We start from the raw sequence: 52500 nt of genomic DNA on the forward strand, positions 1-52500 counted from the left end.
TCACAGCAGGCGGTGTTTCTTGTGAGTGTTTTCCCCGGGAAACAAACACAATACACACAAACACAAAAATACCCAAACACACACACACGTACACACCAAGCGGCAAACTCTGGGGCAGAGCCGGGAGGCCAATAAGGAAGTGCCACAAATTGCATTTCATCTATTGGCCGATAGGCGATGACTGCAGAAAGGATCAATTTCCATAGACCCCCATGTTAAAATGCCCAACTTTACAGCAGAAATAAACATGTTTCTACCCCTGGATGCAATACAAATTATTCGGGATATAGTTAGATTCCATCTTAATGATTATTAATTGTTGAGTGAATTGTTTTATAATGCGACCCTTTTATTTATATTAGGTCTTAAAGTTTTTGCATAAATTAGGGCGTGGTCACTTTGATGGACAGGTACGTGCCTCACTGTCAGCTAACAGCAACTTGTCCACTCTGCTAGGCTACAACATTAGCTAGTTGTAGTTACTGTACTTGACCCTGTAGCCGTGTTCGTGGTGATTGTGCCTTTTAGGGAATATTGTTACAAATACCAGACAATTAAAATGTCGTGCTGTGCGGTTGAATGTACTAACAGACCTTCCAAGAAGTCTAAAATGATAATATTATACATGTTAACCCCATTGTGTGCTTGTTAGCTTAGCTTGTTATATAGCTTATTAGCCAGCTAAGGACGTAAGTTATATAAACATATACAGTTTAGTTTATGATTCAGCCTTGGGTAAGACTTTTATAGTCTATGGCTATGACGCCCATAATGCTAAACGGGAGCAAATGTTACTGATTTCGATGGAGCAAGTCACATATATGCCTAAAAATAGTATAATAAGAGACCTTTAAAGCTGGAGGAACCCGGAGCGCCCGGAGATAACATGACAAAACCAAGATTAGATAACAAATCGAGAAATACATTTTTGTTTTTCTAAACCAATTTAAGAAAGGTTATTAAAACTGGAAGAACCCGGAGTACCCGGCGATAACCATACATAACAAATTAATTACGTTTTTTCATCCCACAAAGAAAGGGTATTTGCGCCCATTTCAAGTGGAAGGCCTGAATCCATGAAGAACATCCGGGCTGTTCCTCAATGTTCTCCGGCTGATCGTTTGACACATGATGCGCCGGGACAATTGGGAACCGGTCTTTCCTCTCAAAGAACCCCTTGACATTTTTCCAGAATTTAGGCTTCTTCTGTGTGCCGGAAGCCTCAGTGGGAATGTCGTTAGCATGCACGGGACGTTCGTTAGCGTTGATTCTAAATGTCTCATTGAGTGCATTGTTCTGCGTCTCGACTGTTTGTACTCTAACCTGGAGTCCGTTGTTCTTCTCCTGAAGTGTTTCAACGTTCACTTGGACTGTTTGAGCGTTCTCTTCGAGTCTATCGTTCTGTACGTGGACTGTTTTAATGTTCTCCTCGTACCTATTGCTCTGCTCCCGAAGAGTGACTTTATTCTCCTTGAGTCCATCGTTCTCTGTCTGGAGAACCCCTTCAACTTTCTTAGAGATTTGAACGTTCTCCTTGAGTTCATAGTTCTCTGCCCGAAGCCTTAAAATGCTCTCTTGTAGACCATCGTTCTGCCCCTGGAATGTTCTAACGATCTCTTGGAGTCCATTGTTCTGAACCCGAAGGGTTTCATTGTCCTCTTGGAGACCACTGTTCTGCACCCGGAAGGTTCCAACGTTCTCATCGAGTCCATTGATCTGCTCCCAGACTGTTTTAATGTCCTCTTGCAGTCCATTCTTCTGCGTCTGGAGAACTTTTATGTTTTCTTGTTGTCCAGTGATTTCTGCCCGGTATTTTGTAATGTTCTCCTGCAGTACAACGTTATTTGCCAGATGCATCTCTCGTTGGTTCTTATGGATTTTAATGTTCTCCCTGATCATGTCGTCATACTTCTGATGCATGTTATTGTAACCCTGGAGAACATCATGTGGTGTGTTGCTAAAGGGGGTTCTGACGTTCTCCTGAGGTCCATCATTCTGGGTCTGGAGTCCATGGCTATTATTTGGTAATAATGTCCTGTTCTCCAGGAGAAAAGTGTTCTGAGCCTGGAGGGTTTTAACGTTATCCAACAATTGATCGTTCTGCAGAGAAAACACAGAGGAATACATCTCCAGTCTTTTTACATTCTGCTTGTGCCTATCGAGGTTTACCTGCAGAACGTTTTGATTTCTCCCATAGACAACAATGTCATCTTTGTAAATGGTTTCATTTCTCAGTAAGACACCTTTTTCCTCCTCTAGTTGTGTGTTCTGCGCCAGTAGTGGGGCTTGATTCCCCATTAGGGTTCTGTTGTCTTCAATTAGCCTATTTCTCTGCACTTGGAGAACTCTGCTCACGTGCTGCACTGCGTTAAAGTTCTCCGTCAGTCCGTTGTGCTGAGTCTCCAGATTGTCTTTGTCTTCCTGAATTATGTCAAATTTACGATTCAGTAATTTGCACTTTGCCGTGAAAGTGTTGAAGTCTATCTGCAGACAATGGTTCTTCTCCTTGTGTATTTCACTGGTTTTCTGAAGGGCGTCATATTTTCTCTGCAGTTCAGTGAATCTCTCATTCTCCATCATGTCGTCATCTTGCTTGTTTTCAGCCCTATCCTCCCTTTTCTGAGCTATTTCCATCACACCGGTAATGTCTTTTTGGAGGGACTGACTGACTGTCTCGTCCTCTATGAGGATCTCATTCGATTCAGGGATATCCTCCATTTCTTTACCGAGTTTCTCGACATCAAGGGACTTTAGGTCTCCATTATATTTCACATAAAGTGTATTGGAGTATTTTATGACTTTATCACAAGTCTCTAACTCCCTGTTTAATCTCCCTATCTCACAGGCGTTCTTGCGTTGTCTAGCCGTTTCTCTACTCTCATCTCCAGCCATCACTCTTTCTCTTTCTATAGCAGCCATTTCTTTACTTTTAAAACTAATATATTTTGCACAAAGTAAGTTGTCTCTATTAAACACCGAGTGTCCAATATGATAAATAAAATGGCGCGCTGAGAGCTAAGGTCCTGCTTCCTGTCACGTAAGGATTGGGATCGGTAATGAAATGAGTCCGTCAGCCCAGCTGTTTATAGGAAATGAGATGAAAGCCAACATGTGACGGAATGCGATGATGTCATAGCCATCAAAGGCACAAATGGAATGTCCGGTCGTGTTTGTGGTTGCTAGGCAGTGTTGGGCAAGTTACTTCCAAAATGTAATACATTACATATTACTGTCTTTTTTAAGTAATAAGTTACATTACAATATGACTGTCCCTGAAATGTAATGAGTTACACTACTTTTATATTACTTTTGAGTTACTTTCACCAAAATAACCGCAAAATAATGGCTAGGTATTTTAAATGCTAAAATGTAGTTTAGTGCAGCAACTGTGTAGGCCCTTAAGGCTACTAACAACTTTTATTACAAGGCTTAGTTGAATACTTGATTCTGATTGGTCAATTCCGTTGCTAAGGAGGATCAAGAAAGAGAAAGTAAAAGAGGGTAAAAGATGGAGCACTGGACGTCAGATAAATAAACAGAAGAAGACAGACAAGAAGTAAACACTTACAGGAACGGGCTCTGCAGTGTTTATGGACGGTTAGTGCTAGATCGTATACCTCCTGGGTTTTAGGCGGAAGTGACGTAACCTGCCACCCAAGACAAGAGACGAGCATGAATACATCATCTTTCCACAAAAATATCATATTTTGATGTGCATTTGATTTCGGATTACAGTGACACACACAGTACGAGGTTTATTTAAAAAAAGGGGGGGAGATTTCTTATGAGTGTGCTCCCTCCCTCTCACTCCTATTCACTGTCCTCCGGATTCCTGCAGGACTCCAGAGTCGCGAAGAGCCCATGCAAAATTAAATTAAATGTGTCTACTTTTACCAGATGTGCTGTCAGTTGCTGCAAAAGTTGCTGACTTGTCATCCACGATTACGTCACTTCCGCCGCCTAAAACCCAGGAGGTATACGATCTAGCACTAACGCACCGCCCACACGGCGGCGTGCGTTGAAGCTTGCCGGTGGGCGTGTCTGAAACTCGACCAACAACCAATGACATGAATCTCCCGCCCCGGACACACAAGCACGCGGTTTGATGATTTGATTGGCTGACGCTTCCGTCGAAGCTTCAAAAGTTGAACATTGCTCAACTTTTGAAGCGAGCAACGCAAGCAAAGCGAAGCGACGCAACCACAATGCAGTTTGGCAAAGCGTGACGTCACCCCATTCAAAGTGAATGGGCAGAAGCGTTGAAGCTTCAACGCACGCCGCCGTGTGGACGGGCCATAACCGTTTAAGGACTTGTTAGTGGATCAGAAACTGTGAGCAGTGTCACTACCCGATCCGCATCCCTACCCGATCCGCACTGCGCATGTGCGAGATGGTCCGCCATATTGGACAACTCCATACGGCAACTCAATTAGGACATTTGACGTCTAGACGGCTGCCCGATTTGCATCGTGCATGCGCGAGTCATAAACGTCTCAAATATCTATACAAAAATCTTTTGTTATTTTATTTGATATAAAATGAAGGACATTCACAGTTAATGTAATTAGATATAAATTATTAATGCCATACATTTTTGCATACATTTCACACAGTCAATATTTCTTCAGTATGATAGCTGTCTAACAGAAGTTAAATCCATTTCTCACTTATTCTGACAATGTACTTAACCCAATAAAAGGACCCAATAAAAGGAGTTGTTTAATAATAGTGAAGTCACGTTGTAATAACAATAACTCATCTCTCTCGTTCAGATTAATATTGTCGGGTTTTTTTAGTTTTCTTTTTCTGCTTAGCCAAACGCCACTGTGTCAAGTGTCCTATTTGAGTTGCCGTATGTAGTTCTCAAATATGGCGGACCATCTCGCACATGCGCAGTACAGATCGGGCAGGGATGCGGATCGGGTAGTGACAAACAGAGTTGGACAGTGCTGCCGTAAAGTTTTTTGTTTTTTTCTTAGTGGAAGAAATACGATAATTTTAAGTCAATAAAATCATTTTAATTAATATTGGGAGTCGATTCCTTTGTTTAGTATCTGGCCGTGTAATAAGCGGGATAATGTGCAGCGACTTGGTCATTATGGGGAAAAGAACACCCTTCAGGCTCATCAAGATCAGCCTGACTGATTACGTAAACACCAGGTTTACTAATCTACCCGCACAATTTTTCTCAGGTGTCGGAATGTCTCGCGATCAGTGGCGGCGCCAGGGTATGGCTGGGGTAGGCTACAGCCATACCAAGAAATGGCTTAGCCTCACCTTAGCCCCACCATGAAAAGTGATGCAAATTCAATTAAATAATAAGCGAAATGCTAAATGTTGAGAACACGGATTGCGAAAATATACGGGTCGTGTCCACAGCACACAAACTGATCCTGCTGTAACAACAAGTGCACGTTACTGATGCAATATGGTTGAGACCATTCGGGTTTATGCTATAAGAGGGGTGCAAGGAATAGTCTAAGTAGTGGGGGAGTTTTATACACTAAAGGTGTGGAAATTCTCTGGCGTTATAATATCAGCGCGGCCGCGGTCAGATCAAAATGCCTCCAAATGCAATTTGAATAGACCTACAGCCAATCAGAGCAACGAAACGTTGGGTCTGCGTCATGCCTTATTGATTGAGATCAATCGAAACCGCCATTCAGTATCCCCATTGGATCTTCAACGTGTACTATCATACGTCACGTTCACAGTGATCCCTTTTTATTTACTACAAGACAAATGTGCCGTTTTATTTCATACAGTTCCATTTTGATTGAGACAGGGAAATAATCTAAACCTCACGCGTGGCGTTTCACTGTCAAGGGGGGCGATATAGCGTGTATGTAATTACATTGCAAATACTGACTTGAGCCCCACCACTGTATGGGTTAGCCCTACCATAGATTACCCAACAAAAATGCTCTGGCGCCGCCACTGCTCGCGATGTTAGTGAATTCTTAAAAAACAAAACACCATTTCATTTCGGGTTAAAATGAGTTGTAACGGGTAGTATATTACCCACATTTCATTAGTAATGCGTTACATTACTTCGTTACAGCAAAAAGTAATACATTACTGTAACGCCGTTACTTTTGTAACGCGTTACACCCACCACTGTTGCTAGGCAACACATAGACAACAGCTTGGACTCCGCTGTTTACTTCAGGAAAACAGTGACATCACTTTGGAAGGCTAAGGGGCGGGACATCTCTAAGCGATTGACCAATCACAACAGAGCCGGCTAGCTAGCCAATGAGATCCCTATAATATGTTTGTTTTTGCTTCTCTATGTCTCCATGAGTTTTCTATTTGTTAGCATTTTAATATAAATAATATATGTATGGAATAAAAATGACCACAGTAGCACGGTGCTAAATTCAGGCACTTAAAGGATCCTTACTTTATTTTGTGTGGTAATACAAAAGCATACAGAATTATAGAGATAGGAGAGACGATCCCTTTCATTGAGTTTCATTAAACCGTACACATAAAATGACTAATAATTACATACAAGCCTTTCGTCTGTGGCTACATCCACACGTACCCTCCACCTCCACCAACAGCATGCATCCTCTCTGCTCAAAATCAGCTGCTCACACCTACTGGTATTTTGTTGGTAGTAAAAAAACCCAAAAGTAAAACAGAAAAATAAGTATGCCATAAAACAAAAAGGGGATCATACAAAGATCGCACTCATCAGACCCGATGGAGGATTTTATATCGAAATAGATGTTTACCCACATCTACACAACAGTATGTTTTTAATCTAATAGGTTTTTTTTAGTTTTGAAGGAGTATTCAGGCGCCAAAGTTACCCTCCTTTTGTCTGCATGTATGAAACAATATAAGATCTAATTTTGACATGTAAACTGAAAGGAACAACATATTGCAAGAGGGAAACTTTGAAAGACGGGTCGGTTTACCCAAATTTACAAAATGCATCGCCTCACTTCCCCCTGTTGGTGTCCAGTGAATTCCCAGAGGGAGGTTCAACACGGACGTTATCTTTAGTGCAAAATATTTCCAGGAAAAACAGTTTACAGTAAAGATTTTGGATTAGCAGGAAACTCTTGGAAGAGACGTAGCTTCAGAGAACCCTGAGCTCATCTGGAATGACAACTCAAGGGAGAAAGTGTCGACAACTGTCCCGGAGATGATGCTTGACCACTTTAACCATCAGAAGGATAATCCTGATGTGAACTGGAAATTGCCCGAGGACTTCACAGTGGGTAATGGAGCAGGGCAGGGCGAGATAGAAGTTGGTGGAGTCTTCCTGTGCATCTTTTAAAGAAATTCCATTTACCCCCTTTGTATTCAGATGAAAGTAACTCAAATGAAAACCCTTGTTGTACAGAAGAGGATTAGAGCCACTTAGAAAAAAAGCCAGTTTTCTATCTTAAAACTGCGAAAATCGATAAAAAAAAATCAGAATTTGCAGAGAAAGAAAATCTGAATTTCAAATTTAAACTCAGAAATTGGAGAAAAACATGTCCATTTCTTTCTGAAAATCTCAAAACGTACGTGGCCTTAAACGTCTTCCGTATAACTGAGAGCATTTGTTTAAAAAAAAAATATATAGTAATTTGGGTGAGTCGACCCTTTCACACTCACTGTCAATCTTGTCAACACGTAACAATAAAAATAACAACAGAAGCTTTCTATATGTGGAATGATTTGTAAGTACTCTTTATAGCTGTAGACAAAATAAGTGAGATTTGTTTTGACCATGTTTGCTAAGGTTCATGATTATTTAAATCTCTTCTGCTCGACCCAAGAAAATCCCCTTATAAATACGATCCTACCTGCAGGGCTGCTGTGCAAAAATAGTGGATAAATGGCGGACTACTCCAAGCAACATAAATACAAATGGAAGACTGGTCTCATTCTGTAATAAACACAGGATGGACCCATTGCAACTAATAAAGACTTTTTCTTCATTTAGGTCTACGAGGATGTCCTGCGCTTCCTCCTCAAAACGCTCTGAGGAGGAACCGAGGAGAAAAAAAAGGGATTTTAATGAGAAGAACATTCTGGTTTGCTAACTCCCAACACACGTGGGAATGAAAGGATGGAGTGCAAAGAGCATGCGGAGCAGACCTCTTTGCAGTGGACCGGGATGTGGTCCGATCCTTGTAGTAATGTGGAGATGTTTCCTTAGTGTCGAACCTGGTCTTCTTTCTCACCACGACTGTTATCTAACCTTTGCTGGTGTGTGAGTCCAGTCTCGCACTGTGTGAAAGCAGTCGTTTTATCATTTAGAAATCCTCCCTTACTCGGTGAAGCCCACCACCACCGATCAGATTGGGTTTTTAATACGGACTGCCACCGAAACGCCATCCTGGGAATAAGATGTACAAACACTGGCTCCCCCCCCCCCCAAAACCCAAAACAGATTGTCTCATTAAAGTGAAGTCCGTCTCATTAAAGCCGAAGTCCTTCAGATGATTAAATAACACACACGTTTTCATTTAGTGAAGGCGGCCACCACGGCCCACATGAGTTCGTTGACGTTGGGTTTGGCGCTCTCCTTCTCGGGCTCCAGCTCCAGCAGGGTGTGGACTCTCTTCATGCCCAGGTCGTACTGCTCGTCCTGCAGGGGGGCGAAGGCGTTCTCCAGGACGTCTGAGGAGTGGGCGAGGAGGATCAGAGAGAGGACCCTCTTGTCCATACGATGGGGGTCGTTCACCCACTTCTCCAGAACCGACTCCTGGACCTTCTTGACGAGGCGCTGCGGGGGGGAAAGAACATCAACATGAGCGTCACAGTGTGCATCACATGGATCCAGGGTTCCTGCAGGTTTCACCAACTCAAACGTAAGACCTTTGTAAGACCTTTTTAAGACCACTTAACTGACCGTGAGATTGTAAAGTCTTTACCCCAAATGTTCCAACTTCAACCGTTTTTTTGCAAAAGGTGCAGCAGGCTTCAAACACGTTCCCCTCCACTGGTTTCAACCAAGCACTAAATTCGATGTTTTCCAACCAAATACGGTTGAACTTACACTTCCTCATATTTATTTGTAAGTAGATTCGAAGATACCTGAGTGTCTGACTGCCGCTAGCTGAAGCTTGGTTGCTAGGTTACTAGCTGGTTGCTAGGTTACTAGCTGGGTGTTCTCCGATAAGGGGCCAGCCCGGACATTTCCCCCAAAACACATTTAGACGCGATCGCAACACAGAAGTACCTTTCAAATCCCATCATTTTTAAGAACTTCTAAATCATATTTAAGACCTTTCTTATTTAAAAAAAAAAATCATATTTAAGACTTTTTAAGGCCTTACATTCTGATTATCAAATGTAAGACCTTTTAAGACCCCGCGAGGACCCTGGGTTCAGCTGCTGTGCGTTCAGCTGGGTGAAACAATCCAATTTTATTTATATAGCACATTTATTTTGAACAGATTTGATCAAAGTGCTGAACATCAATAAATATATAAAAAAGCAGCATAATTACATTTAGACAAAACCGATAGGACAAAAAGAAACTAATGTAAAAGCACCAGACAATGAAACCATACTTATAGCCACAGACTGAAAACCCTCAAACATGATGTAAAAACATTTTAAAACACAACCAAATAGAAATCAAGGAGAAAGCCTCAAGTGTGTTGCCTCTGAAATGCAGTGGACTAAAAGTATTCGAACATTAAATGTCAAAAGGATGTCAAAATAGAACTTAAGTATAATACTTAAAGTTAATATCCTTTTTTCATTTCCCCACTGCTATAAGTAACATGTTATATTACCCTGTTACTGCTAAAAGTTGTGTATATCTGTGTATTATGTTACCCTTACACTCTACCGACTAATATGCTAACGTTAGCGAACTCAGCAGCTTGATCAAACATGCACTTTAGTCTCAGTTAGACTTCAACAGTAGCGCTGGGACTGTACGGGTCAAACATGCAGACATTAAACACACTGCTCACTCTCATAAAGCTGACTGGTTGCACCCTCAAAGACTGCAACCACTACTATTTAGAAGTATTTATTTGGCTATGTTACTTGCATCCTTTGGTTACTAAAACCCTCTGTGAACACACAGTTAGAAATACACTACATGTATACAGTTTTGTACATTTAACGTGTTTAGACTGTAAGTGTCAATATGCACTCGTTGCACTGTCATCGCTACGACCTCTGCTTTTACCACTCTTATTCATTTATTAAAACTGCTGTGTCATAACTAGGGATGGACCGAGCCCCGGTATTAAAGGGGCCAGGGGGCGGAATTATGAAAGACCGTGGTACCGTTAAGCTCTGACGTTATCGGTCTTTTTATCGGTACTGGAGAAATACAATTAAAAAATGTTGCACGTATTATTGCTACATAAACATTATACTGCAGTTTTAGTTTTGCCAACTCCGGACACGGACACACACGGACACACACGGACACACACACACACAAAGTGTCTTGCCCAGGGACACAACGACATGCTGACTGCAGTGGGGTTTGAACCTGTTCCGAACACCAACGCTCAACCCACTGCGCCACACGCCTAGTCATAAAGTGTTTACCTCTCAGTCAAGAGTCTCTAACAACATGAACGTAGGCCGATTTAATTGCATTACATCTCAAGCTTAATGGACTTGTTTACCTGTTTGATGGTGTTGTTGGTGAGCGGGTGTGTGGTCATGTCGAACAGCAGGAAGTTCTGTTTCTCCGTGGTCAGGACGCCTTTCTCCACCAGGTTTTTGGCCAGACGTTCCCGCACGTTCCTCAGCTGGTAGTGAAGCTTCAGGGGATTCCAGGTCTCTCCTGGAGACGGCAGAACATCCAGGTCACATTACATTACATTACATTACATGACATGTCACTTGTTAGACGCTTTTATCCAAAGCGACTTACATACTCAATACTGTGGACAATCCCCACAGGAGCAATTTGGGGTGAAGTGTCTCAGGGACACAACGACATGCTGACTGCAGTGGGGTTTGAACCTGTGACCCCCTGATCCGAACACATACCCACAACCCACTGCGCCACACACCTCCACTTTTAGGACTTTAAAACACACCCAGAGTAGTTTTTAACACGCTAAATGTCACGGTGGCTAGTTTCAAACTGATAATGCTGCTGCTTCTAGTTTATTATTAAAATACTGGCAATAACAGACACCATTAGTGTTCATTTTGGCAGCTATTTTTGATTTAGTCTTAGTCTTTAGACGAAAATGGTTATTAGATTTAGTCACTTTTGAGTCCTTTTTATCCTTCATAGTTTTAGTCGATGAAAAATTACATTTGAGTCAACTTTTAGTCAAAATGTTTTCTCTCTTTAAACCAATTCAGTTGGGCAAACACAGGAATCTGAAATTGGAATCAAGGTGACAGCATCAAGTGTTGAAATTCGTAAAGCAACATTTCACTCTCTTAACACTTTACTTGTGTAATATCTAGGGATAGGTATAGTTAGGCCCCGCCCCCTGCACACAGAGAGAGAGAGTTAAGCCCCGCCCCCCGCACACAGAGAGAGAGAGAGAGAGAGAGAGAGAGAGAGAGGAGAGAGAGAGAGAGAGAGGAGAGAGAGAGAGAGAGAGAGGAGAGAGAGAGAGAGAGAGAGAGCGTTAAGCCCCGCCCCCGCACACAGACCCGACACAGGGAGATCGCTCTTCTGGAGTTAAGAGAGCGGAAATAATGATATTGCAAGTTAGAAACCTAAGATGCATTTTGACAGACAAGACGGAGACTTGGGGGAAAATACCCTGCATTTTGAAAGTCCAATAGTCCACCATTAACACCTTTGTGCCGTCAACGAAAACTAAATATACATTTCGTCATAGTTTTTATAATCAAGAATCTATTTTTAGCTCGTCATCGTCTTAAGTCTTTCGTCATAGTTTTCGTTGAGGAAATGAACACTGCACCATCAGCAGCCAACCTGCCTTTCAAACTGCACACATTCAACATAAATATCTTATTAATACTCATAAACCACTGTATATATTACAGAGGGTGGTGAAAACTGCACAGCACATCACCAGGACGGAGCTGCCATCCATGGAGGACCTTTACTCCCAGCGGCTCAGGAAGAAATCACTACGGATTATCAAAGACCCCCATCACCCCAGCCACAAACTGTTCTTTCTGTTGCCGTCTGGCAGACGTTACCGCAGCATCCTGGCAAGGACAAGAAGATTCGGAGACAGTTTCTTCCCGCGGGCAGTGAGACTGTTAAAAAATTGAACTGTTGAAACAACATCAAACATTCATCTGCTACTCAGTATTATGTATCTAATACCTAATATATATATATCATTCCAATAACTTGTATATAGACTCATACTGCACTATTCCACATCATAACTTTATTTCATTTTTATAACTATTATTATTTTTGTATTGCTCTTGCTCTTATTGTTATTATGTTATGTTATTATGTTGCATTGTTGGAGAAGCCTGTGACATAAGATTTTCAACTGCATAATTACTCTGTAGCTATGTCAGATTGACAATAAAGAACCTTGAACCTATATATATATATATATATATATTCTAATTCATGTATTCTATTTATTTCATTTTTATTGTACTTAAACTTCCTATGTTTACATAAATATTTTTATTCCATTTTATTATATATTTGAGTGCACATTTTTACTTGAACTTCTTACAACACATTTTAATTGCGTTTTTTAAAATGTTTTTTTTGCACGTTTAACTTATTTAAAAATATATATTGTTATTTTATTTTGATTATATATAAAGTACTTTGATCCTGATACATTGCATAGGATAAATGCATTTAAAGTCTATTTTATTAATCTCTGTCTCTACCAAATAAACATTAAATTAAAAAAAAAAGGTTTCTAAAATGTTACAGCTCTCAAAGTGAGAGCCCACATGTCTATCCAATGTTAATACAATAATAATAATAAATTATATTTAGAGGCGCCTTTCAAAGCACCCAAGGACACCTTACAATTCATAAATATTCTATGGAACGGTTTCAGACAGCACAAAAGGACCGTGTAGCACTACAGTGAGGAGGCTGATCTGAACAGGTGGGTTTTGAGGAGGGTCTTGAATGTTAATGTGATTATTATCTAAGGTAAAGTCGTGTTTCCCCACCGCTGAGCAGCTCTATCCAGCTCTGCACGGTCTCTGGAGGCTGCGTGTCCTTGATGTGCTTCAGAGCCTCGTCCAGCAGAACGTCTCCTGTCGGCGCGTCAGACTTACAGATGACCTTCACAAACAGAACGAGAAGTGTTTCATTCAGCATGACGGGGAACAAACGTCTCACATCCTGTGTGAAGAGGAACCACACACACTCTGATACAACGCAGAGATTAGTTTCCCCGTAAGAAGATTAATCCCTACAGAGGAAACTAATCCTGCTGCCTACAGGAGCTGAAGAGTATCAAATGTCTCATATATATATATAATGACATAACAAGAGCCAACAAGTACTGACAGGACAAGCATTAAAATCAGAAACAAGAGGGTTCAGTCTCGATATGTTCAAGAGCCTTTAACGTACCTAAGATTTGGTCAATCAAAAGCCATATTTACTTTTAGGAATGACTGCTGTTATGCTTCAGTCCACTTTTGACCCAGATAATACTGCTGTACATTTTATTATTTTAACTGCATTTTCAAATGAATACTTCTGTACTTCTGAGAGTATTTCTATCAGGGTTCCCGTTAGCCGGTAATTACCGTTTTTCTAGCTGGTAAAATGTATTAAAAAACGGTAAATTCAGAACCTGCCGGTCAAAATGTCCGGTAATAATGCTCATACAAAACGTAGATAACGTCGGCTATCCCTAGACATTTTCCTCATTGATGTCAAGCTCGCCCGACGAGATGCAGTGGCAGTGATGAACAGCGCTGCACGGCTATGGGGGTTTAACTTTTGCGACAGCTTGCAAAGTGCTCATTTATGAGTTCAGCGAGCCGTACCCTGACTGGGCTACACTGCCTGTGTTCTGCCTGTGTTCTGCGTGCCAGCAGAGAGGGGCTTCCTCCTGCAGAATCGTGTGAAGACATCACTGTGGAGTCGTCTGGAGGAGGAGAGAGTGACGCGGCCTATGGGTATTGCAAGCTGCAAAGACACCTTGGACACGTTTAATTTCAGCTCGGCAGCAGAGGACTTTGCCGCAATGAAAATAAGGAGAAAGTAAAAAGTGACCTGGAAGCCCTACAGGGTCAATTTGATGCCATGTAGCCTTTTGTTAAAACGGGCTACAGATGTTACAGGTGTTTTGTAATAGCCTACATTTTAGCGGCTGATGAGGTTTTGCTCAATCGTTTCTGTTGTTCATTAAAAAGTCAAACTGATATGAGGTCGTTGTCATTTTTTCGTCAACCTAGGTGTACATTATAGTTTGGTTTGTAACATAGACTGTTATTGAAACATGACCGGTAAGTTTCGAATTTGTCCGGTAAAATAAATTCTTTCCGGACACTTGACCGGCAAGAAAAAAATCCTAGCGGGAATCCCGGTATATACCAAGCTGTTGGTTATATATATATATAACAGCTTGGTTGTAGGCAATACAAACCTTAATTCCCAGGCTCTTATAACAAGGCAACATGCAATAAACCTAACATAAAATGAAAAATACATCAAATAGTGGAAGTAAAATGCAGGAATAAAAACTGCGTACATGTCTTCACAAAAAGATTCCCCAATTTGGGAAAACTATCCTCCTCCTCCTCTTCCTCACCTTCCTGGACAGCAGGCTCCTCCTCCTCACCCCACAGGCCTCCAGAGTGAGCCTCCCTCTGAGAGCGAGCTCCACCAGCATGCAGCCCCGCAGCCCAGAGGAGATGCAGTCGTTCCAGAAGGACGTGTAGCCCTGAGGGGGGGGGGGGGGGGGGGACATCAGAGAAGAGATGAGGATGGGTTTGAGAACAATCTGAATATTTTGACTGTATTATATGATGTTTTTTTGCACACAAAGTGTTATTAGAATTGATGTTATTATATATTTTTAGAATAGTTTTAAACATTTTATTATCTTGCGTGTCTTTTAATTTGTCTAATAGCTGAATTGAAGTGTGTGTTCATACATGTAGTATTTTACTTTTTATTTCTGGTGTTACTGGTTGACCTCACACCGTTACAATCACAAGAGACAATCACTGTGTGTGCAATATACACTTTAATATAGAATAGAATATGGAGGGATGAAACCCTCTGTAATGGTCTCACATGCAGAGCACACAGTGAAATGTGTTCTCTGCTTTTAACCCATCCTAGTACCAGGAGTCTAGTACCAGGAGTCTAGTACCAGGAGTCTAGTACCAGGAGTCTAGTACCAGGAGTCTAGTACCAGGAGTCTAGTACTAGGAGTCTAGTACCAGGAGTCTAGCACCAGGAGTCTAGCACCAGGAGTCTAGTACCAGGAGTCTAGTACCAGGAGTCTAGTACTAGGAGCAGTGGGCAGCTATTGTACAGCGCCCAGGGAGCAATGGGAGTGAGGGGGGAAGGGGGGTGTCTACTTTTACTTGAGGAACATTTTGAATGCAGGACTTTTACTGTAACAGAGTATTCCTACACTCTGGTACTTCTACTTTTACTCAAGTATAATATCTGGTACTTCTACTTTAACTCAAGTACAAGACCTGAGTACTTCTACTTTTACTAAAGTATAAGGTCTGAGTACTTCTACTTTAACTCAAGTACAAGACCCGAGTACTTCTACTTTTACTCAAGTACTGTCCTTAAGTACAATTTTGAGGTACTTGACTATTTCCATGTTATGCTACTTTGTAATTTTACTCCACTACATGTATTTAATACCTTTAGTTACTTTAAAGATCGGGATTACATTTTTATTTTCTATCTTTTCATTTTACCATCATCATCATCATCATCATCATCATCATCTCGTGCACTAAAATCTGATTTGCACAAAAGTACGTGATATTAAATGTTGCATGAGTTGCATTCGAGGCGGTGCAACTTTAATTACATAACAGAATTCCCAAAAAGAACAAGGAAGGATAACAACAGGAGACTTCTTGTCTTGTTTTGAAAGAGAATTGCAGAAATGTGATCTAACCGGAGATGATTCTGTGCAGATCCACAGAGCATCATGATCTACGTAGCAACAAAGGTTAGGAGACACGTCAGCGGAGAAAAGGCGGACGCGTTACAGCCTCCTTTCTCCTCACAAAGACTTCTAAAAGCAGCAGGACCAACCAGAACATCCAGGTTCCTCAGAAGCACATGTCCTCCAGCTGTATGACTCTTAAATATCATAATGAAAAGCAGCAGAACCAGAACATCCAGGTTCCTCAGAAACACATGTCCTCCAGCTGTATGACTCTTAAAAATCATAACGCTGCAGGACACTCAACCGGTTCAACGACAGGGAGGGGGAGGAAAAGGGAAATATGCAACAGAGCAGGTGTCTCTAATTCACTCACAGGAACCTGTTTCTAGGCAGTCGTCTGAGTTGAGCTGCCAATTGTCCTACAGGTGTTAGCGTCATTATATCTATGCTGTTATTAAGTGTGAACGTTTATCTTATTTTATGGTTTGATATGTGGTTTATACTTTGTTTAAAGTTAATGCTCTACGAGTGGGTGGTTTATTTGACTGCTTTTGTGGTTTATTTGACTGCTTTTGTCTTTGTCTGTCATAAAAACAAATGCAAATCAACCACCATGAAATTGCAATTCAAGGTTCAAGGTTCTTTATTGTCAAACTGACATAGCTACAGAGTAATTATGTTGTTGAAAATCTTATGTCACAGGCTTCTCCAACAATGCAACATAATAACAATACAGATAGCAAGAGCAATACAAAAAGAAAAATAGTTATAAAATAAAGTGAGCATGTGGAATAGTGCAGTACGAGTCTATATACAAGTTATTGGAATGATATATATTAGATATTAGATACATATTACTGAGAATTATCTTTTATTAGTAGTAGGTCGGTGTATTATAGTGATATCTAACATTGTATTTCATATTTATAATAAAATGTGCTACTGTTGACATGCTACTGCAATAATAGTACAAGAAAATCAAGTAAAGTACAACTAATGTTGCAGATAAAGCTACCTCCTTTAGTCTAAATATCCACATACATATTTATGAGTTGTTTTTCCTGCAACTGGGTTATTTATATTAAGTAAAGAGCATAACACTTAACATTTTAAATACAAAAACTACACTGTGGCTGCTTTGCATGTTAAAAAAAAAGATACGGATTCCCTAAGGTGCGGATCTACATCCGGATGCATTCAAAGCCTCGTAATTCCCAGCTCTCAGTCTGAAGGTGCAGCTTGTTAACTTAGCTGACGTGTTGGTTGCACACTTTTTTTTTTTTTTTTGCACTCAAGACTACTTCCAGGTTGGAAAGGTGTCACGTAGAGGCTTCTGGCGACATGTCAGGATTAAAAAAAGGGTAGCCCAGGTAACCTCAAAGTACACCACTACAGCTTGGAAGAAAGTTAGCGAGGGTAATGAACTTAACGGGGGATAATCGCTTTCACTGAGCCCGTGTGTTTACGAGCAACTACAAAACATTTAAAACATGCATTGTGGAAAAGATACTTAAACGAATATTAAGCAACCTTTAAATAACCCTTAAATAACGACCTTTCTGACGTCTGTGTGTAAATAAACCTAAGAGAAGTGGACACTGTTCATTCCTGTGAGAGCTGCTCAGTGGCGTTTGAAGCCCAAAATGAAGCGACTGTAGATCCAGAAAGTACCCGGATCATGCTTACTGAGCATGCGCAGTTGAGTTTTCCCTTAAGCCCCGCCTCCGATCTCCCTCTCGGCTCAGTCCAATGAATGGGGAGATAAAATAACTCTGGATTCAGTGTTTAGCAACTTTTTACAACTTTTAAAACCCTAATGATTTAAATAATATGAAATATAAATATATAATATAAAAGTGTTTGTGCTGGGTGGTTTTATTTGCTAAAAAAACATTATACGCTGATTTACAGACGTCTCTTTCCCCAATGTAAGTCAAGGGGAAAAAGGTATTTTTGGGAAGTACATTTTCTCTAGTACTTGGAGTACTATTTTGTCATACTTGCACTTTACTTGAGTATTTCCATTTAGAGGTACTTTATACTTCTTCCCCCTTACATATCGGAACATTTATTGTACTTTTTACTCCACTACATTTATTAACACTAATAGTTACCAGCTAGTGTTTACATATTAAAACACATGACATTTTATATAACAGCCATGGTGCATATTAATGGGTACTTTTACTCTTGCTACTTGAAATACATTTAGTTAAAGTATTTTCAGACCAAAGTATTTCTACTTTTACCAGTGGTGTAAAGTAACTAAGTAGATGTTCTTAAGTACTGTCCTTCAGTACTATTTTGAGAGACTTTTTGCTACTGTGTACTTCTACTCCACTACAGTTCAGAGGTACATGGTGTACTTTTCCTCCACTACATGTATTTAATACCTTTAGTTACTTCACAGATCTGGATGAATGATGTGAAATATAATCAAGTGTTAAATCAGACTTTAGTTCCACCTGGAGTAAATCCACAAGCTACCCTGCAGTATACAAAGTCATTCAAACTAGCTGCACCTTTACCAGCTTTGAGAACACTTTAATGATCAATCATTATAAAACATATCATATATATTATTCTGAAATGGACCAATCTGCACAATGACTACTTTTACTGTCGCTACTTTAACTATATTTTGATGATAATACTTTTCTACATTTACTTTAATTTTGAATGCAGGACTTTTACTGTAACAGAGTATTCCTACACTCTGGTACTTCTACTTTTACTCAAGTACAAGATCTGAGTACTTCTACTTTTACTCAAGTACAATATCTGAGTACTTCTACATTTACTCAAGTACAAGATCTGAGTACTTCTACTTTTACTGAAGTACACCATCTGAGTACTTCTTCCACCTCTGACTTTTGGAGGCTGCAGTACCACCGTTTGACCACTACGGTGATTCTCAAAAATCGTCTTCAACGGTCGGCGCTCTTCCAACGGTCGGTTTGCAACGTAAACAGTGAGTTAGCTTAGTTTAGCTTAGCCTTGTTGACGCGATTAAAACCCTCACCTCCTGATCCTTGAGGCCCAGCAGCAGCACCTCCTCCATCAGGGTCAGGCGGGTCTCCTTAGAGTCCCCCTTGTCGTCCTGCTCCTGGTCGTCCTCCTCCCCGCAGCGGCGAGCCTCGTCCTCTTCCTCGCCGGACTCCCTGTCGTTCTTCCGCTGGACGAGGCCCGAGGTCCTCTGCTTCAGAGAGGCCATGGCTGTGAAACTCGAGCAGATCCCGAAGAGAAGCGCCTACCTGAAGCGACCGGAGAGCCCCGCAGCATGTAGGGTGAGTGTTAGAGGTGAGAACCGGGGGAAACGGCCCACAGGTCGGATAAAACTCTCAGCCGTTTGACGTGAAGCTCAGCTCCGGATTCCTGCTTCGGATCTGCCCACTTCCGGAGCCAACATGGCGGCCGCCGGGTGGCAGTGGCTGGAGTGACGTCACGTTGCTGGGCTGAACCGTCTGAACCGGACAATGAACGCATCTTAACTGCTGCCTAGGTGCAGCAGTTAAGTATAATTCACAACACAAGTCCTACTTAACGTGTCGAGGTACTTTACCTGAGTATTTTTACTTTACTCCATTTCTACTCCACTACATTTTTGGAAGACATTGTTGTAGTTTTTACTCCATACGTTTACTTGACAGCTGGAGTTGATCTTTTATTGATTTCTCAGTTGTTATTCCACAAACCAAGAGACACAAAGCATGTATATGCGGTTGAAAGTCACAACGTGATGATACAGCACATGCTTAAAATCAACATTTCCATTTTGAAGTGTTTTAGGACTTTAAACATCACAAAATCGCTTTAAAAAAGTCGATAGGGTAAAAATAAAAGCAAACACGTGGTATAACAAAACAAAGTTAGTAACAATGATTACATTTTAAAAACGAAAGCTGTATAATTAATTAAAGTAATAAGACAGACAAAATTTTCTTTATTTTAATTTCCTTTTAGAAATATAGTACGATAAACTCTTGGACTAATGATCGGAAAACTACAAAATATATACGACAGGAACAGTTGATATTATTTGAAGAAACCATAATGCAGTACAGCCTGTCAGCACCAGGTGGCAGTCTGCGTGCAGGAATGACAACTTTCTCAAATAATCTGTCAGACTGTATATATTATTAATATATAAGAAGGAAACAGATGCTTCTGGATGCTAAAAACAAGAACTTGCAAAAACAACTTCCCATGTAATCCGTTTTTATTTTAGATAGGATCAGAGACTGCACATTGCAACCAATTAGAGTAAATACGATTATACATTTTGTTGAATACAGGCTTCTAATAAACTCCATAGCTCCTTAATGTTAATATATACATTGCACCAGTGTTATTTCCTAACTCTCAATGTTAGTTGAGCATCTCTCTCTCTGCAGTCTGCATGCTGTTGGCTTGAGTGTTATTATGGGAACACTTTATCATTGGCAGAGGTCCATTGTTGACGATGACGCAGAAAATATAGTCCCAAACGTCCTCCACTTAACCTCACTCTCCATCCATCCATCTCATCAGTGGTACTGAGCTATCAGGCAGGACAGGAGGTGGGAGAAGGAGAAGTCTTTTTGCTTTGCTATAGCAGGAAATTGCAGGTGTAACTTATACATATTAACGAGCTAGCGTGCACACACCTGGGCCTGACACTTGACCAGCGAAATGCATTGTAGAGCTAATTAGTGATATCAGTTACACCTGTGTGTTTTTCTGCTATCATGTCTGCAGGTAGAACAGTTGCCAGGCAGATGTTGGCAATGAAAATCTCATCATCCTCCTCCAAATATAGGTTAAAAAGTACAATAAAGTTATAAAATGCATAAAAAAGTTAACTACATACGTGCAAAATCGAACGAGATGACAGAATGTAAAATTACATACATTACAGTTGAATAAAGTACATGTTATTAAGATAATATAGACTAATATGTCTACTCTAAACAGATGCATGTGCTAAAATGATATGTGTTAAGAGTTCTTGTATTATTATAACATACACTTTTTGTACTGGTAGCTCCAGAACGTAACAGACCTTTAGTAAAACATGTGAAAAGAACCCAGTAACCTCTAGTGGCCGCGCTAACAGGCCATGCAAATCCGAATAATGTCGTTTCATGCTTGGAGTAGCAGTGAGCAGCAGTGTTGTAGTGCATGGCCTTAAATATCACAGAAGTCAAGATATTGGTGCCTCTGTCCTGCAGAAAACATACTATCCTGAGACAAAGAACATCAACAAATCATAAAACATGATCCCTAATGTCCAGAGTAACTCTAAACTGAAAATCTAATGACGTTATAGTGCAACTCATGACTGTATGGATGCACGATAATATCAGCACGGCATCTGCAGATAAAGGATTTCAAATGAAATGCCAGCTTCAGACAGAAATGATTGGTTTAAGATGTATTTCTAAAAAGCAGATTAGAGAGATCTATGTTTACCAAATTTAAGAGTAATTGACTGAAAATATAAAAAACTTCTTGATGCATAACTGCCGAATACTGGAGGAAGTATTTAGATCCTTTAGTAGCAGTAGCCGTACAAACGCTTAATTAAAAATCTTGCGTTTCTGTTCTTATATAGCGCTTTATCAGGTCTTCACCACACTTCATATAATCTAATTTGACATTGCTACGTATTTCACTTAAAGGTCCCATGTCATGCTTTTCTGGTTCTTACCCGTCCCCTTGTGTGTTATGAAGGTTTTTCTGCATGTAAACGGTCTGCAGAGTCACAAACCCTCAAAGTACACCCTGTAGCGAGTAAAACTCTAACACAGAGAAGACCTGTCTATGCTGCCCCAGAACGCCTCGTTGGACATTTCTCTTTTTCTTCCTGGGTACAGTGACGTGACCATACCCAAATGGACCCATTGGTCCAAATGGACCAATCCGTGGAGCCGTTATGTTACGTCCGCGGAGCCGTTACATTTGGACCAATCCGCGGACTTCCTCACACACACTCAATCTTTTCTCAGCTGCAGCTCCGCCGGTTTCTCCTCCCTGAGACGGCGGGACGCGGCGAGGCTGAGAGTTTGTGTGTGAGCACACACACAAACTCCCAGCCAGGCTGCGGGTGTGTGTTCGGGCTGGGTTTCGCTGTGTCTCGCTGTCTCGCAGACGGGCACTGGGCTCACAGGGAGGGGGGGGGCAGGAGCTCCAACAAGCCGTTTAGGACAGAGAGTGAATACACATACTATACAGAGATGCTGTATGAGAAACCAATGTGAGTTTGGAAAATTGCACGATATAAATCTATTCTAGTAGACCTCAACAATGGAAATATGATCAGTAGAAATGGCCATGACATGGGACCTTTAAACTGATCTTTAAACATCAAACCATGGTGACCCTGATTGAGTTTAAAACCATTTTGGAATCTATTGAGTCTAGGCTGTCTGTGTTATGATGTGTTATCTGATCATTTTAATGTCACTCATGATATTATGTTAACTAGAAGCTCTGTGTTCCTGCTACTCTTGGCCAGCTCTCCCTTGTAAAAGCAGCATTTGATCCCGATGGGACAAAGTTAAGGAGAAGTAGAAAGTAGCAGATAAACAATGAAGTAAAGCTCAAACACTGCAGAGCAAAACAAATGTATTTCTCCTCCAAGTGAATCCCTGCTTTGTTCACATTAAACTTTGCTATTAAAGTCTGCACACATCCCTACAGAGATGGCAAAAGTACACACATCCTTTACTCAAGTAGAAGTACAGATACTCATGTTTAAAAATGTAAGAAGTAGAAAGTACAGGTATTTGTGTTCAACATGTAAGAAGTAGAAAGTACAGGTATTTGGGTTCAACATGTAAGAAGTAGAAAGTACAGGTATTTGTGTTCAACATGTAAGAAGTAGAAAGTACAGGTATTTGGGTTCAACATGTAAGAAGTAGAAAGTTCAGGTATTTGGGTTCAAAATGTAAGAAGTAGAAAGTTCAGGTATTTGGGTTCAAAATGTAAGAAGTAGAAAGTACAGGTATTTGTGTTCAAAATGTAAGAAGTAGAAAGTACAGGTATTTGGGTTCAAAATGTAAGAAGTAGAAAGTACAGGTATTTGGGTTCAAAATGTAAGAAGTAGAAAGTACAGGTATTTGGGTTCAACATGTAAGAAGTAGAAAGTACAGGTATTTGTGTTCAAAATGTAAGAAGTCAAAGTAAAAAGTCGTCAGAAAAATAACTAGTGGAGTAAAGTACTGATACCAGAACGATGTACTTAAGTACAGTAACAAAGTATTTGTACTCCACTCCTTCCCACCCCTGCATCCCAAACAGGTCACAAGTTACAAACACTGTCTGCTCCTCTGACGTTAAGGAGGCCTTAAAAATTCCTCTGAGAGATAATTCTCCAGACGTTTGGAAAAATGTAAACAATCATCTGAGCAGGACCGTCGCCCTACTCTCGTGACCATCTAGGTAGAATATTTGCAGACAGTCCAAGATGAGCGAGCATTACATCAGTAGGTCTGGAATAATCTAATGATTCCTGCAGAAGTCTGTGTGCGGAGAAAAATGTTTAATAATGCAATAACAGCCTCAGAGAGCTAATCCATTACTGGCCTGTCCTTTTTTTATTAGGAAATCCTTAACTACATTCCTTTATATTCATGTGACTTTATCCATTTGGATGTTTCCGTCTCTGCTCTGTGATTTATTTGCATCACTTCCTCTTGTCCCCAATGTCCTTTGGAAACGGGAAAAAGGGATTTTATGTACCACAATTCTTTAAGATAGGTGTTGCATATTGATTAGACTTTAGAACAGCTGGTCTCTTTAGAGGACATATTCTGCGGAAACTTTGGGATTTTAGCCTTTGCAGACCATTTACATGCACAATAACACACTACAGGAAAGGGACGACCCCAAAAATCAATGTTTAAAAACATATATTAAAAGAGCTGGAGGAAGGCTATCAGAATGTATACGCTTTAATGTGTGTCTTGTGTTGGTTTACTTATGCTGTAATCTGAAATTCAATTGACTTTAAAGGTCCCCTATTATACTGTTTCTCATCAATATATCACAGGTCTCAGATATATCCAGAGCCTGTCTCTGATTGGCTGAAACACCAAACAGATTGCAGCATCCCATAATCCCCTCTGTTTCAGCCCTGTTTCCAAAGTGCTGATTCTCTGTCTGTTACTTTAGATGAAAATAAGGAGCCCCTCCCCACGCCCCTCTGAGAGAGATTTGGTTACAAAGAACTCAATGGTGCTCTAGGAGGAGATTCAGGTGATAAGGTGGGGGGGGGGGTTACCTTGGTTGCTGATTGGCTAATGGTTACACAAGACAAAACATCGTTATGACATCATAAAGTGGCCAAAATCTGATCAGCTCATTTTCAGACAGGTTTTTATATAAATGGATCAGGACAAAAAGAGAGAGAATCTTTGTTCCTGAAACTTTCAGAGTCTCTTTCCACAGAGGGGACACATGTTGATGAAGAAGAGACATGAAGAAGAGGGGACACATGTTGATGAAGAAGAGACATGAAGAAGAGGGGACACATGTTGATGAAGAAGAGACATGAAGAAGAGGGGACACATGTTGATGAAGAAGAGACATGAAGAAGAGGGGACACATGTTGATGAAGAAGAGACATGAAGAAGAGGGGACACATGTTGATGAAGAAGAGACATGAAGAAGAGGGGACACATGTTGATGTGGAAGAGACATGAAGAAGAGGGGACACATGTTGATGTAGAAGAGACATGAAGAAGAGGGGACACATGTTGATGAAGAAGAGACATGAAGAAGAGGGGACACATGTTGATGTGGAAGAGACATGAAGAAGAGGGGACACATGTTGATGTAGAAGAGACATGAAGAAGAGGGGACACATGTTGATGTAGAAGAGACATGAAGAAGAGGGGACACATGTTGATGTAGAAGAGACATGAAGAAGAGGGGACACATGTTGATGAAGAAGAGACATGAAGAAGAGGGGACACATGTTGATGTGGAAGAGACATGAAGAAGAGGGGACACATGTTGATGTAGAAGAGACATGAAGAAGAGGGGACACATGTTGATGTAGAAGAGACATGAAGAAGAGGGGACACATGTTGATGTAGAAGAGACATGAAGAAGAGGGGGACACATGTTGATGAAGAAGAGACATGAAGAAGAGGGGACACATGTTGATGTAGAAGAGACATGGAGAAGAGGGGACACATGTTGATGTAGAAGAGACATGAAGAAGAGGGGACACATGTTGATGTAAGAAGAGACATGAAGAAGAGGGGACACATGTTGATGTAGAAGAGACATGAAGAAGAGGGGACACATGTTGATGTAGAAGAGACATGAAGAAGAGGGGACACATGTTGATGTAGAGGAGACATGAAGAAGAGGGGACACATGTTGATGTAGAAGAGACATGGAGAAGAGGGGACACATGTTGATGTAGAAGAGACATGGAGAAGAGGGGACACATGTTGATGTAGAAGAGACATGAAGAAGAGGGGACACATGTTGATGTAGAAGAGACATGAAGAAGAGGGGACACATGTTGATGTAGAAGAGACATGGACAAGTGGATTTTGCATAATAGGTGACCTCTAAGTATTTATAATGTGATGCTGCCTGTCTTGTCCAGTAAATTAAAACGTTTTTTCAAATCCTAAATCCTAAAGCTTTGGAAACCATAGCGTTATAATACAGAATGACATTTGAAGTTGCTGGACATAAGACTCATTATAGCTTCCTCTAGTGTTCATTACTCGCCCCCCCCCTGAAAGTGCACAGTCTTGCCCTGATAACAAAGGGAAACCTAGTTTGTGGACCCGCCCTGTGATTTGGATCCACTTCAAATGTAATGAGTTCTCCCTCAGCTGATGCTACAACTCTCTGCCAAGTTTCTTGATAATCGGGTCAATAGTTTATCCTTTACCCTGCGGAGAGACAAACAAAAGAATGAACTGTTTGCCAGAAGTAATAACAGCAAACTTTTTATTTTATGATTTATTTTTTATTTAGTAAAGGCCGGAGACACAAACATGATACAACAACAATAGAGGGGAGATGACATTTCCATCCCACGACAAAGTTAAATAAAATAATAAAATATAATAACTAAAAACACTAAAAAGATTAAAAACAAAAGTGTTAAGGCCCAGACACACCAAACTGACACCAAACTGACACCAAACTGACACCAAACTGACACCAAACTGACCCCAAAGAACACGTCCCGACGGACCCGACTGTTGTGTCGCCTCACGTCTCCTGCGTCTTGACCAACACACCGCAAAGACTTCAGCCGACGGCCAAGTAGCACGTACGAACTGCGCATGCGTGAGTGGCAATATCTCTCCTTACCAGCAGGCGGCGGTAGTGTGTATTCGTCATTCAAAAGAGGCAACAACTGGAAGACAGACTGCGTGATACACCGAGAGAAGAAGAACAGACTGCGTGATATAAACAAACAACAAATAGCGTGTGCGTTCCATTTTCACTCTACAGCGAGAAGCTCATGGGGCTTTCCCCAACCTGTGTCGAGAGCTGGAGTTAAATGAAATCTCAAATGTTGCCTTCTTAATAGTTTGTTTGGGTCCCTCACTTCCTTTTCGCTTCTCATGCACTGATTCGCTAAGCTGAACAGCCAATCAGAGTGATTTATTTGGCCGACGGCCTTTAGCCGACAGCCTACGGCGGCGGAAGGTGTCGGCACGGCCCGAAAACACACGACGGTGCGGGACACACCAATCTGAGTAGGGCGATAGGACGCTCATCGACGGCCAGACATCTATCGACGTCGAAAATCGGCCCGGTGTGTAAGGACCTTTAGGGAATAATTTGCCCTAGTGTCCTCCTTCACCCTCTGACACAGATGCTCCAACCTTGAGCAGCCGTTATCTCCCGTAAGGAGGGGCTGCCCTAGCAAGTTGTTGTTGCCAGTTTGTGACCGGGCAGCTCTCGGTCAGAGATAGTCATTGTTGTGGGACACCTGGAACACATCCTTCTCGGGGTGTAGATGACCCCGAGCCATAACCAACAACTAAAGTTGATTCAGTTTCCTCAGTTGTTTAGTCTATCTAATGAAGAATATTGATTACCCTTAGCGAAACTAGTTCAAACATCATACGAGAGGAAGGGTTCTTCAGAATTGATTGTGGCATCTCAACCGTGTGGTCAGACCGTGGCCCGTGACATGTCTTGTGAATTCTCCGGCCGAAGCTTCAAATAAACCGTCAGTGTTTGCCATCAAAGCTCCAGCTCTCCTCGTGTCTCTCTGAGTCCTGACTTCAATTGCTTCAGAAGTTTCCCCCACAAAAAGAACAAAACTAAATTTAAGGAAAGACAAAAAAATGATTTCAGATTTAGGTTCAGATCGCTTCTTGATTGAGTTTAAAAAATACATATTCTACTCAGAAGGATAATTATATGTATTATATTTGGACTATTTTAATCCAGAAGCTCAAATAATTAAAATAATGCATTTTGGTAAAGTCCAATAAAAAAAAAAAAAATAGTTTCCAAATCTTTGAAGGCAAATATCCGACTTGATTCAAATCTCTCCTGACATAAAAGCCCATCGCTTGCCGCCCTACTGACACTATTAATAAACCTCGGCCTCCCGGTGAAGCCTTCCACACATCTTTAGTTTCCAATGGTCCCAACAAAACATCTGTATTCCTCACTTTGTACATTTTCTCAGTGATCCCGCGGTTCGAGGGGCCTGAATCACTCCCCAGAGCCCAGAGGAGGCCACACTCAGGCCCATATTGGAGCCATTTCCTGTCTCTGGAGTGGGCAAAGGGGTTGACCCCCAGTGACCCCTTTCTATATAAATGCACAGGAACACACTCACACATGTACACACTCTTTTTAACACAACACCCCCGCTGAGAGAACAAGGGGAGTCACTTACCATCGCAGCGCTGTGAGTGAATTACAGAAACATTGGACGCTTCTTATATTGCTGCATCTCACTGGAGAATAATGGCAAGGAAAATACAATTATATTTAATAGGTTGTGATATTCAGAAAACCCAGGGAATACAAGAAGGCTGAGAAAAAGCAGAATCACAATTTGGGGATCATGTGTGTGTCGAGCGCTCGATAAGGAAGATCCTATCGGTTTTCAGGCAGTAATAAGAAATAATTGGAGAATTAAAGGTCACATCTGCACATCATGTTTTAAATCTGGTGTGAAACAGAAGCTGATGATAGCTGCACGTCCAAGGACAGGCTTCCTCTTATATAGTGTCGAAGTAATACCACTAAGCACTAAAAGAAAGTGCAAGAATAATGAGGCGAAAAGGACGAAAAGCAGCAGTTTGTAGTGTGTCTACTTTAAAGAGTCCTCTCCTGCTCATGTTCAGGTGTATATCAGTTTGTAGTGTGTCTACTTTAAAGAGTCCTCTCCTGCTGATGTTCAGGTGTATATCAGTATGTAGTGTCTCTACTTTAAAGAGTCCTCTCCTGCTGATGTTCAGGTGTATATCAGTATGTAGTGTCTCTACTTTAAAGAGTCCTCTCCTGCTGATGTTCAGGTGTATATCAGTATGTAGTGTCTCTACTTTAAAGAGTCCTCTCCTGCTGATGTTCAGGTGTATATCAGTATGTAGTGTCTCTACTTTAAAAAGTCCTCTCCTGCTGATGTTCAGGTGTATATCAGTATGTAGTGTCTCTACTTTAAAGAGTCCTCTCCTGCTGATGTTCAGGTGTATATCAGTATGTAGTGTCTCTACTTTAAAAAGTCCTCTCCTGCTGATGTTCAGGTGTATATCAGTATGTTGTGTCTCTACTTTAAAGAGTCCTCTACTGCTGATGTTCAGGTGTATATCAGTATGTAGTGTCTCTACTTTAAAGAGTCCTCTACTGCTGATGTGCAGGTGTATATCAGTATGTTGTGTCTCGACTTTAAAGAGTCCTCTCCTGCTGATGTTCAGGTGTATATCAATATGTAGTGTCTCTACTTTAAAGAGTCCTCTCCTGCTGATGTTCAGGTGTATATCAATATGTAGTGTCTCGACTTTAAAGAGTCCTCTCCTGCTGATGTTCAGGTGTATATCAATATGTAGTGTCTCTACTTTAAAGAGTCCTCTCATGCTGATGTTCAGGTGTATATCAGTATGTAGTGTCTCTACTTTAAAGAGTCCTACAAGAAGGCTGAGAAAGTTAAAGAATAATGAGGCGAAAGGACGAAAAGCAGCAGAATAAGGTCTGTTTTTAACATCTGCTCCATCTCCGCACAATTACTGGAAGTGCTCTGCCTTCGCCCCATTCACAGTGACATGAATAATAAACATATACAATGAGGCAATGCATCTACAGCTTATAATGCAATTCACCAAAGAGTCATTTCACTGTAACAGCAGAGGCTTGAACACATTGAAAGCTTTTTATCTAGGAAACACATCAGTGAGGAAGTCTGTTCGGCTGAAGTCATTTCTCAGGGTCAGAAAGACACTGAAAACATGACACGAAGGAGATTAATTTGAACTTGTGTGACCTAATACCTCCACCAAAGAGGCCATGTTTACGTTTCGATTTGTCTGTCTAATCATCAGGATAATGGAAAAACTACTTGCACATTTTGCAGGAAATGTGGTGGAAGTGTGTAGCATGGTACGAATTTGGAACAGTTTCACTTTTCACTGAACACATTTCTTTCTGAGGACCTATTTTGCAACATGAAAGCTAAGTGTATAGCTACATTTAGCCGGTGGAGACCAAAACAGAGCAACAAGAGACAAGATATGGACTTAAATTCAAAGTCTCTAAAGTTATCTTGATTAACATAGTAGGTTAATAAGAGTTGTGGTGGCGTTTTAATCCTTGTCTACAATTTAATAGCCACCTCTGTCGGGGTTGTGGGTTTTGACGCGTCTCTCTCTCTGTTTCCAAACAATTCAGCGGAGATCGTAGTTGAATGAGATGAGCTTTATTCATTGATCCACACGGCATATACAGGAGGACACATTTATTCGCTTCCTAGCAACTAAAAGTTTTCATTTTCAAAAGGAACAAAAAGAACACGGTCAAAAGACTTTTCCGTTTCCCCGTCTCATCAACATCAGCTGTGTCCTATCAACCTACCATATATAGGCATATAGCCATGCACGTGATACTGACGCACATATCATAACAAATAAGTGAGCCTTAAATTAATACATTTTAAACCATAATATGACTCACACAAATACCTTTAGATGGTGAGTTTAATCTAATTTATATTATTATCAAGCCTAACTATCAGACAATAATAACTTAATGAAAAATGTCTCTAACAAGAGTCTACAGTCTGTTTAAAGCGACTACAACTGATATTTATATGTGAGAAAAGTCGCTGGTCGTGATGAACTTACAGCAAATTGTCAGCTGAATCTGCTGCTTAGGTTTAGCCCTTCGTTCAGCTGTCGAAATGTTCAGTTTCAGTGACGCCCATCGCTCTTATCGCATCATTTTCAGACTTTAAAACCCAGCTGTACACTACCTGCTGCCTGGGTAGGCTAGGTTGTGAACAAAGTGGATTATTCAGCAGCTAAATAGACAGATATTTAGACCAAAAACTGAGATAGAAGAGAGAAATGTTGGGCTTGTTTTCATCAGGTGGAAACAAACCTGACATGTAATGAATGCTAACGTGTCTCTGTAACTGCTGGATGTTTAAATAAGAAACTGTTTGCTAACAAGTTCACCATATATGTCAATGTGGTATTCACACACCCCCCCTTCCCCAAGGTCGCATTTGCCAAGATACACACTGTGACACATTTTATTGCTTATAAATCATTTGCAAGAGGAAGTTATTCCGTCTTTGACCACGTGCAGAGTCTTAAAATCAGTGTGTTAGACCCTTTATTTTGTGTTGTGTAAGCTAATAGTCGTTATTACTTTTGCAACCTAGAAATGTTAATGTTATTTTTCTCTTCAGCCTCTCAGTGTGATCCTCCCAACGCGATCCTCCCTTTCCTCCTGCTGGATTTCTGCAGGAAGTCTTTAACAATGGGACCCTCCGGAGGTCCTGAAGCCCAGCTGTAAGAAACTCTACACACACACGCACGCACGCACGCACGCACGCACGCACACACACACACACACACACACACACACACACACATGTAGACACACATCTTCAGTCTGCACGGAGAAAGTAAAGCCGTCCATTAACCAGAACATTAAGTAGGACCCTCCATTGTTAGTATGAAAAAACCAAAACAAGAGTTGACAGACGAGCGACATTATTCAGAAGAGATTAGAGAGCAGGAACAGCTGACCTCTCAGTGAACAGGAAACCCCTGCTTACTTTAAAGAGTCCTCTCCTGCTGATGTTCAGGTGTATATCAGTATGTAGTGTCTCTACTTTAAAGAGTCCTCTCCTGCTGATGTTCAGGTGTATATCAGTATGTAGTGTCTCTACTTTAAAGAGTCCTCTCCTGCTGATGTTCAGGTGTATATCAGTATGTAGTGTCTCTACTTTAAAGAGTCCTCTCCTGCTGATGTTCAGGTGTATATCAGTATGTAGTGTCTCTACTTTAAAGAGTCCTCTCCTGCTGATGTTCAGGTGTGTATCAGTATGTAGTGTCTCTACTTTAAAGAGTCCTCTCCTGCTGATGTTCAGGTGTATATCAGTATGTAGTGCCTCTACTTTAAAGAGTCCTCTCCTGCTGATGTTCAGGTGTATATCAGTATGTAGTGTCTCTACTTTAAAGAGTCCTCTCCTGCTGATGTTCAGGTGTATATCAGTATGTAGTGTCTCTACTGGGACATGTCTCCATGCTTTCATGTTCAAAAGTCTCTTTAAAAAGCACCTCTTTTCACCCTGGACACTTTTGTCTGCATACAATATGTTTACTTTGATAGTTTAAGTAAAATGTCCTCATTATAATACTTAATCAAAACCTTTCCACAGTTTTGTTGCGACTCAAATGTTGTCAAAGATCGAAATACCTGCCACGCCAAAGTGCCTGTAGTGTTGAAAACCCCCCCGTTTCGCTGCACATTTAGCCGATGAAACCATTAATCCTGACCAGATGACTTGTGGCTGCGGTCAGAGGCCACCTGATGTTTACCCCCCTGAAAAGAATTGGATTTGTGGTTGAAGAAGTCAAGTCACAGTGAACCTGATGAGGAGGCATGGAGACCTTCTGCTCTTCATCACCAGAAGGGTCAAACACACATGCATGATATTCCCTCTGCAACATATATACCTGAAAACATTCGACCCCCCAGGCCATGAGTTCATATTCACACCAGGAGACATCTTGGAGCGAGGAAAAGTAAATCTGTCAGAGTTAACCTCAGAGAAATAACACCAGAGCTCCAAGACAATCTGTTAAATTCAGAGATGGCAAAAGTACACACATCCTTTACTCAAGTAGAAGTACAGATACTCATGTTTCAAAATACTCTGGTGAAAGTAGTAGTAGAAGTACAAAATATATTATTATTTAAACTTTGCAAACTCTCATTTTTATCATCTCATGCCCTGCAGATTCGTTCAATCAGACAGTAACATAATCTCCTGTTTAGTTACTCTGGCACATGGTATATTGTTCCTGTGTGTGTGTGTGTGTGTGTGTGTGTGTGTGTGTGTGTGTGTGTGTGTGTGTGTGTGTGTGTGTGTGTGTGTGTGTGTGTGTGTGTGTGTGTGTGTGTGTGTGTGTGTGTGTGTGTGTGTGTGTGTGTGTGTGTGTGTGTGTGTGTGTGTGTGTGTGACCTAGCATTACTATCCTTGTGGGGACCTACATCTGTTTACACAGTCACGTGTGGGGACTGGCTTCCCTTATGGGGACAAAATGGAGGTCCCCATAAGGGGTCACATTGTGTGTGTGTGTGTGTGTGTGCATGTGTGTGTGCGTGTGTGTGTGTGTGTGTGTGGTGTGTGTGTGTGTGTGTGTGGTGTGTGTGTGTGTGTGTGTGTGTGTGTGTGTGTGTGTGTGTGTGTGTGTGTGTGTGTGTGTGTGTGTGTGTGTGTGTGTGTGTGTGTGTGTGTTTATATATTATGCCACTGACAGCTTTACCACCTCTGACAGCCGACTGCTAAACATTTCTCCTCCGTTACTCTGCCAAAGTAGATGTAATAAAAGTCAGGAACATGCCTCGTACAATTCAAACAGAGGCTATAATGTTACACTGAAACCATATGAGGGAACATGCCATACACTCACAGAAACAGGCACAGAAACACCTTTATTATTGTGGACAAATCTTTAAAAAACAAACATGTTTTCACACTCTAGGTCTTCTTTAGGGATTTCTTTCGCCCTGAAAAGCCTTGAGAAAGACCTATATTTCCTTCCTTACTGCTCTTATGTTTTGCATTGCATCCTGTTTATTCTGTTTCACAAGAACACACGACTTATTTTACATCCAAGGTCGAGTATACAGAGCAACCAGTCATGATTATTTCCCACCATTAACTGACAGAATGTACTGCATGTTACTAAGCCTGTTGGTATTTTCCATATGGTCTTCCATCCTGTGTATTTTGCAATCTACTAGAAGTAAATGAGTGCATATGAAGAGGTCCTTATTTTTCCACTGCTGCATTAACTTCTACTTGCTTACTCGTACACCCATCTCTTTAATCTCCATCTCCATCTCTCTCTCTCTCTCTCTTACTTACTGAACTCTTCTTAAATGTCCAGTATATCGTATTATTTTAAAGATACTTTTTGCATTTCTGCTTCTTGGTGATAAAAGGTAGGGGGGAGAAAGAGGCGATAGCATGTCCAACAGAGGTCCCACCAGCTGTGTGCGTCACTTTTCAGTGTCCCCTGGTCTCCCAGCTGTGTGCGTCACTCTTTAGTGTCCCCTGGTCTCCCAGCTGTGTGTGTCACTTTTTAGTGTCCCCTGGTCTCCCAGCTGTGTGCGTCACTTTTTAGTGTCCCCTTGTCTCCCAGCTGTGTGCGTCACTTTTCAGTCTCCCAGCTGTGTGCGTCACTTTTTAGTGTCCCCTGTTCTCCCAGCTGTGTGCGTCACTCTTTAGTGTCCCCTGGTCTCCCAGCTGTGTGCGTCACTCTTTAGTGTCCCCTGGTCTCCAGCTGTGTGCGTCACGTTTTAGTGTCCCCTGTTCTCCCAGCTGTGTGCGTCACTCTTTAGTGTCCCCTGGTCTCCCAGCTGTGTGCGTCACTCTTTAGTGTCCCCTGGTCTCCAGCTGTGTGCGTCACTCTTTAGTGTCCCCTGTTCTCCCAGCTGTGTGCGTCACTCTTTAGTGTCCCCTGGTCTCCCAGCTGTGTGCGTCACTCTTTAGTGTCCCCTGGTCTCCCAGCTGTGTGCGTCACTCTTTAGTGTCCCCTGGTCTCCAGCTGTGTGCGTCACGTTTTAGTGTCCCCTGTTCTCCCAGCTGTGTGCGTCACTCTTTAGTGTCCCCTGGTCTCCCAGCTGTGTGCGTCACTCTTTAGTGTCCCCTGGTCTCCCAGCTGTGTGCGTCACTCTTTAGTGTCCCCTGGTCTCCCAGCTGTGTGCGTCACTCTTTAGTGTCCCCTGGTCTCCCAGCTCTGTGCGTCACTCTTTAGTGTCCCCTGGTCTCCCAGCTGTGTGCGTCACTTTTCAGTGTCCCCTGTTCTCCCAGCTGTGTGCGTCACTCTTTAGTGTCCCCTGGTCTCCCAACTGTGTGCGTCACTCTTTAGTGTCCCCTGGTCTCCCAGCTGTGTGCGTCACTCTTTAGTGTCCCCTGGTCTCCCAGCTGTGTGCGTCACTCTTTAGTGTCCCCTGGTCTCCAGCTGTGTGCGTCACGTTTTAGTGTCCCCTGTTCTCCCAGCTGTGTGCGTCACTCTTTAGTGTCCCCTGGTCTCCCAGCTGTGTGCGTCACTCTTTAGTGTCCCCTGGTCTCCAGCTGTGTGCGTCACGTTTTAGTGTCCCCTGGTCTCCCAGCTGTGTGCGTCACTCTTTAGTGTCCCCTGGTCTCCGTTGTGTTTTGAGCTTCTTGCAGCGTTTTGTATTTGCAGCTTTTAGTAAACGCTGCGCATGTGTCCTCAAGTTGCTGAATGTTCTCTAAACGCTGCATGTGTTGTCAAGTTGCTGGAGATGTTTCTAAATGTGTTTTGGTACATTTGTGTTTTTATATTTGCATTGTTTCCAGCAGTGCAGCACATTTCTCCTAATGGAAATTATTTGGGATGTTGTAGCCCGTCAGCCAGCGTACAATGGGGACCCTAAAGATGAAGCAGCTTAATGCAATTTAGCCATAATTGGTTTGTTGTATTATTTAAGTCAGTGCTTCATGTGACGTGTCAAAATATCCTCTATGAAAAGGCGTATTAAGAATTTCTGCTGTGGCGTTTATGCAACTAATCGCTTGATATTTGTATTAGTATACTGACTTCTTTGTGTGATTTCTATAACATCCATCGAGCTTTGTCTTGTTTTGTAATCCGTCACAAGTTGGCATGGTGGTGGGTGGACATCAGTGACTTCAGTAGAGCCACTGTCGCTGCTTAAAAGGTCATTGAATAAATGAGGGGTTGTTCATTCAAAATGCAAAAAGCTGCACCATGCAAACATGTCTTTATGGCAACAATATGAACGTGACTTTAGGAATCAATCGTGCATGAACCCCCCCCCTAAATTAAGTCTCCTAACATGCCGTCATGTCAGATGTCACGGTGAGTAATTACTGCAATCCCAGCAGAATATGATCTCCTCCAATCACAGCGTCTGGGTGAACATGCGGAGAATGCAATGCCACATGCTGGAAACAACTGTGTGTGTGTTTGTGCGTGCGTGCGTGCGTGCGTGCGTGCGTGCGTGCATGCGTGCATCCGTGCGTGCGTGCGTGCGTCTGTGCGTGCGTCTGTCCGTCCGTGCGTGCGTACGTGCGTGCGTGCGTCTGTCCGTCCGTGCGTCTGTCCGTCCGTGCGTCCACTGGGACAAAGAGAAAAAGTCGTTATAACAGCTCATTCATCAGCTGCAGATTCTCACAGCCTCAGAGGTTACAGGCTGTAACTTTCTGAGAGGAAAATGGATGTGCAGTCTGCAGGGAGGGTCTGCAGCCCGCTCTTAATTCATTTAATTCCTCTAAACTTCCTGTGTTCTGACACTAGACTTTAACAGAAGTCACATTCCTGTCATTGTGAGCCAGTTCAACCCAAAACGACGCAAAACCCAGAGACATAATGACCTCTGAATTTTGATTTGACTGCAACAACAATGCTGCTCAGTGTTGTCAGAGGACAGGGAGGAACAGTGCTGCTGGAGGGAATATGACTATGCTTTTTTATTACATGGTAATGATTTAATACAACTACATTTGATTTATATAGACCCATTTATAGAACAAACTAGTCTAAGGGGGCTTTACTGTTTGTGCAGATCAGAATAAATACAAAAACTACCGTGAAAAAAAATAAAATGAAATGAAATATACTGTAATATAATATCCAGGATAATGTTCAGACAAGCCTGAGACAAATTGAATGACAACATGTCAATTTGAATGTTAACACAAATGAAATAAAGTACAATTAAATAGAATAAAAGTGAGGGAATATTGGACTTACATTTGTCGGGCTTAAAATGGTTTGTTTCTGCTGGGCTCGATCCAGTTCCAGCTCCAACATGCTACAGCAGATGTTCAGTGTTAAGCCTGACTCCAGTGATCAGAGGAGGATTGTGATTGGCCGGTGTTGAGGAGGGCAGAGGTGTGTCTGTGCTCTTTGACAGAGTCAGGGGTCGAGACCCTCTGCAGAGAGAAGAGGTGGAGGAGACACTGAAGACTCGTCTAATAGCTGTCCTCATGTGTCACAATGTTGTTATTCCATGTCCAGGGGGGGATAGGAAGCTAGCTTTGAAGATAGCGTGCTAATTCCTCCTCACATGCTCCCATGAAGTGTTTTTAGAAGAAGATGATTGATCTGCTTCAAGTTCCTATTTGATCCTTTTTTGACCAATGCAAGGAAAGTTAATTTAAAGAGGCCTTATTCTGTTTCCTGGAGTTTCCCCTTTCCTTTGGTTTGTTATATATGACATCACTATGTTAGCACTCACACTACATACTGGTATACACCTGAACATCAGCAGGAGAGGACTCTTTAAAGTAGAGACACTACATTCTGATATACACCTGAACATCAGCAGGAGAGGACTCTTTAAAGTAGAGACACTACATACTGATATACACCTGAGCATCAGCAGGAGAGGACTCTTTAAAGTAGAGACACTACATACTGATATACACCTGAACATCAGCAGGAGAGGACTCTTTAAAGTAGAGACACTACATACTGATATACACCTGAACATCAGCAGGAGAGGACTCTTTAAAGTAGAGACACTACATACTGATATACACCTGAACATCAGCAGGAGAGGACTCTTTAAAGTAGAGACACTACATACTGATATACACCTGAGCATCAGCAGGAGAGGACTCTTTAAAGTAGAGACACTACATTCTGATATACACCTGAACATCAGCAGGAGAGGACTCTTTAAAGTACAGACACTACATACTGATATACACCTGAACATCAGGAGGAGAGGACTCTTTAAAGTAGAGACACTACATACTGATATACACCTGAACATCAGCAGGAGAGGACTCTTTAAAGTAGAGACACTACATACTGATATACACCTGAACATCAGCAGGAGAGGACTCTTTAAAGTAGAGACACTACATACTGATATACACCTGAGCATCAGCAGGAGAGGACTCTTTAAAGTAGAGACACTACATACTGATATACACCTGAACATCAGCAGGAGAGGACTCTTTAAAGTAGAGACACTACATACTGATATACACCTGAACATCAGCAGGAGAGGACTCTTTAAAGTAGAGACACTACATACTGATATACACCTGAACATCAGCAGGAGAGGACTCTTTAAAGTAGAGACACTACATACTGATATACACCTGAACATCAGCAGGAGAGGACTCTTTAAAGTAGAGACACTACATACTGATATACACCTGAACATCAGCAGGAGAGGACTCTTTAAAGTAGAGACACTACATACTGATATACACCTGAACATCAGCAGGAGAGGACTCTTTAAAGTAGAGACACTAATACAATGCTAGAATTGTAGAGTTTCGGTACAATAATTAATCTACTATAATTAAAGTTTTTCTAACTTAAGTTATGAAATGAGACAAACTTACAGAAGAAACGTAATAAAGATAGCTGATATAAATACTTTGATGTAATTAACAACACTTTCGAATATTTTGTTTGCATCTAATACCCAGGAAATAAACCACAATCCACATTTGACGTTGACTTTATCTATTTTTTATTGGCATTTCCTGTTTGTTGGCAGCCGCTCAAACATTTGTTATATAGTCACAGCATTAGTGTGAAGAAATAAATGAAAGAAAGCATCCTTAAGAAGTACGAGTTAGATCATAGGCGGCGTTTCCATTCGCTCTGCATGTTCTGGTTAATGTTAGAGTTCAAACTAAGTCAAATGCTGTTCTCATCAAAGAGGAATCAGTGAGGATGGATCTGCTTTCTTTCACATTCAGCTGACAGGCTTTTTCTCTGTCTGATCCCCAGAGGTATTGCTAAGTCACGTTAGCAAGCAGACAGAGGGAAGTAGTGGAGTACAAATACTTCGTTACTGTACTTAAGAACATGTCTCTGGTATCAGTACTTTACTCCACTACTTATTTTTCTGACGACTTTTTACTTTGACTTCTTACATTTTGAACACAAATACCTGAACTTTCTACTTCTTACATGTTGAACACAAATACCTGTACTTTCTACTTCTTACATGTTGAACACAAATACCTGTACTTTCTACTTCTTACATGTTGAACTCAAATACCTGTACTTTCTACTTCTTACATGTTGAACTCAAATACCTGTACTTTCTACTTCTTACATTTTGAACACAAACACCTGTACTTTCTACTTCTTACATGTTGAACTCAAATACCTGTACTTTCTACTTCTTACATGTTGAACACAAATACCTGTACTTTCTACTTCTTACATTTTGAACCCAAATACCTGTACTTTCTACTTCTTACATGTTGAACTCAAATACCTGTACTTTCTACTTCTTACATGTTGAACACAAATACCTGTACTTTCTACTTCTTACATGTTGAACCCAAATACCTGTACTTTCTACTTCTTACATTTTGAACACAAATACCTGTACTTTCTACTTCTTACATGTTGAACCCAAATACCTGTACTTTCTACTTCTTACATGTTGAACCCAAATACCTGTACTTTCTACTTCTTACATGTTGAACACAAATACCTGTACTTTCTACTTCTTACATGTTGAACACAAATACCTGTACTTTCTACTTCTTACATGTTGAACACAAATACCTGTACTTTCTACTTCTTACATGTTGAACACAAATACCTGTACTTTCTACTTCTTACATGTTGAACACAAATACCTGTACTTTCTACTTCTCACATTTCCCAAACAGGCTGGTTCCTTTAGTTTGAATGTGTGTTTGGTGGCGTGATCATTATTATTTAGAGTCATTGCGTGCCTATTGATTTGAACACGATCCGTGTATCCATCATTTCCTGGTCTTCTCTAAAGAAGAGGGACCAATGAAAACGTTGTCATGTTGCCGTTGTTCAGCATGGAAACATTCATTAGCTAACAATGACATTATTGTTCTATTAATATAAAGGGAGGTCAGGTACTCTTTAAAACAGCTGCTAGTTATGGGTACTTTCTACTGAAGTACATTTCAAAGCCCTCTTTACTTTTACTTGAGTAAAGAAGTTTAGTCAGTACTTCTACTTTTACCAGAGTATTTTTAAACACGAGTATCTGTACTTCTACTTGAGGAAAGGATGTGTGAACTTTTGCCCTCTCTGCAAGTAGAGCCAACTTAGCTCCAGTGTAAAAAGAAAACACTGTTATCTTTCACATTGTGTTGCAGTATAAGTATCTTGGATTTATAATTGACAATTCTCTTTCTTTTAAACCACACATTGTGGAACTCTTGAAAGAATTAAGAATAAAATTAGGTTTTTTTCTTTAGAGACAAGTCCTGTTTTTCCTTTGAGGCCAAAACGAGACTAGTGTCTGCAACCTTTCTGTCTGTGCTGGATTATGGAGATGTGGTTTATATGAATGCATCTCTCAGTGCCTTCACTCGCTGGATACCGTCTACCACGGCGCACTGAGATTCATCACAAACCTCAAAAAACCTTGACGCACCACTGCAATCTATACACTCGTGTTGGATGGTCTTCCCTGACCATGCGTAGACTGAAACATTGGCACATCCTTATATATATAAGGCTATTCTTGGTGCTCTTCCCCCTTACCCTTATCTAAGGATGTAGGTGGGAGGTGTGTGGCGCAGTGGGTTAGTGCGTTGGTGTTCGGATCAGGGGGTCACAGGTTCAAACCCCACTGCAGTCAGCATGTCGTTGTGTCCCTGAGACACTTCACCCCAAAGTGCTCCTGTGGGGATTGTCCACAGTATTGAGTATGTAAGTCTCTTTGGATAAAAGCGTCTAACAAGTGACATGTAATGTAAAAATGTACATAAACAGAAAATTCACTGGATCTTATCGGCTTCGCTCCGAGAACTTTTTCCTTTTAACTGTACAGTACCAAAGGTCCGTACTGAAGTGGGGAAAAGGGCGCTCAGTTACGCTGCCCCTCAAGCTTGGGACCTGCTTCAAACTGAGCTGAAACTCAGAGAGCTGGTCTCATTACACACACTCAAAGCAACTTTAACTGACCTTGAAGCAGGCTGCTGTGTCTGTAAATGCTTTGGCTAAACTTGGTGTATGACTGTGTTGTGATAGTGAGGTTTTTAATTGTCTATAACTGTTAAACTGTCTGTAACTGTGCTGTTACCATTCTTGGGCCAGGACTCTCTTGAAAAAGAGATTTATTTTATTTTAATGAAGTCATAACTGTTTGTTGTAGATTAAAAAACATAAGAGTGTTCAGAGCCAACATGTCCTTATATAGCAACGAGCTACTGTACTCTTCGTCCTCACATGAAAACAGCTGTTCACTGTCAACGTCAACAGAGAGGAGACTTCTGCTTTTCTACTACCCTAACTACTCATTTTTCTATTTAGTTTAGGTTAAAATGTCCTTGTTATTTTCAGATTAAGTCAACCAACATTGTTGTTAGATGTCCTAAACTCCGGGTAATTGTGGCAAGGCAAGGTTACTAAACTTCCTAGATATAGTGCAACAGAAACCCATTATAAAATTACATTTAGGTAAATATCACAGTCATTAAAAAGCCCAAAAAATACAAAATAAAATAAGCTAAATAAAACAGGTAGAAAATACAACACTACAAGGGATAGTGAAGTGTAACAAATAAAAAGGCAGCGATGAAATGTTCTTCTCAATGTTTAGGTTTGACTTTGACTTGGACTTACATGAACATTTTATTGATTATATTATATTTTAATACTTTAGTCCGTCTAGTCGAGCTAAAATATCACCTGGTTTCAATTGTCAAATTCAAAAAAGCTTTATTTATTCTTACACTTCGTTCTCCTGACCCTTGTTGTTTTTAATTTGGATTTTGTTTCTCTAAATCTTCCTGCCATTGATATAGTCCTGATATAAAAAAGTCACAGTTTTAGTCAAACAAATGACCGCTACAGTAGATCAGTAACAGGTCACATGGTGGGCCAACAAACAGCATTAATTGAGTGTAATGAAGCTCAGCGCAAGTTCAACCAGGAAGACCGTCTTTTCTCATTCATTTACTGGGTGTTTCTCAATGTCGAGGACGCTTGCTTGGTAGCACATGTCTTCCGAGTCACTTCCTTCAGAAGCGAGGCAAGAATACTTCCTGGCATTCGGAAAACGAAGAGTGGAACAGGCGAGCAAGTGTGCAGGTGTGCGTCATATGAGAGGCCCCGCCTTACATTTCCCGCCACAGATTTGGGGAAATTGGTCCGTGCGCAAAGCATTGTGGGGATTTTAAGACCGCGGAGTCTACACATGTGCAGCCTCGAAATTTCTCGCTATGAAGTACGCCGGGCTCGGTAGAATTCCAAGTATGCTGGACATTGGAACAGTCCTTCGGCGGCACTCAATGACGTAGCATGCTTGAAATAGTGGCTCTGGAGCATCCTTCCTCGACATTGAGAAACACCCACTATGTCTATGTTACTACTCTCTCTCCTCTCAATAAGTGATCGGGGGCGTCACTCCCCAGCTTAACCAATCACTTTGCTCTATTCTCACAAGCCTATCATAGAGCTCCGCTAAACCTCTTAAATCTGCTCTTCCCCCTCTGACAGCTGTCATTTCAGGTGACTCGACGCAACCCTCCTCCACCCCTTTTCACCTCCTGTCCCTCTGAATCCAGGGTCAAGCTAAGCCCCTCCCCTTCAGACCAACCCCAACTATCCATTCACCACCACCAGGGTCAAGCTAAGCCACTCCCCTTCAGACCGACCCCAACTATCCATTCACCACCACCAGGGTCAAGCTAAGCCCCTCCCCTTCAGACCGACCCCAACTATCCATTCACCACCACCAGGGTCAAGCTAAGCCACTCCCCTTCAGACCGACCCCAACTATACATTCACCACCACCAGGGTCAAGCTAAGCCCCTCCCCTTCAGACCGACCCCAACTATACATTCACCACCACCAGGGTCAAGCTAAGCCCCTCCCCTTCAGACCAAACCCAACTATCCATTCACCACCACCAGGGTCAAGCTAAGCCCCTCCCCTTCAGACCAAACCCAACTATCCATTCACCACCACCAGGGTCAAGCTAAGCCCCTCCCCTTCAGACCGACCCCAACTATCCATTCACCACCACCAGGGTCAAGCTAAGCCCCTCCCCTTCAGACTGACCCCAACTATCCATTCACCACCACCAGGGTCAAGCTAAGCCACTCCCCTTCAGACCGAACCCAACTATCCATTCACCACCACCAGGGTCAAGCTAAGCCACTCCCCTTCAGACCGAACCCAACTATCCATTCACCACCACCAGGGTCAAGCTAAGCCACTCCCCTTCAGACCGAACCCAACTATCCATTCACCACCACCAGGGTCAAGCTAAGCCCCTCCCCTTCAGACTGACCCCAACTATCCATTCACCACCACCAGGGTCAAGCTAAGCCACTCCCCTTCAGACCGAACCCAACTATCCATTCACCACCACCAGGGTCTGGATCGGTTCTCCCCTCCCGAATGATACTCCCGCACAACGGGGCCTAATCGCCAAAACTCCACTACATTCATTTGTGTATTCCTGGCAATAAATATGTATCGTTACATCAGAACCGTCTCTCCTGATTGAAAGAAGGCTATTTAAAGGGGCACTCTGGCAATGTTCCTCACAAAACTCAGTTTACTTGTCGTGTAAAGCCTGTGAAAACGACTGTGTTTGTTCTGCGGCTCTCGAGGGGCTTTGTAAAGTCGGAGAAAACAACGCCTGAGGTTCTTATCAGGGTTATCTCAACTTCAGCTTTAGTACCAATTCATAACACAAAAACCTGTACAACACACTCAAGCTTTTATCAGACAGGAAAGGTCTTACAAAAATCATTGTTGGTGGTTTTGAAAGGAAATACAGTCAGGATTTCTCGCCTTCTGCTGCTTAGACTTTAGAGGAGTAGAGGAGTACAAATACTTCGTTACTATACTTAAGTACATGTTTCTGGTATCAGTACTTTACTCCGCTACTTATTGTTCAGACGACTTTTTACTTTGACTTCTTACATTTTGAAAACAAATACCTGTACTTTCTACTTCTTACATTTTGAACACAAATACCTGTACTTTCTACTTCTTACATGTTGAACACAAATACCTGTACTTTCTACTTCTTACATGTTGAACACAAATACCTGTACTTTCTACTTCTTACATGTTGAACACAAATACCTGTACTTTCTACTTCTTACATGTTGAACACAAATACCTGTACTTTCTACTTCTCACATGTTGAACACAAATACCTGTACTTTCTACTTCTTACATGTTGAACACAAATACCTGTACTTTCTACTTCTTACATGTTGAACACAATACCTGTACTTTCTACTTCTTACATGTTGAACACAAATACCTGTACTTTCTACTTCTTACATGTTGAACACAAATACCTGTACTTTCTACTTCTCACATGTTGAACACAAATACCTGTACTTTCTACTTCTTACATGTTGAACACAAATACCTGTACTTTCTACTTCTCACATGTTGAACACAAATACCTGTACTTTCTACTTCTTACATGTTGAACTCAAATACCTGTACTTTCTCCTTCTTACATTTTGAACACAAATACCTGTACTTTCTACTTCTTACATGTTGAACACAAATACCTGTACTTTCTACTTCTTACATTTTGAACACAAATACCTGTACTTTCTACTTCTTACATGTTGAACACAAATACCTGTACTTTCTACTTCTTACATTTTGAACCCAAATACCTGTACTTTCTACTTCTTACATGTTGAACACAAATACCTGTACTTTCTACTTCTTACATGTTGAACACAAATACCTGTACTTTCTACTTCTCACATTTCCCAAACAGGCTGGTTCCTTTAGTTTGAATGTGTGTTTGGTGGCGTGATCATTATTATTTAGAGTCATTGCGTGCCTATTGATTTGAACACGATCCGTGTATCCATCATTTCCTGGTCTTCTCTAAAGAAGAGGGACCAATGAAAACGTTGTCATGTTGCCGTTGTTCAGTATGGAAACATTCATTAGCTAACAATGACATTATTGTTCTATTAATATAAAGGGAGGTCAGGTACTCTTTAAAACAGCTGCTAGTTATGGGTACTTTTTACTGAAGTACATTTCAAAGCCCTCTTTACTTTTACTTGAGTAAAGAAGTTTAGTCAGTACTTCTACTTTTACCAGAGTATTTTTAAACACGAGTATCTGTACTTCTACTTGAGTAAAGGATGTGTGTACTTTTGCCATCTCTGTCCAGCCGACACAAAGCATCATTAGGATTCGTTTGCAGTTCATTTCTGGTCTGGGCTTCAGCTTAGCATTATTTGTAGTTGTGTTATTGATCACCTGGCAAATATATGTCCACTATTCACTCTCTTTAGGCTTTGTTTCGGTCTCCACCAGACAAATATCTGGCTCTTAAGCAGCGAAATGCTCCAACATGTTCACCATTACGGCTCTAATTACTTCTATTTATTTTGGTTGTTGCTGAAAACACTTGACTTCAGTTTCACCACTTTAATGAACCTCATGTTTAACAGTGAATGAGTGAGTTGTAGGGCCAAAACAATGTGCTCAAAGAGGCTAACATGCACCATAATGCAAGCAAACTGCATACTAAGGCTGAGTCCTTACTGCAGAGGACTGAGTTTCAGTTTAGAAATCAACAGATTTCTTTGTAAGTCCAATGTTCACTCTCTTTTAGCTCCATTTTGGTTTCCACCAGCTACTGAGACACATCTCTTTAGCTACCATTTGTTTTATTCTGGCTGAAAAATGTCCAATATTTGTCCTTTTTAAGCTTTCTTTTAGTCTCCTCCCACCCCTGAAGGAAGTATCTGTCTTGTTAGCTGCTAAATGCTCCTAAATGTTTACAAAGTAGTCGGTAACTGTTGTTTTTCGTAGTTGCCAACCATTGAGCTAAAAGAGGCTAAAATGCGACACCAATCACCGCAGCCTTTCCTGTCAAATGTGTATGTGCACTAATACACATAACATATCTTTCAAATAGAAACACAGTACTAATAAGTCCAGTTTATAGTAAGAACCCCCGACTTTATCGAAGTAAATCGCCTGGTTAAGCTTTAATTCATGCCAACGTACATTTGCTAAGCGCAGGCATTTACAAGAGAGTACCATGCAATAACAGAATACCATACATAGTAAATGTTTACTGCGAGCTGCCATCCTTTCTCATTCTCTTGTATACATCACAGATTCCTCAGTAAATAGCTTTCACTGCAGGGGGGTGGGGGGGTCGACCACTCGGCTTTACGATGACCTAATGATTGACTCTGGCTGCAAATAGACATCGTCCGTCAGACTGTATGAAGCGGGCGGATTTCCTTCACTTAGAGGGATTTACTGAGCCTGGGATGCTCCGTTTGTCTGCATTACCATCGTGCCTGAGCAGGAAAGCTGCCATGATTGAATGTGAACAGTTCAAGAAAAGTATTTGTGAAATTAAATAAAGATGCATTTGATTCATTAGAGACCCTGAGAGCCTTGTAATGCTCTCTTCCTGCTGGCATGTATAGGGACAGTTAAAGGGGAAAAACACATTAGCATAGACTTGTATGCAGGGCCGTCCCTGGCCAACATGAGGCCCCACGCAAAGTTATATGATGAGGCCCTCTGTTTCGCGAGCGTCAACGGGGGGGCGGGGGGGGATTGGGGGGGCCACACTAATTGCGCCCCATAAGCGAATAGGTGCTCCCGCATTTTCGGCTCAGTTGAGGCACCTTCCGAAGACGAGGCCCCACGCAGTCTGCATGATCGGCCTGGAGGGAGGGACGGCCCTGCTTGTATGACTGAGAGATTAATATGGGTGAAAAGGAAGAAGAGGAAGCTGTGCAGAGGTCAGACATGAACACATGGAGTAACATTTCTACAGAGAGGAGAGAAGTACTCAGATCTTGTACTTGAGTAAAAGTAGAAGTACTCAGATCTTGTACTTGAGTAAAAGTAGAAGTACTCAGATCTTGTACTTGAGTAAAAGTAGAAGCTCTCAGATCTTGTACTTGAGTAAAAGTAGAAGTACTCAGATCTTGTTCTTGAGTAAAAGTAGAAGTACTCTGATCTTGTACTTGAGTAAAAGTAGAAGTACTCAGATATTGTACTTGAGTAAAAGTAGAAGTACTCTGATCTTGTACTTGAGTAAAAGTAGAAGTACTCAGATCTTGTACTTGAGTAAAAGTAGAAGTACTCAGATATTGTACTTGAGTAAAAGTAGAAGTACTCAGATCTTGTACTTGAGTAAAAGTAGAAGTACTCAGATCTTGTACTTGAGTAAAAGTAGAAGTACTCTGATCTTGTACTTGAGTAAAAGTAGAAGTACCAGAGTGTAGGAATACTCTGTTACAGTAAAAGTCCTGCATTCAAAATGTTCCTCAAGTGAAAGTAGAAAAGTATTATCATCAAAATATAGTGAAAGTAGCGACAGTAAAAGTAGTCATTGTGCAGATTGGTCCATTTCAGAATAATATATATGATATGTTTTATAAAGATTGACCATGAAAGTGTTCTCAAAGCTGGTAAAGGTGCAGCTAGTTTGAATGACTTTGTATACTGCAGGGTAGCTTGTGGATTTACTCCAGGTGGAACTAAAGTCTGATTCAACACTTGATTATATTTCACATCATTCATCCACATCTGTGAAGTAACTAAAGGTATTCAATACATGTAGTGGACTAAAAGTACACCATGTACCTCTGAACTGTAGTGGAGTAGAAGTACACAGTAGCATAACATGGAAATACTCAAGTAAAGTACAAGTACCTCAAAATGGTATGGTACTTGAGTAAATGTACTTTGTTACTTTGCACCACTGCATTTCTACACCCTATAGATTGTTCTGAGGAGAAACATAAGCATTTGAGTGTGTCGAGGTGTGAGAGGATGAGGAAGGGGCGGGATGGTGGGGAAGGGTCTGTAGGAAATGCATGGAAACTAATCAGAGTCTTCCTGTGTCTCCGTCAGATATCTGCAGGGCTGAAGACAGGAAGGACTCCTGTAAACGGTCTCCTTCTCAGGGGGCTCCTGAGCCTTTGTGTGCATTGAGAGTGTGCATAGTTGTGTAATGAGGAAGCCTACGACAGGATATACTGTTTGTGTAGGATTCATCTCATTCTGCATGCTCGCCGATGAAATGATCTTCATGTTTGTAGTCCTTTGTGTACGTGACATTCATAATATTTACACTTAGAAATGGAGAAGGATAGCCGTGCTGCTGCTGCTGCTGCTGCTGCTGTGATTGAAGCAGTGAATGGTTTAATGACACAGGGATGCAGTTAAGTAAGGATTGTCTCACGTTGCATGTAACCAAAGAAAATTGCAAGGTAAAGAGCAACTAGGTTTAAAACTAGAAGGCCAAGGCTGCCTCTATAAGTCAAAAAAGATGCATGATTCTGCCCCTGTGAATTGGATCCGCTCCAAACTTGAATCAGTTCTACCTTGGCCTTGGTTTCATATAAATCGGGAGGTTATTTTTCCCGTAATCCTGCTGATTAAAGGACTTTTTCAGAAGTTGACTAAAAGTAGACTATAATACAAGTCATTAGGAGTGAGTATGCTCAAGGACATTTCTGTAATTGTCTTCTCTAGGTGTTTTCTAGCGTGTTACAGCAGATGTTAACACTAGTGGAGGTGATTGAATCGTGTCTGAAAGGGCGTTTCATCGCAGTCTACTGTACATACTGAAAAGAAACATTTATGCGTGAATTAATTGCAAGGTAAAGATCAACTAAATATAAGGGAACTAATCCAAAACTATGGACAGATACATTTGCTCAGCTCCTTATATTTAGCCGCAATAGATCAGCTACTTTCCTGGTGTAAATAATTCACTAATTCAGTCCCTGATGAGATATAGGGACTTGGCTTGGCAACTGGAAGGTCACCAGTTCAAGTCCCGGAAAGACCAAGTGCTACCGAGGTGTCCCTGAGCAAGGCACCGTTCCCTACACTGCTCCCCGGGCGCCGTACATAATGGCAGCCCACTGCTCCTGACACTAGGATGGGTCAAATGCAGAGAAACCGTTTCGTTACATACTACGTAATGACAATATGTTGAATCTTGAAAAGTCCATTTGAAGAAGGGGAACAAATGGTGGACACAAATACGAGATATAAGTAGTGAGTGTGCTCAAAAAAATATCTGAAAAAATGGTTTCTTGATAGTGTTTGGTAAATGATCGCTAGGGTGTTACAGCAGTGGATGATAGGTGATAAAATCATGTCTGAGAGAAAGTCTACACACTGAAAAGTAACCATGTATGCATTCATTTATTGCGAGGTTAAGAGCAACAACATACAAAACTATCAGGGCATTCAGAGAGCGCCATGGCTGTCTCCATAAGTCAAAAAAGATGCATGTATCTGCTGCCCCTTTGATTTGGATCTGCTCCAGAATGTAATCAGTTCTACCTCGGTCAATGCTACCATGTTTCATGAGAATCAGGGGCAAACGTTTCCCCGTAATCTTGCTGATGAGAAGACAAAGAAACCTAAACAATATCCCTGTCAAAGGCTGAAGAGTCAAATCAAAGGAGAGTAAAAAGCAGACAATAACACGAGACATTAGGAGTGAGTTTGCTCAAGTAAATCAATTGCAGTTGCAACATGTTTCATGAGGAACTGGCACATATATTTCCCCTGATCCTGCTGTAAATGACAAATGAACATTAGGAAAAGTCCATTTAACCCTCCTATTGTCTTCGTTTCCCCTCAAATTTCACCGGTCCTGTTTTAACTGCTATTACATTAACACAACAACCATTAATCATCACCAAATTTCATTTAGCACCCTTTCAAACTGTACATATTGTATCAGAGTACTGGTATACATGAAAAACTGCTGTATATACAAAGAATAGACACTGAACATGTATTGCGTGTGCCAGGTGTGATCCATGTGGGGGGATGGGCACATAAGAGCGGGAAATGTATCAAATTGTTCTGTGTGTGTTTGTGTGATTCACATGGGGATGGGCACATAAGGGGGGGAACACATCTAGAGTGTGTGTGTGTGTGTGTGTGTGTGTGTGTGTGTGTGTGTGTGTGTGTGTGTGTGTGTGTGTGTGTGTGTGTGTGTGTGTGTGTGTGTGTGTGTGTGTGTGTATGTGTTTGATTATGTGTGTGTTTGATTATGTGTGTGTGTGTGACCTAGCATTACTATCCTTGTCGGGACCTAAATCTGTTTACACAGTCACGTGTGGGGACTGGCTTCCCTTATGGACAAAATGGAGGTCCCCATAAGGGGTATCATTAATTTTAGGGTGAAGACTTGGTTAGGGTTAGGGTTATGATAAGTCACATTGTGTGTGTGTGTGTGTGTGTGTGTGTGTGTGTGTGTGTGTGTGTGTGTGTGTGTGTGTGTGTGTGTGTGTGTGTGTGTGTGTGTGTGTGTGTGTGTGGTGTGTGTGTGTGTGTGTGTGTGTGTGTGTGTGTGTGTGTGTGTGTGTGTGTGTGTGTGTGTGTGTGTGTGTGTGTGTGTGTGTGTGTGTGTTTTATCTGATCCGGATGGTTACTAATTCCTTTTCTTTATGGGATCACCATGGGTGTTACAAAGTTGACTAAATCATCCAGAATCCAATGAAAGTGGTGATCAGCAATTGTATATGTTCAAATGTCGACTGTGAAGGATATCATGAAGCCTTAATGCAATCGAATGTAAAACAAAAATGTTATGATTGATGAAAGTAGTAAATCGGTCAGATTTGACCCGAAGACAACAGGAGGGTTAAAGATGGCAGACAATAACACGAGACATTAGGAGTGGGTATCGTCAAGTAAATCTGTGTAATTCTTGTTTCAAGATGGTGCTTCCTAAATGATCACTTGGGTGTTACAGCTGATGTTTACACCAGTGGAGACAGATGGAGACAGTTGCTTCCCGTGGGCAGTGAGACTGTTAAACAATTGAACTGTTGAAACAACTTCAAAACATTCATCTGCTACTCAGTAATATGTATCTACTATCTAATATATATTATTCCAATAACTTGTATATAGACTCGTACTGCACTATTCCACATGCTCACTTTATTTTATAACTATTTTTCTTTTTGTATTGCTCTTACTATCTGTATTGTTATTATGTTGCATTGTTGGAGAAGCCTGTGACATAAGATTTTCAACAACATAATTACTCTGTAGCTATGTCAGTTTGACAATAAAGAACCTTCAACCTTGAACCTTGAACCTTGGATGCTAGGTGATTAAATCGCGTCTAAAATGGAGTTTCATGGCAGAAATCGAAACACTGAAAAGAAACCACGTATGCATGAAGTAATCGTCGTTCACATGTGATAACAACTTTAATACAAGTGACGAAAACACCCCCAAGGGGACACAATTAAAGAATCTAAGATATACTTGCAGCACCTTTTTTCGTCCATTAGAGGGTTGCAGTTGCAGCTGCTGTAGACATTGTTAGGGGTAGATTGTGTGACATTCTTCTGCAGAAAAGCAGCTATTTGTTTCCAGTAGTTGCTGAGGTGGCAGGAGACATCTGTGAGCTGAATCCTGGTGACTGTTTGGGCGTTACAACGTGGTTTTCTGCTCATACAGTAATTACCTCGAGGAGTTTGATACCAGCGTTTTCCTCCCCAGTAAACCTGTCTATCTTCTACTTTTGAACCATTTCTCAAAACACCAAAGCTAGTGCAAAATGGCTGGATCATTTCACAGCTCTATTACAGTATCATGGAGCACGCTGTGAAAATACGGCACATTTTGAAGCGAGCCTCCTTGCTCTTATTAGGTGAGATTCTGTTACTTTAAAGCAGGGGTGTCAAACTCAAGGCCCGGGGGCCAAATCCGGCCCGCGACTTCATTTTATGTGGCCCCACAAGAGCTTGCAAAGAATATAATATGTTTATTATACGGTTACATGCTACTTTACAGAAGCACGTTGCCCATAAACGACATGTCCCACAATGCATCTCAAATGTGACTTTTTCTCAGAATTTGACTTTTTTTCTTCAACATATGCATTTTTTCTCAGAATTTGACTTTTTTTGTCAAAATATGCCTTTTTTCTTAGAATTAGCTTTTTTCTCAAAAATTACTTTTTATTTTTTTATTTCACTTCTCTTTTTCAAAATGTCACTTCTTTTTTTTTGTTTTTCCAGAATGTGGCTTTTCTTTTAAAATCATATTGTGACATTCTTACTGAAGAGACTTGCAATTATTTTCCCTAGACTTCTGCTTTCAGACGTAGTTAATTATGTAGTTATTACCCTATCCGATAATAATCCAATGCAGAGGCAATCATGTAATATAATACATTATTTTATATATATTCAATATTTATATATGTATTTTTATATAGTCTTAAAGTTACAACCGGCCCTTTGGTGCAACCATAATGCTGATGTGGCCCGTGATGAAATTGAGTTTGACACCCCTGCTTTAAAGGATAACATTGCACTTGTACAGTATAGTTGGTTGTACGCATCGGCCCCCCACCCTTCCTCTAATAATCCTGTGATAATCTCTCTGGGATTTTGTAGATTCCTCTCCAGCTGTGGTGGGATTATCACCACTTTTCTAGATTTGTAACCCTGCACTTTCTGCAGCGATTTATAACTCATCAGGGACTGAATTAGTGAATTATTTACACGAGGAAAGTAGCCGATCTATTACGGCTAAATATAAGCAGCTGAGCAAATGTATCTGTCCATAGTTTTGATCCTGTTTTTCAGGATTAGTGCGCTTATATTTAGTTAATCTTTACCCTGCAATTAATTCATGCATACAGTAAATGTTTCTTTTCAGTATGTAGACTTCATTTTCTTTGCGATGAAACGCCCTTTCAGACACGAGTGAATCACCTCAGCTAGTGTTAACATCTTCTGTAACATGCTAGCTATCATTTAGCAACCTAAAATAGGCAA

At 41.2% G+C, this 52500-nt stretch overlaps 1 protein-coding gene across 1 annotated transcript; it reads right to left on the minus strand.

Annotated features, from left to right (window-relative positions):
* Positions 1-6375: 6375 nt before the first annotated feature.
* LOC117478866 (Golgi phosphoprotein 3-like) lies at positions 6376-19419 on the minus strand. The gene is made up of 5 exons (XM_034125790.1): positions 19033-19419; positions 14676-14807; positions 13078-13192; positions 10605-10765; positions 6376-8731 (listed from the first exon to the last, which is right to left on the minus strand). The coding sequence occupies exons 1-5, from the start codon at positions 19222-19224 to the stop codon at positions 8468-8470; spliced, it is 864 nt and encodes a 287-aa protein (XP_033981681.1). The 5' UTR covers positions 19225-19419; the 3' UTR covers positions 6376-8467.
* Positions 19420-52500: the final 33081 nt, after the last annotated feature.

The sequence above is a fragment of the Trematomus bernacchii genome, unplaced genomic scaffold (assembly GCF_902827165.1).
Source record: "Trematomus bernacchii unplaced genomic scaffold, fTreBer1.1, whole genome shotgun sequence".
NCBI classification, from domain to species: Eukaryota; Metazoa; Chordata; class Actinopteri; order Perciformes; family Nototheniidae; genus Trematomus; species Trematomus bernacchii.

Excerpts from the sequence above, each read along its gene's own strand:
- LOC117478866 (XM_034125790.1), bottom strand. The coding sequence starts at position 19,224 with ATGGCCTCTCTGAAGCAGAGGACCTCGGGCCTCGTCCAGCGGAAGAAC. Across the intron at positions 14,808-19,032 it reads TGGGCCTCAAGGATCAGGAG|GGCTACACGTCCTTCTGGAA; the intron begins GTGAGGGTTTTA and ends CCCCCCCCTCAG. Across the intron at positions 13,193-14,675 it reads GGAGCCTGCTGTCCAGGAAG|GTCATCTGTAAGTCTGACGC; the intron begins GTGAGGAAGAGG and ends CTGTTTGTGAAG.